At 43.0% G+C, this 71,752-nt stretch overlaps 1 protein-coding gene across 2 annotated transcripts; it reads left to right on the plus strand.

Annotated features, from left to right (window-relative positions):
* Window positions 1–5,889: 5,889 nt before the first annotated feature.
* Window positions 5,890–47,940, plus strand: GALC (galactosylceramidase). 2 transcript variants are annotated; one of them, XM_037031358.1, is made up of 17 exons: window positions 5,890–6,146; window positions 12,331–12,399; window positions 12,657–12,720; window positions 13,887–14,000; window positions 15,887–16,026; window positions 17,879–17,917; window positions 19,417–19,547; window positions 23,457–23,612; window positions 26,375–26,499; window positions 27,531–27,658; window positions 30,569–30,658; window positions 31,381–31,467; window positions 33,548–33,698; window positions 36,252–36,432; window positions 39,907–40,070; window positions 41,274–41,350; window positions 47,141–47,940. In XM_037031358.1, exons 1-17 carry the CDS (start codon window positions 5,967–5,969, stop codon window positions 47,285–47,287), a joined length of 2,043 nt encoding a protein of 680 aa, XP_036887253.1. In that variant the 5' UTR covers window positions 5,890–5,966; the 3' UTR covers window positions 47,288–47,940. The 2 variants fall into 2 exon arrangements, with proteins under 2 accessions (XP_036887253.1, XP_036887252.1); XM_037031357.1 differs by having other exon boundaries at window positions 5,891–6,161.
* The last annotated feature ends 23,812 nt before the right edge of the window (window positions 47,941–71,752 follow it).

A 71,752-nucleotide genomic window follows, 5' to 3' on the forward strand; every position in this document is an offset into this window, starting at 1 on the left:
GGCCCGAGACAGCCTCACCAAGCTCCCTGTGCTCGGCACAGCCCAGGCAGGGTAGAATGATTTCTGCAAGGCCCTTGAGAGATACAAAAATGATGGAAGGCCTCAGCCCACTTCATGCATGCTTCTAGTGGCCCCGTCTGTCATTGAAGCAGTCTTGCAACTACAGATGAGGGACACCCGAAGTGAGTCCTGTGTGAGACTCAGGGAAAACCCGAATGAGGGCATCTGAGGTCAGCACTGACAGCAGTCTGGGGAACCAGGGCCTGAGCGGCTGCCTTCCAGCCTCGGCAACATGCAAACTTCTCGGATCGTAGGTGGGGTTATGGGCTGAATGGTGTACCCCTACCCTCTACCAAAAGGGATTCATGTTTGAATCCTAACCCTCAGTACCTCATAATGTAAATGTATTTGAAGGTGGGGCATTTAAAGGGGTGGGTAAGTTAAAATGAAGCTGTTAGCATAGCCCTAATCCAATATGACTGGTGTCCTTATAAGAAGGGATTTGGACACACAAAGAGACACAGGGACGTGCATAGAATGTGGGAAACCCATGTGAGGACCCAGAGACAGGCAGCTGTCTGATACCCCAGGGGAGAGGCCTCAGAGGAAAGCACACTTACTGACACCTTGATCTTGAACTGTGCAGCCTCCAGAACTGTGAGAAAATAAATTTCTATTGTTTAAGTCACAAAGTCTGTGGTATTCTTTTAGGACAGCCGAAGAACGTTAATACAGGTGGGACCCAGAGGAAAGAGAGGTTGGAGTCGGAATTGACTGCGATCGACTTTGGCAGAAGGGCAGATCGAAACAGAATTTTAGTTGAGTTACAGAAAGACAACATTCTATTGCTTGCATCTGTGGCTGCACCCCGAGACTGGAATCCGCAGGGTTAAGATCATATATTTGATCCAAGGTGTGTAATTCAACAGACATTTGCTAAGACTTTGTATAGCCCTGTTGAGCAAAGACATTTTTCTCATTCCTTGTCAGGGCCCTAAAATGTAACTACTAGACGATCTTTCTTTTGGGTCTGGAGAGTTTTGTTTTCAGGCTTCCTTTCTACAGATGCCAGTATTTCGGGGAGGGGCAAAAAATTAAGTTATCAGGTAAAACCTTGCTTGGCCGCTGCATGGTGGCAAAGCCCCTCAGGGTCCGTTGCACCTGTTTTCTGAGCGTGGCCCTGGGAGCGGTGGCATTGCCGTCACCTGGGAAAGTGGGAGAACTCGAGTTCTCGGTTTCACCCCAGGCCCGGGAGTCAGACGCTCTGGGGTTGGAGTTCAGCAACATGTGTCCTAACAAGGACACGTGATTCTGATGCTCCGAAGGTTGGGAGTGACGGGTGTACAGAGCAGGTGCCTGGGGAAGACACTGAGAGGGGTGGGGGTGGGTGGGGACAGAACCTCTGAGAAGGGAGGAGAGTGGAAACACTTGGTGTTCAAATTCTTGTTGGTTTTGGGTACTTAACCCTATGGTCCTCTCATCAGTAGTTACATTCTCTGACGCATCATTGTACCATTAGTTCATTCGGCTCTACCTTTTAGAGAAATGTGAGCTAATACAGCCTCTCCTTTCAGAATTATAGATGTTTTTGACTTCTAGGCTAAGTAAGAATGTGCTGACATATAATAATAAAGTCGGGGTATGTTCTCAAACTGAAGACTAGAGATTTTAATATCTTAAACACCTTTTCAGAAGATACAATACTTATTTATTTCTTGATGCCTATACATTACATAATAACTTTAATGCTTTCCTTATCCCCACTTACTAAAAATAACAAGCAAATCTTAAGAAGACTATTAACTCCAGATAGTTTCCTCTGATGTTTTGGCGGTGTGCAGACTGCCAATTAGCTTAATTTGTGAAGCCAGGATAATAAGTACAAGTTCTTGTGGAAGTGTCTGTAATGACCAGGTTGCTTGTGATGGGGAGAGCCAACTGATCATTTAAGATTAAAGAGCCAAAAAGTGTTTCATGAATTCAGGGCAAACCAAGTCATGCATTAGTATCTATGGAGGTTTAATCCAGAGAAGAAATACAAATGCTTGGCAAAAGTCTGCGTGAGCTGGGGCAGAGTGACTGGGAACAGACGGGAGGGGTGGTCTGGAGCCAGCGCGCGTGGTATGGGTTCCTGTGGCATCAGGACTGGTGAGGGTCCCGCTGCCCAGAACTGTGGGTGACATCAAAACCCACAGAAGGAGCAGAGCAGAGATTATCATGAAGATCCAGGAGCAATAGGAATACCTGAAATTTTGTAAAAAATAATGCTAGTCTCTATTGCTTTTAAAGAGGATGCTAAAATATCATTGCAAACGCGCAGCAATTGAGTTTACAGTGTTTAGAACACCCATTTCTTTCAGGAAAGTTCAGTATTGAACTGCAATACTCCTTTCAAAAGGGGAGGCCTAATTTCCCTCACCAGGCCAGGCTTGGCCTCACCCCTAGTGAATGGAACAAAGCTGAAGTGACAGTGTGCTATTTTGGAGAAAGGTCAGAAAAGTGCCGTGACTTCCGCCCCTCAATCTCTCTCTTCCATCTTTAGTCTGAGGGAAGCTGGCCACCAAATCATGAGAAAAGGCCCATGTGTGATCACTTGTGCAACTGTCATTTCCGTTTTTGAGTTCTATGTCCAGCAGTCCAAGGATTTCTTTTTCAGCTTGTTTTTTTTAAATTAGAAACTTCATTGTCTAATGGTTTCCTGAGCCCAGAATATAAACTTGAAACAAGAGATATTTTCTCTAGTGAAGAATTACTTTGGTATATGAACTAAAAGGAACTGGGGGTTTGTCCTGGCAGCAAGCCTACTTTTCGTGACATGTTTTGTGTTTCTGCCTCTGCAGATTTCACACATTGCACAAATATTTGTGGTGTGCCTCAAATGATGAGGCGCAATGATGCACCATAGGGTGACTAATGTTGGGGACAGCTTCAACTTCCTAATTTCACATACATGGTATTTTCCTCTATTATAACCTTGGTACTTCCCATCTAGTGACATTATTATACATATGTTATAAGCATATTATAGAAATAAAATCCCAGGGTTGGTAGGAAACTTAGCATTCACTTGATGTATCATCCTTGGTGTCACGAGCGGATGTTCCTGATACAGTCTTTCCTGTAAGTCAGCTGGGCAACTGCTCCACTAGCCGGCTGCTGAGCAGCCCGGAACCAAGGAATAGACCAGAGTCACACTCAGTAACTACGCTGTTCACTCAGCTTTTATTGAATGCAGTTTCACTCATTGTGAGTAGAATATCAACATACATTAAATCTCATGCACACTCTAACAATCTGAAAGAAATACAACACACACAGTAATCAATGGGGGATAATGAACTTGAGTCCTGGAGTCTCAGTCTGCAGGTCCGAGAGAGAGCACAGTGGGCAAGCGAGCTGTCTGCATCTAGCAAGGAAAGCTCTCTAGAGCCAGGTGGGCAGCAGGGCAGACGAAGTCCCCAGTCCAGCAGGGCAGAGCCTCTGGCATCTGATGCCAAGGGAAATCAGAGGGGCGTGGGCAGCACTCTGGTGTGTGGAGCTTGTCTGTCTCAGCAGTGGTCTGGGACCACCTCAGTTATACCTTGAAAGTGGTGTACTCCACCTTTCTGGGTCTTTTTGATAAATGTCTTGGCGCCCCTGATGCCGAGTGGGGAATTTTCCCAGGAACCTACGGGTGGTACGTGGCTGTTCTGCTTGACACCCCTGATGTAACAGAACCACTGAGTTCTATTGCTCTGGGTTCTATTGCCTGCCGCCAATAAGAACCATGACTCCCCATGCCAGAGTCTTATGAAGAGGAAAGGAATTATTATTAAAAAATTAAACAGATTTAGAATAATGGTGGAATTCTGCTTTTAAATCCCATGTTCTTTAGAAACGCCCCCCGCCACACACACACAGCCCTGTCCCCTCTCCCTCTTGCCAAACTAGGCCAGTCTCAGGAAAAGAAATATAAGTCTGTAGCTTAGTTGGGCAGATTCCCGTCTGTATTCTGGCTTCTTCCGGTCATCCATGCTCGGCTAGGTAGGCTCCTGCTCTTAATCCAAAACCACATTCTCATGGTAGGTGGAGGGGGGTGGGGGGTCCTCCTGCATCTTTTCAAACCAGGTGGCCAAGACCCTGCATTGCTGCTACACGGTCAAGAGACTTCTCCTTCCCCAGCCACACGGTCATGAAGGCAATGGCTGCCCTGCGCCTGGGTTTAAATCCTAGCATGGATCTTCCTCTGTTACCCCATTTCCCACTCCTCACACACTGGGTTACACCTGCCAGTAGTCTAGTTTCTTCTGCCTTTCTTGGCTGCCATTGTCAGTCTGGGCAGGCGTGGCCCAGTGGTGTAGAGCCAGAGGCTTTCCTACTCTCCTGAAGCACAATAAGCTCCTCAGCTGTATCACATTATGGGTTAGAGTCAAGCTCATGTCTCTGGCGGTAACCACGGGCACAGCTTTTAACACTACTAAAACACTGGTCAAGTTCTTCAGATATTCAAAGTAACTCTCAGTGGCCCTGCTCCACTTCCCTCATCTACCAAGCAATAGCTGTGAGGACCACCTCTGTTTTGGGGGAGACCTCTAGCTCAGCACCTGGTTACACTGATGCCAAGTGTCAAATTTCCCCAGGAGCCTATCTATGGGTGGTCCCACTTTGCAGACACAGCTGCTCTGACCAAGGAGGAGATACCTTAAGTGTGTCTCCTTGCCAGATGTGTCCACTCTGACTTAGGTAGTTCCTTTCTTGAACCAAAGTGTCATGGCTGACTGACAGCCATTTGGTTGACATGAATGACTCCACTTTGTTTTATATACTTTATACTACCTTGCTTGGACCAATGTCATTTAATCGGTCCTGCTCTCCACACTTGGCTTTTCATCTACTGGTGCTCCAGCTCATGCTTAACATACTGTGTTACAACAGATGGATCAGGTGAGTTCTGGGAAGGCAAATCTTTGGAAGTTGGATAGTTACTAACTTGTGTCATAGAATGATGGCAGTAGGGAAAGTAGAAAAACAAGAAATAGAAGAAAACAAGTGATCCAAATACAGGGGACTGTATAATTTACCATCTAATCCAGAACACTTTCGAGGATGAAAGGGGCACCGTTTATAATTATGCTGGGACAATAAACACAGCTGGCACTCTCCTTGGGAACCGATTAGACGTATATTAACTTAATAAGAAAGAGCAAGTATAGCTACTTTGCAGAGACTCTGTCTGCAGTTTGCTCCAGTACAAAGGAAACCAGACATCTCAGACCGATGCTGGATGGGCCATAAGTCCCAGGACAATTCACAACTTCCCCACCAGTTTAGGGTTATCTGTCTAGAACCATTTCAACTGGCAGTGGAAGGTCGTTTATGAAGCTAAAATCTAAATATACATAGTTACCATAGTGGAGAACCTTGTCACCTACGGTTTGCCAAGAGTGACCAAGTGCCTATTACCTTACTTGTATTTAACCCATGTCCCTATGCAGCTGCTCTTCCCGTTTCATCTCACAGGAGCGGAAACAGGCTCAGAAAGCTACGTGACTCGACCAAGGTGACAGGTGAACTGGCGCTCGGTCAGGGGCCGCAAGCCCCTGGGTCAGTCCACTGTCGGGCGCTGCCACCGCCTGGCACGTGGTAGACACGCTCTGAAATTGACGGTAGAGGGCATGGTAGGGCCTTCTCTACCCAGTTGCCTTGTTAGGCCATGAACTTCCACTTCCCTTTCGCTAACGTGCTGTAACCGGGGAGGACCGCGGAGAAGCAGCTGAGTGAGCACACAATAAGGCTGGTGCCGAACCTAACAAAGGCCCGATCGGCAAAGGCTCGCTGGGCTCTCCCACCTCAGTACCGCTGCAGTCTCCGCGACCTGTTGCCCGCACCCAAGATGGCGGCAGAGGCGCCTGCAGCCTCTTGCCCTTTCCAATCATGGCGGCGACCGGACCCGCCTCCCTGGGCGCCTGAGTCATGTGACCCACACAATGGCTGAGAGCCTACTCAGGGCTTCCCAGCAACGCCGAATGAAAGCTATGACGGCCGCCGCGGGTTCGGCGGGCCGGGCCGCCGTACCCCTGCTGCTCTGCGCGCTGCTGGCGCCCGGTGGCGCGTACGTGCTCGACGACTCCGACGGGCTGGGCCGGGAGTTTGATGGCATTGGCGCGGTCAGCGGCGGCGGGGTGAGCGGCGGGATGAGCGGCGGGAGGTGGGGTGCGCGGGGGCGGGGGCGCCGGGACCTGCCTCGTCCCGCCCCACAAACCCCTCGTCCTGGCTTCTCTCAGGGCGGGCTCCCCTGGCTCAGGGGTGTCTGCGCGCCCGCCGCGGGGCTGGGATCCCTGCTTGCTGGTCTAGGATGAAGCTGTAGAGCCAGTTAGGTTTAACAGATGAGCATCTAGAGGTCCATCGAATGACAGGTGTAGAAAGTGACACGGCTGGGACCTGAACTTTCAGCCTGGGCCCCGGGGCCCCGGGGCCCCGGCTGTGTTGGCCACAGAGGGCGCTCCGGGAGGGTGGCTGCAGAAATCCTAGGAGCTGGGGAGCCTCTCTCCCGAGGCGGGGAGGATGCCCCCCGTGAGATTCTTGGCTGTCCCTTTTCCCTTTCGGAGAGGTGGGTCGCGGAGTCAGAAGCGAAGCGGCGGACCGCTAGTGCAGGCAGGGTGCACCTGAGCTGTTTCAGAGGGGGGCAGTGCAAAACAGTTTTTTAAAATATATATTTGATTTTTCTATTACAGTTTGTATTCAACACTATTTTGTATTAGTTTCAGCGGGTAGACATTCACATTGGTTAGAAAGTTTTCCCTCTGTGATAATTTAAGTGCACCTTGTGGGTAGATAGCTCTTACAATATTGTTGACCATATTCCCTATGCTTTACCTGACATCCCCAAGGCTGTTTTGTAATTACCAATTAGTATGTCTTAATCCTATCACCCTTTTTTACCCCGTCCCCCAACACCTCTCCCCTGTGGCAACCATCAGTCTGTTCTCCGTATCTTTTACGTCTGAATAGGTTTTTATTGGAGGCAGGACAGGTAGCTCTAGACGTCTTTAGTAAGGCAAGAGGCCTGGAACCATCTGACTTTTTTTAAATGGCGGGCTTTACTAGCATCAACCGATAGTCTAGAATTGTTTATCGCTGGGGGGCTGTGTTGCCTACGGATGGGAAAGGCTCACGGGTGTGAGTTGCCCAATAGAAGTTTCAGTACCTCTGCACATCATTTTTTGTGCACAAGGAGAGGGAAACATTGGTTCAACAGCAAGGACAGTGGCTAGCCCCCGTTAGGGGGCCTAAGAATCACCTGGTGTGCTTGTTGAAATGCAGATGCTGGCCACCCCCCAACCCCCATTCAGACATAGCCTGGAGTGGGGCCTAAGAATCTGCATTTTAACAAGCACACCTTTTGATTCTCATAATGAGTATTGAGCGACAGTTTTTTTTTTCTGGTTCAAGGATCTTTGGAATAAAGGATGAATTTTTTTTAAACAAACTTTTAATTTTAGAATCGTTTTAGGTATGCAGGAGAGTTGGCAAGACAGTACAGAATTCTCAGGGACTCTGTAGCAGTTTCTCCTGTTATCAGCATCCCATATCAGTATGGTATATTTGTCACAAGCAATAGTGGTAACATTAATGGGAGTTCATATGTCCCTTCATATATCCTTAATTGTTAGCAAATGTTCTTTTTTTTCTGTTCCGGAACCCTGTCAAGCATACCAGTTACATTTAATGGTGTGTCTCCTAAGTCCTTTTTGGCTGTTACAGTTGGGATGAGTCAGTGTTATTTATGTGAGGGAGACTGGAGGACCACTCCAGCTTCGTGCAGAATCGTGTGGGCCCAGCTGATAATTTCCTTGGCCTTCTGATCACGCTGTCAGGTGGCCTCCAGGCATGGGAATTTGTAGCTTGACTGTTCTTGGCTTCAAACCAGATTTACTTGATTTTTGTCTCATGGTTGTTGCCACAGGTGGCAAAGACAAGGCTTGTGGGCTGGATCTGGCCCCCCGCCTTGTTTTATCTGGCCCAGCACCTTGTTTCTACCTGGTGGCAGAGCTGAGCTCCTTGCCTCTGGTTAAGGAGTAGTTACATTTATACAGTCCTAAAATTACATTTGGCCCGTTGAAGGCAACCTCGAAGCTGATGTGGCCCTGGGTGAAAATGAGTTTGACACCCCTGTATGTAACCTTTGTCTGGTCTTTGTTTTATTCTTGGTAACCTTTGGGTCCGCAGAGTTTATGGGGTGGACCTTTGAGTGGGAGGGATTTTCTTTTTTGTAACCTGGATCAAAGCTAAAGCTAATTTTATTGGAAACTATTAATGCTGAACTCTTGAATGGGTTGTTTGTTGGGTTGAATCAGGTGGAATTTGTGTCCTCAAATGCGATTCAGAGCTGGCTTGCTGGGTGGATGTTTTATGCTGGTTTCAGTAGGTAGATGACCAGTGTTGCTGCTGGACTGGCTCCTATTATGATTGCAGTGCCCTCAGCAGTAACTGTCAGGAAACTTGGGGTGGGGGGAAGGTTCATTACTCACAAGTCCTGGAAAGTAGAAGGTGGATTGCTCCATAGCTCATTGGACACCTGGGACCACACACTGAGTCTGCAGGTGAGAAGAGGGCGAGGGGATGTGTGACTTGAAGTGTCTGCTTTTATTGGGTTACAGGCGGGCACCTAGTATTTTGCAGACTCCCTCTGTTGGTGAATTTAGACTTAAAAGCCCCACTTGAACCTGCTTCTTTAGTTGTGTGGCTGGCAGCGTGTTTGAGATAGCCATCTTTGAAATGGATGCTTCTTTGAAATGGATGCCACAGTCATCAAAGCTTAAGTCAGGCAGTTGCATCACAAAAAAGAAGAAACCACCTCTCAGGGTTTACTGTGCAATTCATCCTTCATGCTGAGGCATCAGAGTCAGTGATGAAGATATTAACCGCCTGGGTAGCTAATCTGCTGAAAGTCAGGGGTAGGGCTGTCGTAACCTAGAAAGTACGCATCTAAATAGGATTGTACCAACACTCCTATAGTAATTATATAGGCAATACTTTGAAATTCAGTTCATAGCCATTGTTCCAAGCTTGAAGAGTCTTGCCGTGAAATCAGGCCAGTGATCCAGGGGCCCTAGGAATCTGTTCACTGGTTTTGGTAATACTGTGAAATGTTTTAACCTTTTGGTCCATCTGGTGTAAGTAGGTTTGAACCGATGCTAAGTGGGTAGATTGCTCCATATCTCCCCGAACCAGTCGCTTAGTCCTGAGAATAGGTCAGTTCAGGTTCAAGGCTGTGCCTCACTTCAGGAGGTGGTGATGCAGGTGGGCTTCCAAAGTTAGGCCTACACGGTGTAGGTGTTTGTGATGTTAAATCAAGTGTTTGAACTTGCTGAAAATGGCAGTCTTTGATTATGCTTCACTCAGCTTAAAAGTATTAAAATGAGAATTGCTTCATAACTCAGAGTAGGTGGATCTTATCTATTTTGATAGAGTCTCTGTGTGTAGTAGTTATATGTCTTAGGAGCTCAAATACTGATTAAATACTGAACAGGGTTGCGACACCTTGTTCGCACACCATTTTCAACTTCTTTGCCGAGTCCCTGGTGCCTCGCACGGTTTGCAGTGGTAAGTGGAATGTTCTCATTCACTCTTCATGTCTGATAGGGAAGGCGGTATGGCACAGTAGTTAGGGATGTGGACTTCAGAGCCAGGCATCTGCTCTGGGCTCTGCCAGTCACTGCACAGCCTTGGGAAGGTGACTTAAGCTTTCTCTGTCTCAGTTTCTTTTCTGGGGTCACAGTGCTACCTGTGATACCTGTGTCATAATGTGCCTGGTAGGAATGTTCTGAGGAAATATGTAAAATCCTTGGGGTGGCGTCAGGTACGTGACTAGTTTTAGTTAGCATCATCCTAGTTCATAGATCAGGAAGGCGGAAGTTGTTCTGAGGATGGTGAGTGCAACCACTGTGTGTATTCAACGCCTGCCCTTTGTTGAGGGCTTATTACTTGGCAGCTACTGTGCTCAGGCTCCCTCCCGTGCTGGCTGGAAAGAGCTCCAGGCCTCATTCAGAGATTGTGATTGGTAATTTTGTGATTTGCTACTGCAAATAACCCACTTCACAATGATTCGCCCTTGGTCACACAGCTTGTAAATGATGGAATCAGGATGCAATTAGGTTGCCTGTAGCAGTGCAACAGATGATAATGTAAAAGATATTAAGTAAGTGTGTATTGAATAAGAGAATAAGTGGGGTATGAGCTTGAATAGGACATAATCCCTGTCCACAAGGGATTTTAAAATGAAAAGAGTAAAGCAGTGGGGGAACACAGGGTGAAAAGACTTGTGTAGAGATATGGCCTGATGTCAAGGGAGTTCACAGGAGAGGGACCTACTTCAAACCAAGGGGCGGGGTGGGGGAGCACGGAGCCTCAGTACCCTTCCTTGGGGAGTTTGAGCAGAAGGCTTAATAAAGGATGAATTGGATGTGGAATGCATTCCAGGAAGAAAAAAGAAAAAAGCAGTTTTATTTGATTCTTACCTAGAGCAGAAGTCCCCAAGTTTTTTGGCACCAGAAACTGGTTTTGTGGAAGACAATTTTTCCAGGGACTGGGGTTGTAGGGATGGTTTTGGGCTGATTCAAGGGCATTACATTCAAGCTCACCTCCTGTTGTGTGGCCAGGGGTTGCGGACCCCTAATCTGGACTGAAGATGTAGAGTGACAAGAGTCAGAGTTAGGATGCAAATAATTAAGGGGTTTGGGTATAAGATGGTGCAGTTTGAACTTTATCCTGAAAGCTCTTGGAAGAGAGGAAGGTCTTGGTAAGTTTACACTGAGAAGTTTCATGATTAGACTTGTGTTTTATGTAAATTAATCTGGCAGTGTAGAGAACAGAATACAGGGAGGCAGATGGGAGACTCTGAGACTGTTGAGTCTACTCTAATAATTGAGGAGCCTGGATGAAGGCAGCTGGGTTGAAGAGGCAGGGATGGATTTTTTGAGACAGTAAGGAGGTCTTGGTGACTGAAGATGGATGGGAAGTGGGGTGAAAGGGTGACCCTAAGTTTATGGTTAAGGCAGATTGTTGTTCTTTACTAAGACAGCAAAGGCGGGAGAAAGAACGGATTTAGGAAAAAGTGGCCATGTTCGGTTGGGGATGCGTTGCAACGTGAGGTGGCTCAAGCCTGGGTGGCTCAGTAAAGGCTGGGGAGGTTCTGGCTGTGGGGGACAGATACGGGTGCCACTGAAATGTCAGGGAGCACACACACGAGTACAAATGGCACATTGAGCTCCATAGAAGTCAAGCATCTTGTCGTTGTCATATGCCTGGCAGGGTGTCAGTGGCTTGAACCTAGGGTGCATCTGGAAGTGATGTGCCAGCGTTTCATGATAAAACTGATTTCTTTTCTTTCCCTTGGGATACGTTATTGCTCAGTCACTGGTTTTGTGGTTTCTTTGTTCAAGAAGTCGTCAGCCTCTGGTGTGGGTCCCTGCGCCTTCCACCCCTGTCTTTCCATGCATCCCGACGCTGGTCTCGTGTGCGGTTTTCTTAGGGCCGCTTAGTCTGGGGATCATTGTGTGGTCATTCGTAACAACGACAGAGAGCACTGACAAACCTCCAATGAGAAGGAGGAGGGTAGTGCTTCCTTTCAGCATCTCTGCTTGTAATATCTCCCTGCAAGATGTTGAGGGTGAAGTTACCTGAGAGTCATCCTTCCTATCCTGGCTCCCAGATATGGCAGTTGACAAATGGCCTTTAGACAGAGAACTCAGGTTTCAGTTCTTTTTTTTTTAAGATTTTATTTATTTATTTATTTATCTTCAGAGGGGAAGGAGAGAGGGAGAGAAACATCAATGTACGGTTGCCTTTTGTGCGTCCCCTGCTGGTAGTTAGCCTGCAAGGAACCGGCCTGCAACCCAGGCATGTGCCCTGACTGGGAATCGAACCTCGATCGTCTGGTTCCAAGGCCCGCGCTCAATCCACTGAGCTACGCCAGCCAGGTCAGGTTTCAGTTCTTATAGTGACCACTCCCTGAGCCCAGGCCCTCAAGGTAAACTTGTGATCAGGAGGTTCATCAATAGAATTAACAAACTTACCTCCCAGCCAGCCCCTATCTCAGTAGAAGAAAAACTTGCTTCTTGCTTGGAACCTGTGTTTTAGCTACTGGACAAACAGTAGCCCCATTTGCCCAATGTGGGGCAGCAAAACAGATGCAGGCAAACAAAACAAAACAAAACAACCGGGGAAATGGCTTCACACAGCTCAGCTTTGCCTAAGAGCTGGTAAATATGGGCGGGGTGCATAAAACAGTATGAAAAAGTATTCGTGATTGGAGTTGCTTTATTCATACTTTTGAAACTTTTTTTTTAGGCAACCTCCCGACTTTTAGTAAATTACCCAGAGCCTTATCGATCTCAGATATTGGATTATCTCTTCAAGGTAATGAAAAAATAATTGTTTAGTGGTACCTGTGGTATTTTAGAAACTATGGTGAATTTTACCCATTATTTTGATCACCTTCACAATTCGAGGTTTTTTTTAATGGTAAATTACTTTTGGGATAAGTTGCTATGTATTTGAAGTTTAGCTTTGCTTTTCTCACCTGTAAAATTAAAGGCAGCAATTAGTAATTATCTTGAAGTGTTTTGTATGTTGTACAATGAATCACAGGTTAATACTGTTACTTCTTTCTCCAGCCAAACTTCGGTGCCTCTTTGCATATTCTAAAAGTCGAAATAGGTGGTGATGGGCAGACAACAGGTAGGAGTTTGGGGAATGGGATTCTCCCCCCAGCCCCCATCATTTGAATCTATGGTTAAACTTAATTTCAGAGTAAAAATAATGCCAACATTTTTATATTGATTATTGCTTAGTAGATTATTTCTTAACATTCTTTTTTCACTCTAGTGCTTTTAAAAATTGTATCAAAGTATATATTTTTTCCCATCAAAAACAGCATTTGGACTTTGGATTGTTTATTTAGTTGAAGTAGTCAGTAATAAACGAATCTACAGTTTTCTAAAAGCTGTATGCACTAGAGAGAATATAGGGACAGTTTGAAATTTATTAAAAAGTTAAAGTTTTTAATGTTGTATGAACGATGTAAGTTGTTATTAGCTTTAAGTAAAATAGGTGGTAAAATATAAGTCATCAGTATTTCAGGTACATAGCTCTTTTTTTCTTTTCAAAACAAAATTATTTTTAACCACCAAATCTTCACTCTTCACTGACTGTTTCAATTGGCTTTGTGCTGTACATGTAGTCAATGAAACGTTCATGGGCCAGGTTTCCAGGAAGGAGAAAAAGGAATTTAATTCTCTCAGTAATACTATATAGCTTATTATTGGTGGGTCAGATTCCATTGTAGTGAACTCTAGTCTGCTGTTTGTGCACTCTTGTTCCTGTTAGTGATTTGGAAGTAATCTGTGTTAAACACGTACCTCCTGGGGTGGTGTTAGTGTGTACTTTGTGTGCAAAGGATTGGAGTGTGAGAATTGGGTCTTAGGAGCCCAGCGATTCACACCCAGGACTGAGGAGCTGGGTGTGGAGGCCATGTGAATCTGAAGGTGGGTGTGGGACTTGCAAACCCCAGAGAGACCAAGAGCCCAGCACAATGTAGTTCCAGGAATTTGCCATTGTGTGAGGTGTTAACACTTCTCTTAACACCACTTACCACAGAAGTGGAAGGTGCTTACGATGCTTAGGATGATGAAAACAGATGAAATAATGTGCTTTGATCATCTATCCACAAGCTACATTGTGAGACTGTTCTCCTTTGCCCCACTTCAGGGTTGGAACTGGAGCACTCCTTTTGTGAGGTGTGTGTGTGTGTGTGTGTGTGTGTGTGTGTGTGGTGGCGAGCAGGCCCACCCACGGGGCACCGATAATGGAATTGCTTCTTTTCTCTTTCGCTGCCTCCCTTTCAGATGGCACTGAGCCCTCGCACATGCACTACATGCTCGATGAGAATTATTTCCGAGGGTATGAGTGGTGGCTAATGAAGGAAGCTAAGAAGCGGAACCCCAATATCACACTCGTGGGTAAGAAGTGAAGTTGGCCATGGGTATTGCAGTCTGTTTTCCTTTAACTTTGCAATTCTGAATCATGTAAGTGGAAGCTCTGTTAAAACTGGAGTGCTACTAATGTATTAATACTACCAGTATGCTACCAGTAGCAAAGTGCATGCCAGGCACGATCCTTTTTTCCTTAGATATTATTAGATATTATTTTCCTTTTATCCTTAGATATTATTTCTGATTTTTATAATAATTCTTGAGCAAGGCATTATTCTTCCCATTTTACATAAGAAGCAGTAGAGGCTTAGAGAGGTTATGCCTCTGACTTAAGGTCAGATAATTACTAAGTGGCAAAAGTAGATTTATAAAGTATTCCATTCCAGTGCTTTGCTAAACTTCTTTCTTCAGCAAAATTTCTCATCAAAATTTGTCAAGGGGCAATCCTATTTAAAAAATTGTGTATTACATGCAGGAATATGTTCCAACTCTTTGCCAAATTATGTATTATATATAGTAGCAGTCCCCATTTCTAGAAGCGCTACATCCAAAAGGTGTTTTGTTTGTTTTGAACCTCAGGGATGTGGGGTTGGAGTGATGCTGCCCGCAACCGCCCGCCCTGCGGAGTTCAGGTTCCAGTGGCAGGGTCGTGGGTGGCCCGCTGGTGGGACCGCGCTCATTTCCCAGCAGTGAGCGTCCTTGTAAAAAGCTTCACGTGTGCACAGTGGTGGCGTGTTCTCATCATTGGAAATGAATTTGATTTTTTGAAACAGGCTTGCATGTTCAGGCTAGGTTCAGTGAGACTAATGAGATTTCAACAATGACATTAAAAGACAAGTATAAGTTTTCCTAAATTAAATGTTGAGGAGTCAGTGTGTCCCTTGTAAATGGACTTTTGTAAGAGATTCTGGGAATGTTTGGAGCAATAAGAAGCACCATTGACTTCAGCACTTACCGGCCCATTGGGCTGTCTTCAAGGTCAGTTCTTGTTCAAGTGTAGGAAACCTGGCATGCGAAATGCTGTCCTAACCAAGGCTGACACATGGTGGACCTTTGGAGTGTATTTGGCATTTCATTGTTTTAAAATGTTCCATTATTTTAATGTCACATTTCTTATGTAAATACACATAGACATTCCTCCTGAGTTTAGAAAAATAAACATTTTGTTATTTTGATTTTGAATTTTTTAGTAGTGAACTAGGTTGATAACATATAAACAATTAAGGAACTTAACTGTTGACTTTAATATATCAGTGACAGAATTAGGATTTAGAGTTGTAATTAGTGCTTCTAGTATTCTCGTTTTTTCACTGAAAATAATAAAAGGGTATTTGAAAAATGTGGATTATTTAACAGACATCATTTAACAAGGGAATATTTATTTTCCCCATTGAGTCATTGGCATCTATATTGATATAAAGGCAAGCTGGTTTTGCTGAATTTCATTACCTACTTTGTATTTGAAGTAGCCTTCATACTGAATGAGGAATTTGTACTAGACTCACCTGGTAGGAGCGATCAAGCGTTGGCTTTTCAGAGCCCTTTGGTTCGCCCTCGGACAGCAGAAGTTGGATATTGAACATCCGCTATAGAGGGTGGTAGAGATGTTGACTTAACTGCATGTTTTTCTTTCTATTGGTAAGTTGTCTTTAGGAGAGGTGTTTGTTTTTGTCGCTGTTGGTTTTCAATTCTTTTTCTTAAAAGAGCATTTGGAGTTATCATATCTGATCTAGGGGTCAGTAAGAAATGATAGTGTTGAAGGGATTTTGAGAATTTGTGTAGGGCGTGTAATCTTTCCTTTAGCCAGGTCTGTATTGTTTTTTTTGTTTTTTGCTTTACCTATGTTCTGTTGGTTACTTTTACTTTGTTTTCAAGAAGGCCAGCATTGTCACACCCACTGTGCCTCTCTGCAGGGTTGCCGTGGTCCTTCCCCGGATGGCTGGGAAAAGGCTTCAACTGGCCTTATGTGAATCGGCAGCTGACTGCGTACTACGTCGTGACCTGGATTGTGGGTGCCAAGCAGCATCACGATTTGGACATTGATTATATTGGGGTGAGTAATATATCTAACACGTGCTTAGTAATATATCTAACACATGCTTAGCCGTGGCACACTTATTTGTAATTTTTTAAAGTGGCAGTTTGTCGACTAACCATTTTGTGTCACGAGACTAAGTTGTTCTATTGGTGTCTGATAATAACATAAATTAACTGCGTGTAACCCTCTAATTCCTCGAGTTTGCCCATCCGTATCCTTTCCACTGTGGACAAATGTACTGTTTCCATTTTTGGAACTATTTTTAATGTTTGGTTTGTTTTGGGTGTCACCCAAGCTCAAATTCTCCTTTTTCAAAGCTTTTCCTAAGTTCTCTAGTTCTTATAACAATACTATGTTTGCAATACTGATTAATCTCATTTTCTTATGTGGCTCTTCTCTTGTTCTAAACCAGGGGGTGGCAAACTTTTTTTAAGGACCAGAGAATAAATAAATTTAGGTTTTGTAGGTCAAAAGATATTGATAAGGATATTTATATAGGTAATTATGTGGCCATTTAAAATGCAACTATTTGAAACAGAAAAAACTGTTTACAGCTCTCAGGCTACAAAAACAGAGGCGGTGTGCCAGCTTTGGCAGGCTGGCAGAAATCTGCCTGCCCTTGTCCGAAACTGTTATTTAATGATTAGAAACATGTAAAATGGGATATCTTGTCTTTGGAGCTGGTCTGTCGGCAGGCTGGAGGCCTGCGTTGTACCCCACAAAGCCTCGCATCACACGTCTAGTGGGTCTGCATACACTTTTGTTTATTAATATGCCACCCGTCAAATCTGACTTTCAAAGCTTTCATGCAACCCACAAGCAATTATTTAGTTCCTACTGTGCTGCAGGTACTGTGACTATGACATTCCACACGTACCAGCGTTAATAAGCTCTCGTGGAGTTCAGTGAGTGGAGTAGACACTGAAACAGATAAACTGCAGAGTCACGGATGGTGCAGGACATGAGGATGAGCCAAGGGCTGGAAGCTAGAAGCAGTGTACACTCGTTCTTATTATCCTTCTCCAAGTTATAACTGAAAATTAGTTTGTACGACAACATATTAAGCTATTTTGAACCCGTAGTGAGACTAAGTATAGGTTTGGGTCTAATAGAATTCAATTATGGCAAAGGCACATTTAGAAACTCTGGTGAACAATGGGTAATTCACACCTTTTTTTAGACTCTCGATAATCACATGCTGTGCTGAGGAGCTTCTTTGATAAGAAGCTCTGTCCTGTGTCACTTGGAGTAAAAAGAGTTACGGCACCTGGACTCTAGCCCATCTCTGTCATTAATGGCTTCCTCGGCTGCAGAATGAAAGTCATGGAGGTTCTCTTTTCAGCCCTAAATTCCCATGCTTCGTGGTCCTAAACCCAAGAGATCTGTGTATGTTCCTTTTATTCTAATTAGGAGTCCGCTTCCATGATGTAGCACGTCATTGTGCTCCTCTGTGTGCGTGGTGCACTTAGGAACACTCGGCTTCCGGGAGCCTCTGGGAACCTTCTGGGAGCTGTCGCAGCAGCCCCTCTGTCTGCAGGTCTCCGGTGCCAGCCTAGCGCCTGGCACACAGCTCCTTGTCGGTATTTGTTGAAAGTTGGCTGTTCCACTTTTGGAAACCTCTGGAATAAACAATTTTTGAAACTACCATGGAAATATTTTAATCTTTTTAAAAATAGTATTTTAATTTTAAAAGTTATGTTGTCTTATAATTATCAATACATTCAATAACAGGCCATCCCATAAAGTAAGAAAAATGACCTTTCATGTGATATGAGAGATAATGAGAGAAATGGCATTTAATGGTAATGTCTGTTTTTATGACACTTAAAACCTTTTAGTTCAGACTTTTTGCCTTTTTGTTTTGCAGATTTGGAATGAGAGGTCATTCGACATCAATTATATCAAGGTCTGTACAACTTAAAAATCTTTTAATCTTTAAATTATTAATCAATAATTCATTTGTGGTTCCATGGAAATTAATACTAAAAACTGAATTTGTTTATAGCACAGTTATTTGTTTTGCTAGTTGTGACACAAGATTTGAGCAAAATCTTAGTAATATTTGTTCCTGATTAAAGCATATGTAATTTCCTATAAGCCCTGCATTTTATTTTATATATATGTTATGAGTCTGTATATGTATATTATGAGTCTGTATATATATATGTGTGTGTGTGTGTGTGTGTATTATGAGTCTGTACCAATTCCATTGCATTCTAATTCAACTTACCTGGTTTGGAAAACTGCTATTTTAAACAATTTAGACCATTTCCTTTTCTCTCAACCTTTAGTTTGCCTGTGGTAAAATGTCTCAGGATATAAAAACTTTTAATGTTTAATTGCGATTTGGTAGCAACATTTTATTGGAATCTGTGTCCTGTTGGTTGAAATGCCTATTTACATACTATTCAGTTCAGTAATGGCTGATGAACGTAGGTGGTCAGATTTGATAAGCTTTATGAATATATAGTCCATACAGTGCAGTAAGATGGTCCCAGGAAACGGCATGGATTTGTTTTTTGGAGTACAGATTAATATAATATGGACAAGTGATTTATATAAAAATGACAGGGCTATTGTTTTCTTTTATTTTTGCTATTTATGTTGAATTGAAGATCTCCCTTGGGTTTTCAGCGATGTGGTTTTTACATTGTGTCCGGAAAGTCCCACTGGGGGCCTGAGGGTGGCAGGTGGGAAGGAGTGTGTGAGTGTCTGGACAGGACTGAGCGCCAGAGTGGGCACTCCGTGCTTTGTTGACTTCCTTCCTGTTAGACTTTGGCTTGGTACTTTTAATTTTCCTGTGTAGATAGTCCTACAGGTAGATTTTTATTCATATCTGTCCTGTCTAGACATGTGAAAGACTTGAGGGTCACAATAGAGTGTTTCTTATTTTTACAAGATACAAAATATTGAGAACTAATATTTTCAGTAGTGGCAGAATATTTAAAGACACTGGGAAATACTCAAAATAAAATGATAGTTTAAAGCATTTTGCCAAATAGTATGTTTATATGATTCCAATTTTATTTTGTCTCTGTATAAGAAATTTCCTGAAAGAATGCATTCCAAAATAATTGTTATTTCTGGGTGGTACTATTATGATTTTTTCTACTTTCTACCCTCCTGCTCAAAGTTTTTATGTTTAAAGATAATTTTGAAGCTAGAGAAAAAAATCCCTCCAGGACATTTTAACCTCATGGATTTGTTTATTTTCTTTTTACATTCCTGTGAAGTAGGTTATCTTGATAATAATGCTTTTATTTTCCATAGGAAGCACATGAAAAATAATTTTGACACTATGGTCCAGGGTGCTGAGTTTTGAAGAGATTTTGATTAGCTTGGTGTTCATTCGACAGCTGACTACTCACTGTAGCCTTTCTCGTGTTCTGTTTCTCTCTGCAAAAGGTTCTAAGAAGAATGCTGAACTTCCAGGGTCTCCAGCGCGTCAGAATCATCGCGAGTGATAACCTCTGGGAGCCCATTTCTGTTTCCATGCTGCTCGACCCTGAGCTCTTGAAGGCGATCGACGTTATAGGGTTAGGAACGTTTTACTTTGAAAACTACGTTTCTGGTTGCTTGCTGTGGCTATTGGCTGTGCCTTTCTTTTTGTGTTCTTCTCCCCATTTGATTATATTTTCAGAAAGTAGCTTTCTTGTGTTTACTTAACTAAAGCCAGTATAACTGAAACTTCATTCCTTTGAAATGTATGAATTTGGGATTTTTCTATGACCATGAAAGGTACTGGTAATTTTTAAAAGTTGTGTTAATGTTTGCAGTAATAAAACATGGCTTTGTTTAGATTAAGGGGCAGAATAGTATGTAAATTTTAGGAGTTATAGAAAGCAATGTCATGAGATTGGTTCCCAGCTCTCAGACTTCCTGGGGCTGGGAGTTCTGTCATGAACACTTATGTCCATGGTACGGTGTGACCACTGCCCACGGCGACTGTCCTGTCTCCTGAGTGGTGTGGCCTTGACCCTGCTCCTTAGTCCAATGTGCCTTTCAGCCTTCTAGGCCTGTACCTACTGCATTTGAGCAGTATTTATTTTTCCCATTTTATTTTCTCCAGGTTGATTGAGAAGTAATTGTCGTACATCACTATATAAGGCTAAGCTATACAGCATGGTGGTTTGATTACATATATTGTGAGATGATTACCATAGTAGGCTTAGTTAATATCTATCATCTCATAGAGATGCAATAAAGAAAAAATAAAAAGTGGTTCTCATAGAGAGCTCTTAGGATCCTGCTCTCTTACTGACTTCCTCATCTGTTGTAGAGCAGTGTTACCTAGTCATTACGTGGTACGTTACATCCCCAGTACTTATTTCTCTTATACCTAGAATTTTCTACCTTCCTCCAACTCCACCCCCAACCCCCACCCAGCAATTTTTTTTAAGAGTGGATTTTAATTTTATCTATCATGACAATGCACAGTACATACAATAGAATACATGCCTTCTGTGGAATTTGTTCTTTATTCACTATGAAGACACTGCTTGGTTTAATAGCTTTTTAAATGAATTTTAAACATACACAAATGTAGGCAGAAGAAGACAATGTATATCCAGGTCCCCACCACTCAGTCTCCGTAAGGATGAACTCAGCATGGCCATGCCATACTGTGAATTGGTGGATGTTTGGCCTATAATTATCATATTTTGCCATGTATAATGGGCATTTTTGCCTGAATTTTTGAGGGAAAAATAAGGGTGCACATTATATATAGATATTACTAAGTTCATATCTATATAAATGGTTTTGATTCTTTTATTTATGTTAATGTATTAAAAGTGTAACTCTCGAAAGCAATTTCAATATCCGTATGCAAAGTAATACTCTGGAATATGATCATAGGTTTTGGTTCTAAGTATAAATAAATAAAAACTCGAATTCAAAAACTAAAATGAAAGATATTTTTTTCTGAAAGTTTGGGCCAAAAATGGGTACCCATAATACATGCAAATGTGTTATACATGGCAAAATACAGTAGGTACATTTCAACAGTTATATTCTTAAGAACCTTCACATTTTGTTGAATTAGCAATGGATGTGGATATCAGCAGAGACCCAATATTAGTTCTGTCCTTTGCTCAGATTATTTAATCAGTGAGGTTTAAATGCAGTATAACAGTCCTATTATTTTCTGAATGAGGGATACAACACCTATTTCTATAATTTTGAAAGAGATACTTTTTCAGATTATAAAAATACTGCATGCTTCTTAGAGAAAATTTGGAAAATAAGAAAACTATAAATGCAGAGTTAGAATTTACTCATCACCTTGATACCTGAAGTTCAGCGGGGCAACCTGATGGCATGAACTGTCCAGGCTTTATTTTTTATGCATGTGTCTCTTGACCTTGCCTTTGGCTTTTGTCTGGGGCCGAATAGCATGATCCTAGGATGAAGTTTTATTACAAATATTAGTAGTCATTTTCCAAGTTGGGCATCACAGTGCCGAGACAATAATTTCTTAACCCTGGCAGTTGCTAGCTCATTCTCATGGTAGTGTGTGTTTACAGTCCTGAGAGACGCCTGTTTTCACCTGAGTTTGGTAACTCAAAACATCTTGGTGGAACCTCATTTTTCTCAAATGTTTCTATTTATATTCTCTATTATATACACACACACACACATACATGAGGCCTGTTCAGAAAGGATCCAGCCTTGTACTATGAAAAAGAGAGACATTTATTGAAGAAGATATAAGATATACCATGTTATATAGTATATAGGTATACTATATAGGACAATGGTATATAGGACAATGCCACCTCAGTCCCCTTCAAAGTAGGCACCTTGGGACCTCACAGAGTTCTCCCAATTACCATCAGCTGCCCCTTTGTATTTTCCTGAATCTCATTGGTGGTCTGAAATCTCCTCCCTTTCAAAGGTGGTTTTAGTTTTGGGAAAAGCCAGAAGGCACAGGGCGCCAAATCTGAGCTGTAGCGGGGCTGAGTCACCTGGTGATTTAATATTTTGCTAAGAAACTCTGCACCAGATGTGATCCATGGGTGAGTGAAATTTGTGCATGTGCATTCCAGTCCACTCTCCTCGGCTGCCGAGCTATACTGATGTTGCAAACTGTTCTCTTTGTATTAACAACGGCTGGACTCTTCCCAGGCAGACCTTATTTTATTTATTTTATTTATTTATTTATACACATGCACATATACATACACACCCCCCCCACATATTTTTCTTATGAAATCCTGAAATGCCAAGTTGATGTTGTGCACTAACCTCTCTTTACTAGGTATGATGAATTCTTAAATAGGACTTTCTCCAGAAAGATTCATGACCAACATGGAATTAAATAACTGCAAACTCTAATGGGACTTCAAAATCATTCTTTTAATGTAATGAATGCGACTGCAAAAGATACAATCCAATCTTTAGTATCTGCTTGTGTTATTACATTTTTATATAAATAATTGTTGGCCTAAAAAGTATACACTCATGTCCTTAAAGTTATTCAGCCGATGTGCTCTCTGATTACTGTGTTACCTGTCAGCCTGCTTTCTGTTTTACACTTGAAATTTCTTAATTGTTTTTATTCAGTCATCAGTAGTTTCCACAGTCATTATACTCTTGGGATAATGAATATGCATTTCCGCCTCAACGGACTGCCTCCTTTCAGATGCTGTGATAAGGGAAGTGTCCATTCCGGGGGCAGGGTTTCTCCACCTTTGCGGTCTTGATAGTTCTCTGGGTGATTCTTCGTGGTGGCGACCTGCCCGGTGCCTTGTCCGGTGATCACCAGCGTCTGGGGCCTCTGCTCCCTCCATGCCCCGCCCGATAGCAGCAGGAGACCCTGTCCCCACGGCCTAGCAACCTCACCCAGTCTGAGAGCAGGCACTGCTCTGGGATTATAACTTGTCATTTGCTCAGGTAGTTTATTCAAGAGAGAACTCTGTGTGGATTTTTATTTTTTTATTTTTTTTGTTATTGTTGGGATGTAAATGCCGAGCTATCTCTGCCTACTAAGGGCAGGAGCAGGGGAGGAAGTGTTACTGTGCATAATAGACTCATGAGTCTTATTTTTTGCTTCCTTCCTACTCCTTCCTTCCTAGGGTCCCGAGCTCTGTGCCTCCCCTGGGAAGTCTGAATCCTGTCTCCACCTTAGTCATCTCTCACAGGGCTCTAGGCTGCGGCCTCCTCTGTCAACATGCTTCCATACATTTTATGGTTTCCAGAAACATTTCTCATTCATCTTCCTTCCCATTTAGTGTGTGGTTATAGGCTTATCTCATCTTAAGAGCCTCCTGAGACATGAGGTCGGGAAGCAGGTGCTTGCAATCAGTGTGACATCTGCCTGGAAGCTGCCATTGTTTTGAAAATAGAACATGTTGGAGAAGACATGTATTGTTATTTATTCAGCAAGTGGTCGTATGTGCCGAATTTTGACCTTTTCCCATTTCCTCCCACCCTTTCTTTCCTAGAGCTCATTATCCTGGGACCCACACAGTAAAGAATGCGAAGCTGACTAAGAAGAAGCTGTGGTCTTCGGAAGATTTTAGCACTTTAAACAACGAAGTGGGTGCTGGCTGCTGGGGTCGCATATTGAATCAGAACTACATCAATGGCTACATGACTTCGTAAGTTATGGACAACTTTTAAAGGTTTTTAACCTTGGAAATTTTCTAAAACACAAGAAGTAGGAAAATGTACAATGGACTTCGATATTCTCACAAACTAGATTCAATGATTAGAAACGTTTTGCCTTATTAGCTTCATCTGTAACTGTATCTGTACTTAGGCTATAATCTGTTTATTTTTCTATATTTGAATGTAGTCTGTATTAAATAAAGTCAGGCTTATTGACATATAATTCATACATAGTAAAAATTATGCACCTTTATGATTTTTAACAAGCTGTATATATATGCATATATGCACACATATACACACATATATTTATAAAGTAAAATTACAGATATTATGATACCTTATCCCTAAATATTTTAGCATGTGTCTCCAAAAATAAGGATATTTTTTACATGATCACTATATAATTTTGATACATAAGAATCTAAGAACATTTAAAAATATTTCTAATACCTAATCTATATTCAAGTTTTCCTAATTGTCTTTAAACATGTCATTTATAGCTTTTTAAAAAAAATAAGAGCCAATCAAGCACCAAGCACTGCATTTAGATGTTATGACCCTAAACTCTCTTTTAGTCTAGAATGGTTGATTTCCTTCCTTCCTCATTTTTTATGGCAGTGACCTTTTGCAAAGACTAGGCGAGTTGCCCTGTGGACCCTCCACTTCCCAAACCTCCTGGTTGATTCCTGGCAGCTTCACTTAGTTTGTGTGACTGTTCCCCAAACAGAGGTTCTGAAGAGAGGACACAGCTTGTTGGTTGTTTCTCAGGGAAGCTTTTCTGAAATGTAGAAGCTTTGATTGTAATTAGATTCAATTTAGCTTTCTAAAACAAAAATAAATAGAACAAAAGCAAGCCAATACATGCTTTTGTGATGTTAATGTGAGCTGACATACCATTCTGACAGCCTTCTTTGTTCTTTTTCTTCTCTTTTTGAAAGAGAAGATGCTTCTCTGGAGCCTTTGGTTCTAATAACTTAATTTGGTATTATTAGGAGTCACGCCTGCTCATTGCAGAGGATTTAGTCGCTGCATATAAAATGCAAAGTAGGAAACAAAATCACTCATAGTTCTGCCACCCAGAAGTAACTGTTATTAAAAATTTTGCTGCACATCTTCCGAGTTAGATATGCAAAATTTAATACAGAATTGAGACCATACGATATAATGTTCAGTAAATAAGCTGCTTTTCACTTAAGGCATTATGAACTTCTCATATTTAAGTATACTTCAACTTCATCATTTTTAATGTTTATATATGTTATTTTACACAAGACAGAATCCCCCAAACTTGCTTGTCTCAAGCAGCACCAAACACTTGCACAGACTCCTCAGCAGTTGCCCAGACCTGCTGAACCTGAATCTCCAGGTCTGGCTCCTGGGACTCTGGTGGGATAGTTGGTGCCCAGGTAACCCCGGTGCATGCAAATTTGGGAAAGTTGCAGAAAATATATTATCCCTCACTGAATGTTCTCTTCCTAGGAATTGGCATTGTGTCTTCTTATTTTTGTTAACAGCTCAGTACACCCTGAAGTGATGGGTTGTATACAGGAATCTTTATGGACGTCTATAGTCATTTCCTCCCCCGCAGGGTGCATTCTTGAAAATGGAATCAGTGCCTGGGTCAGAAGTCTATCGGTTTTCAAGGCATTTGTATAGATTACAAAGTGGTCTCCAGATGGTTTACCTGTGTTTCTAGCATTAGCCAGAGAAGATGCCATGCATCTTGAAATCCATGGGTAAAATCCTTGGGAGCGCTTAAGATTTTCACTGGTAGTAAGGATTTTTGAGTATTGGGACAATTGTTTGTACTTTGTGTTGACAGAATTAGAAGGCTTTGACTCTCTAAGAATGTCAGTCTGTCATTTTATTATGGGTGAGGACTTGATAAGAAAAAGAAAATCCTATGAGTAAGCTCTTTTTTCTTTTCTTTTTTTAATCTCTGTCCCGGGATCCAGGGTCCAGAGCTTCTCTTTTTGCCCTTGGAGTTCCCTGAGAACCAGAGTCACAATTATAGGGGCCAGCACCTTCTGTGGACATCTGAAAGGATGGACCCAAATCCAGACCAACAAGCTGACCCAAGTAGTCCTTGTAGATGAAGCAGACCCCAGCAGGGCCACAGCCCAGCCCTGGTTCTGCACTCTCCCTACACATCAGTACATGGAATGAATTCTGCACTCTCCCCATACATTCTCATAGAATTAGGCAGTCACATAGACTGGGTACTGTTCTTATCCTCATGGTGCAGGCGAGGAAACTGAAGCCCAGAGAGGCTGAGTGGTAGAACCATGATGTGCAGCCAGGCAGTCAGTCTCAATTTTAAAACTCTGCGGTCGCTCAGAGCTGCATACAGTCATATCATGAAATGGGGGCCTGGAGAAGGTCGATTATCACAGGAAGGCAGGGATGGATACAGCCTTTATTTGTGTTTGGCTCCCACTGGTGACGTGTCTGCTGCTGGTAGGGCATGGTCCATCTTCGGGCCACACCATTGCTTGGTAAAAATTGCACACCTCGATTGCATTTGTATTTGTTTATCATGGGATTCACCATTAACAACACTTAGATGCATCCAACACTGGATTTTTCAAAATGCAAATGAACTTATTCAACTTACATTTTCTTGTTTGGGGTGGTTGTTTTCCCGTTATTTACATATTTGTATATAAATTATGTGTAGGTCTTTTTACTGCGTAGGCCTAGACATTTACATTTTTATCACAGACTGTTTCTCCTTGATCAAACCGTTTAGAACAATCGCTTGGAACTTGGTGGCTAGTTACTATGAGCAGTTGCCATACGGGCGCAGTGGACTGATGACCGCGCAGGAGCCGTGGAGTGGGCACTACGCAGTGGAATCTCCCATCTGGGTAACAGGTGTGCTTCACAGACCGGCGCTCACTCCCTAAATTCCTCAGATGCAAAGCAGAAAATAGTTAGAAAGGATTATTGGGAAGAGTGGAAATTTTCTTCTAATTTTCTTGGTCCTTTTGGCTGTCCAGTAACTAAACAGGCACAAGACAGGTTACCAGGAGGAGAAAAAAATTTAAGTTGGTACATCTGGAGGTCTCATAGATATGGGACTTATGAAGTGACCAGAGCAGTGTTGATAAAACTTTTAGACAATAAGGTTGTGAAGAACTGATGAGACAACAAAGTAGGCTTGGGTGCTAAGCAATTTGCTTACACAGCTTTGTCCACTCTGAATTTTTTGTTTCTGGCAATAAGGGTGTCTCTCTGCCTCCTGGTGTAGGGGAGTGCCTGTGACCTGGGAGATTTATTTCCTGCTTTGGGGTGGATAGAGAGGAGAGTCTGGATATCCTTCTTTCACTGATGTTTCTCAAGTAATTTGAATAAATGAAAATAATCATTATGCTATTTTGGGATATGTCCTGGTTGGCTAATGTTGAAATCACTTTTTTGGGTATGGGGTTGGGATGTAGAGTATTGCTTAGTAATTTTCAGAGCCAGCTTTGGAAGTGTCCAATAAATATATATTGTGGGAAATAAACTTGTTTGAAACCATAAACTTAGTTTTGAAATGCATTACTAACTTTTTTAACCTTATTTTTGTAATTATATTAGGATGGGTTAAATAGAGATGAATAAAGGTTAGGAGGGGATAACTTATTTTACTCTTAGTAAAAGACAATCATATTCTTAACTGACAGTGTGGTTCATTTATTTTTACTAGTCATTGTAAGAATCTTCCCGCAACTGTGCCATTTAACTGGGCTAATCATTTCAAAGTTGGAACATGGGATTGGCAAGTAGTTTTTTCCAAAATAAAAATAGCTTGTGAGACTTGATCAGACACAAATCCGTAGAGAGAGTTTTTGTTTGTTTAAAAGAGGCCCCATTATTACCATTTTTATCTTATATGGGTCTTTCTCTGCTCTTCTGTGTAGCTCATACTACTCAGTTTACTCAACCAGGCTGGTATTACCTGAAGACAGTTGGCCATTTAGAAAAAGGAGGCAGCTATGTAGCTCTGACTGATGGCTTAGGGAACCTCACCATCATCGTGGAAACTATGGTAATTCTGTGTGTTTATTTGGGGGGATTAAATCACTTTTTATAAACCAGCTTTTGAAGATTACACATATAATAGGTTTACCATATTAGAACTCTAAACTTTTGCCCACCCCTGTATAAAATTCCTAGAAATAAGTAGTCTTGTTCCTCCCACTTTATCCTTTTTCACAGCTGTTTCGGCTAGTGTGGGTAGTTTGCATTCTGTGTGCATTTCAGAGCAGCTCCTCAATATCTGTTAAAAAATAAACCTGCTCTCATTTTGATTGGGATTGCCTTGAATCGATAGATCAATTTGGGAGAATTGATGTCTGAATGATGTCTGAACAACATTGTCTTTCAACCCATTAACTTGATGTATCCTCAGATTTATTTAGGCTTTCTTTAAATTTTTCAACAACATTTTGAAGTTTTTAGTGTGCAGGTTTTTCATATCTTTTGTCCAAATTTTGGCTGAGTATCTTACTGTTTCAATTCTATTGTAAATAGTATTTTTAAAAATTTCAATTCTATTAGTAGCTAGTATATAGTAATATAAGTTTATGTATAATGATCTTGGTTTTTTTGCAACCTTGCTAAACTCACATATAGTTCTAGTAGCTTTTTTGTAGATTCCATTGGATTTTCTTTGTAGATGACCTGAAAATTAAAGTTTTTGCATCTTGCTTTCTAATCTGGCAATCTTTAATTTCTTATTCTTGCTTGATTGGGCTGGCTAGAATGTCTGATACAAAGTGGAATGGAAGCCTTAACAGCAGACGTTCCTGTCTTGTCCTCGATCTTAGGAGAAAAGCATTTAGTCCTTTGCCGTTAAGTATGATGTTTTCCTTTCATGCCCTTTAGGAGACTGAAGTTACCTTCTATTCCTAGCATTTTTAAAAAATCTGAAATCGGTGTTGGGTTTCGTCACATGTTTTTTGCATTTATTGGAAACAGGGCATTGCTTTTATTTATTTTTTGCTGTTTACTAATATGAATTTCATTGAATTTTAAATTGAAAATTAATTCACATGCTACGGAGTTTACCCTTTAAAGTATATAATTCAGTGCTTTTTAGTTTGTTCACAGAGTTGGACAACTATCTAATTCCAGAACGTTTTCATTGCTCCCAAAAGTAACCGTACGCTCACTCATTTGCAGTGAGTCGCTCGCTGCCTCATCCCCTTGGCAATCACGTCTTTACTTTTTATCTCTGTGGATTTGCCTGTTCTTGATGCTTCAGATAAATTAAGTCACATAATCTGTGGATTTTTGTGTCTGGCTTCCTTCACTTAATGTTTTCATGGTTCTATATTTCTACTTAATTGTTTTATGTCTGTATAATATTTCATTGTGTGGATATAGTACAGTTTGTTTATTCATTTTCAGCTGATGTATATTTGGATTGTTTCTAACTTGTGGGCATTTTGAATAATGCTGAGATACTATTTGAGTATACTATTTTCTCTGGACATATGCTTTCATTTCCCTTGGGTATATGTAAGAGTGGAATTACTGGGTCAGTTGGTTACCCTATATTTAATATTTGGAAGTCTATCAGTTTTATTGATCTTCTCAAAGAATGAACTTTTGATTTCTTGATTATTCTTTCTTGTTTTTCTGGGTTTTGGCTAACTGATTTCTCCTTTGATTTTTATCATTCTCTTTCTTCTGCTTACCTTGTTTCTCTTTTCCTAGTGTCTTAAGGTGGAAGCTGAAGCCTTCAGTTCTTTCTTCTTTTCTAATGTAGAAGGCATTTAGTGCTATAAATTTTCTCCTAAGTATGACTTCAGTGCAGCCGTAGTACTGAACAAACTTTGCTATGTTGTTTTTATTTTTGTAGAGCTCAATTTTTTTTCTAATTTCCCTTTTTTATTTGTTATTTTCCTTTGGAGCCATGGATCCTTTGGAAATTTGTTATTTTGTTTTTAAATACTTAAGAATTTTTCCCGAGGTTTTTCTGTTACTCTTTTCCGATTTAATTCTGTTGTAGGGAACAGACTTTGCGTGACTTGAATCTTTCTGAATTTATGGAGACCTTGTTTCCTGCTGAGACTGTGGCTACCCTGGTAAAAATGCACTTGCAGGGAATGTGCCCTCTGCTGTTGATGGATGATGTGATCTGTAGATGTCAATCCAGGCAAATCGCCTGTCTCCATGTCGCTTTTCTGTCTAGTTGTGTATCAGTTACTGAGGATGGGGTACTGAATCTCCAGGAATAATTGTAATTTTTTTATTGTCCGCACAGCCTGGCCCAGAATCTTGTACTGCAGGTGCTCTGTGGTGGTTGAATGCCCTCCAGGAGGGATTATGTCTCATACGTTGTCTGACTCCTGCCCATAGCAGTGACTATTTAGTAAAAAAGGGTGTTGGCCCTGTGAGAATTATTTGTTATATGTATTTAGCTGACCTGAGGTGTGCATCTGAAGGTTGCACAACTTAGATGAGATGCCTTTTCAGTAAAAACATCCCAAGCATTTGTTCTTTTGATGTATTTTACTTGGAAAATAATAGCATGAAAATGAACATTTGTGCTATAAAATGACTGGAATTTAGCTATGAATTCAAAGTTTGACTCAGTCAAAATGCCAGTGAGCTTTCCTTTGACTGGTCATAGGCAAGCACATTCAATAAATGTTACATTAAAAAGTCTTTACAAGTAATATGTGTAAAGGACACACGGACAAACCCAAAGGTGGGGTAGGGTGGAGGGTGGGAGGTGGGGATGGCCGGGCTGGGGGAAAGTGGCCGGGGGACAATGGAGACAACTATACTTGAACAACAATAAAAAAGTCTTTAAAATTTGAAATACATCCATAGCTGTCACATAATATGTACAGTTTCGGTTAATCTTGGCACACTAAATGGTTAAGGTTTTATCCTAAGATGGCTGTGCATCTTTTGGATAATTTATGCGATTTCCTTTTCTCCTCAGAGCCATAAACATTCTAAGTGCATCCGGCCCCTGCTTCCTTATTTCACCGTGTCTCACCAGTTGGCTCCCTTTGTCCTTCGGGGTTCTTTTGTGAGTAAATATGTGGGACTTCTATTTTGGTTTTGATTTTGACACTTTGTATGTGTTATCACAGGCTAGCAGTTCTTAAGTGAAGTTATGTATTACAGTTATTCAGAGTTTGCCTTTGAATGGAATTCACGAGGTGGTTTCTTTTATCTGCTGACTGGTTTTAATCAAACACCACAGAAGCCACTAGGAGGTCAGACTCTCTGTGGCTTTGATGAACACTTAACAAAGGTCACTTGCAATGAAACCGTCCTGATTTCCAGCAGCATCCGTTGTATAGGGAACTTGCAAGCATTGATCTTTCACTGCTCTGTACAAAAAAGAGAGAGAGACGCCAGATTCTGGCCATTTCTATCTCTTCTTAGATTTGAATACAGAAAATACAGTGCCTTTTCTGACTACTAATGACATAAGAATTGTTTTTTAATACCACAGAATTCTTTAAAAGCTTTCTACATAGGTAGAGTAATGAGTATTTTTGAAGCCAGGCACTGAAATCGTTAAACATTTGCCAAAAGTCTGTAGATTTATGGGAAATGAAATATTTGCTTGAATAATGCCGTCCTGCTTCCAAAACATTGCTATTTAAAATTGGAGGTGGGCCTCTTGGTAGATAGAAGAGTGTGCATTGCTGCTGGTTCATTCTTGGGGTGCTGATTTTGTGACTCCTCCGGTAGGGTGTGGTAAACCACTCAGCCGGGCTTTTCTGTGTGTTTTCTCCTCAGAGTGGAATACCAGAGCTGCAAGTGTGGTATACCAAACTTGGAAAACCGTCTGACAGATTTCTTTTTAAACAACTGGATTCTCTATGGGTAGTTTTCAAAGAAATTCCTATATTTTGAGCATTACAACAGTAAAAGGGAACAGAAATTTGATTTATGAGTTAAGACATTTTAGTTTTATAATTGATTTTATGGGTGAAACATAATAGAGATAAAGTTGTCCCCAACCATTTTGTAAAGTCAGAAATACTCTTCACAGCAGTTTGTGTCTTATAGGTTTGTTGTTTGGGGGGTTTTAGTTGTTTTGGTGAATGGTAACTGCCATCACTGGGCTGCCCCAGCCAGAAATTGAAGTCTCGTTGGAAACTGCCTCCCCTCCCCCCCGTCCTTTATATATCACCAGCAATCAAGGGCAGGCGATTCTGTCGTCCACGTGTGTCTAGTACCCATTCCTCATTCCATTCCCAGAGCTGTTGGGTGTTTCAGTTCCCCATCATCCCACTCTGGGATTTGGGAGACCGACTCCAGTTTCCCAGCCATTAGTCTCCAGGCCCCCGCCCCCAACACTGCTGCCACGGTGAGGTGTCCAAAGGGCAGACCCGAGTTTTGTTCACCTCTGGCTCAGAGTGCCTCGGTGATTTCTCCTAGAAGTTCATATCCCTTAGTGCCGCCTGTGACCCTTGTCGTCACCTCAAGAGGGAAAGGACTGCCTTCCGTTAGATGTGTGTGTCCTACCAAAGCAGCTTCACAGATTAAGCTTGCATTTTTCCGAGCATGGCATGCTGATTTAGTTCCTGCTGTGACTTTGCCCATGCTTCTTCTTCCGTCTAGCAGGCCTCTCCACGTAGCTTTGTCATCCTTTGAGACTCACCCAAGAGTCACTTCCTCTGGGAATTTTCCCACGGGCCTTCTCGCACAGCCACCTAGGAGCGTGGGTTTATCTAGTCGAACACTTTCCCACGACACTGGACACCTGGAGGATGGGGCTGTGCCTTCGTTAGCTTTTTATCCCAGGTGCCTGCTAGAGATCCGAGTGCACGGTCCTTTCTGGCGAAATATTTCAGAGAATGGATTGGCCCGAGCAAGCACAGCACTGTAGCCGACTGACACAGACCGGGCCCTTCTGTTCTGGTCATCGTTAATGCCCTGGGAATGCACTAGTCACTCTCAATGACTGAATGCTCATTGATTATTAAATTGTGGGAAAAGAACAGTCTCTATGTTTTGTACAGCCAACTGCTCGAAACAGCATAATGAAATTGATTTTCCCCACAGGAAAAATAATAGCATTTGGGGTTATTTCTGAACCAGAATGCGGTGTTAGTATTTTATAGATCTGACCAACAATTTATTACTAAAGCATGGATATGATACAAACCTCTTTAGTTCAAAGTAGGAAAAAAAGCTGCTCAAATTTCATGAAAATAGGCATGTGCCGAATGCCTACGTTAACTGTGCCGAGGGTGGCATGGCCGGCGAGGTCTGCGTTTGGCACAGAGCAGGTGTGACAGGAAGCGTGCCTCGCACTCCGGGCTAATGGCACTTTAGCAATATTATCTCATTTACTCATTATAACAGCCCTATGAAGTATGTGTATTTTTTCTGATGTTATAGATGAGGAAATTGTGGCTTAAAGAGATTAAGTCACAATTGCTAAGATCGTAAATATAATATAAACCTAACTTGCTAATTTCAATATATATTGAACATACAATGAATTGGACTTTTTTTTAATAGTAAAAGGTTTTTCGTGACTAACACCTGAGTCAACAGTGATAGTTTGTGGATTTTTCTACCTGAGTAAAAAATTAGTAGAGTCCAAAAAAGTAAAGAAGATCTTTTAGTTATGTGCATTGAATATACACAAGCTTTAAGGAGCTTACAGTACAATAGGAAAGAATAGACTAAAGAAGTTGGTTTGGGATCATCTAGTCTTCTCTCCACTCAGTGAAACTCTTTTAAAAGTGCTTTTTATAAGGTATAATCTTACAAAGTCTTCAGAATAACTTAACATTTTTCCGAGGGCCTTGAGTATGTCATTTACAAGTGGTTAGGAAGTTGTAACAGAAATGTGTTTGGCTTATTTTGAAGCTTATTTTAAAAAAAGCTGTTTTGCCCAGATGAGAGGAACCAAAGCCCCTGGCCTTGACCATGACGGTTTCTGTTTCAGCTCCTCAACAGCAATGGCAGTTTCACCCTGGAGCTGCAAGAGGATGAGCTGTTCACACTCACCACTCTCACCACGGGCAGCAAAGGCAGCTACCCGCTGCCTCCCAAGTCCCAGCCCTTCCCGAGTGTCTACAAGGATGACTTCAATGTCGGTAAGCGTCCTTCGCTGCGGCACCTTGGTTTCCGTGTTTAGCAGCAGTGGAGAGATTCTACGTGCCAGACCAGAGCATGGCGGAGCGGCTGTGAAAAGTACATTCACTTAGTGCATTCAAACCTCTGTGTGGTCACTGAGACGGACTTGCTGTGCTACTTCAAGGTGCATCTCGGCCGGAGGACCCTGTGTTTTTCAGTGCCCGCAGAAACGCCGAGGTCCTTGTCAGGGTGGAAGTTAGAATTCTGACTTGTTCTTGGTGAAACTTAAGATTTGTGACATTGTTACCGCCCTGTTATCCATGGCTCACAAAAGCATTGTCCTTTTTTGTGGAATTTAAGACACCTTCATAGTCTTCCCACAGTGTCAGTGCAGTGGACTGGGCAGTTGTGCTGTCCTTGGGTAATCCAGCTCGTTACCCACCCTCTAGTGTGTGCTCTCTAGGTTTTCTGGAAAGATCTGTCCTGAAGCTGCTAGAAGAGCTTTGATTATAGGGAATTTAGGAACCCTTCAGTGGCATTATGGACCTCACGGACAAGGTCAGGTGGCTCTGTCCACTGCTCCTACAGTCTGTAGCTGTGGGGAAGAAGTGGAGAGGAGACTGGCGTTGAGAGAGAAACTCAACCCCCCTGTTGCTGCAGGGCTGGTGTCATTGTGGATGGAGACTCCTACCACCTTGGTCAGAGGTCACTGCCACTGGGTCTCAGTTCCTCTCCCAGGACGGGGTCCCTGGTTGACTGGAGTACAAGGCCCTTTGGCCTGTGCACTGGAGCCCTTTCAAGGATTTGAGTAACACAGACAACAGGGACCCTCCATCCATGTGGGAGCTTGGTGCTCTGTTTTCTTGTCACTCTCTGAAATGACCGCAAGCGTCTCTGTGCTCTGTGGCCCAGTTCTGAGCTGGCAGCAGTCAGTACGGGTCTGTGGGGGACGGCCTCGTCAGTGAGACTAAGAACCCTCAGCACCAAAACCACGTGCTCTGTGGCCTGAAGACCGAGATGCTTCACTGGCTGCAAAATAAACTAAAAACTGAAGTTAGAAACTAGGCCAGGCTTCAGAGCTCTCTTGGGTCCTTAGTATCTCAAATGATGTGGTGAATGTGAAAACACTTGGAAAATCACAAAGTGAGCAATGGCTGCAGTATATTACACCTAAAATTACTCTCTAATGCCTTCATCATTGTAAGACTACAATTTAATGTACTAAAACTAAGGAGAGGTTGATAGCTTAGATTCAAACTGGTTTTTGTTCCATTTCGGAAATAGAAGAAAAATTGTCATTTCTAAATTCTGTGTTTGGCATATAGTAAACCTTTTCTAATGTTCTCTCAACTGATGACTGTGGCCAGTGATTCAGAACCTCATCCTCCAGACATTAGAAATGACAAAAATAACTGGGCCAGCCAAAAGGTTCATTCAGCTTTAAAGTAAAATTGAAAGATACATTTTCACCAATAACTTTATTAAACAAGATATTCACCCATTTTCCCACTACTTTCTGCCATCTTTCAGAAATATTATGCATTTTCTGTTGATAATTCCATCTTTCCAAGACTTATTGTCTTTTTGAGCAAAGAACTGGTCCAGGTGCCTTTTGCATTCTTCCAGGGAATAGAAATTTTTTCCATTAAGAGAATTTTGTAAAGACCGAAATAAATGGAAATCTGAAGGTGCCATGTCTGGTGAATATGGCGGGTGAATTGGAACTTTCCAGTCAAACTGTTAACAGTTTTTTCTTGGTCATCAAAGTAGCGTGTGGTCTAGTGTTATCCTGATGGAGGAAAATGCATTTTCTGTTGACTAATTCCAGATGGCATTTATCGAGTGCTGCTTTCATTTGGTCTAATTGGGAGCAGTGCTTGTTGGAATTGATCGTTTGGTTTTCTGGAAGGAGCTCACACAGAGGACTCCCTTCCAATCCCACCACATACACAGCATCTCCTTCTTCGGATGAAGACCCGCCTTTGGTGTGGTCGGTGGTGGTTCATTGATCTCACTTGCCCTACAATCTCTTTGGCTCCACATTATTGTAAAGTATCCACTTTTCATTGCCTGTCACAATTTGTTTTAAAAATGGATCATTTTCTTTAAGTTTAAGTAGAGAATCACATGCAGAAATATGGTCAAGGGGTTCTTTCCCCCCCCCTCCACTTAACTTATGTAGAATCCAAACATCAAAGCAATTAATATAACCAAGTTGGTGCAAAGATTTTCAGTGCTTGGTCTGGATATTTTTTGAGTATGTTGACCATTTTCCCTGTGGTATAACATTGATTTTTCTCAATTAATGTCTCGATTTGATCGCTATCAACTTCACCTGGTCCATGGAACATTATCCAGCGAGACATCTCCAGCACGAAACTTTGAAAACCACTTGTAACACGTTTGATTCCCACAGCTTTGTTAACCTAAACCTGAAACCTTGACTGGTTGTAAGTTTCATTTCCTTGTTTAAAGCTTTTCAGCAGTGTCTTCAAATGTACCATAAAATCGCAGAGAGAAAATAGTCGGTAAGGATTTGATATTAAACAGAGAATTTATTGTGTTCTGAACAGATTACCCGTTTTTCAGTGAAGCTCCGAACTTTGCTGACCAGACTGGAGTGTTTGAATACTTCGTGAACATTGAAGACCCCGGGGAGCATCGCTACACACTGCGCCAAGTTCTCAATCAGCAGCCCGTTACTTGGGCTGCTGATGCATCCAACACGATCAGTGTCATCGGAGATTACAAATGGTGTGTAGAACTGGTGTTCTTAGTGCGGATCTGACCGACAAAACCTTGTAACGTTGTTGGGCACCTTTGGAACCGAGGTCTCCTCCTCAGTCCTCCTCGTGGGAGAACCTGTTAGCTGTGTGGTGGGTTTGGAATAGCAGGGCCTCTGCAGAGTAGCAAACTGTTTTGCTGCGTCAGTTTCCTTCCCTCAGATTTGCCCAATTTAATAGTGATTGTTGCAGGAGCAGATGAGTTTAATAGGAAAATTGAGGACTTTGGGACCCAATAATAATTTAATATTTATTTACAGACTTTATAATTTGAGTGCTTTTTCCCCTCCTTTTGGGTTGCTGGAGAGTTGATTTGTTATCTGGTGTTGCCACCTGCTGGATCCGTGCTAGAATTACACTGTTATAGCTTTTGAGAAAATCTATTCACCAGGTGACAGTAGATGGCAATGGTAAAAAGCAAAATTTGCTTTTAGTTGGATAGTGAATTCAGCTCTTTTCTTTTACATCTGGTAAAAAGACAAATTGTATTTACTCTTCACTTAAAGTATAATGACCGGCCCTGGCTGGTGTGGCTAGGCTGCATGGGCGTCCTCCCTCAATGAGAGGTCGAAAGGTCGCCCGTGCGATTTGTGGTCGGAGCACATGCCTGCATTGTGGGTCTGGCCCCAGTCGGGGTGCACACGGGAGGCAGCCGATCGATGCTCCTCTCTCACATTGATGTTTTTTGTCCTCTCTTTCTCCCTTCCCCTGTCTCTAAAAAAAATAAAGAAGTGTTAAAATATCATATAATGACCAAACCAAAACATCCCCTTCCCCTTTAAGTCAGTAAGGAATTCCAACATACTGGCTATTATACCTATTTTAGGTGTCTTTTTTTCTATTTTTTCTTTTAGCTGTTATAAGTCTACTGTGAAACATAAAATACACTATTTCAGCTTCAGTGATACTAACCATTAATGCCATGCCACCAGTCATAGCTATAGTTTAGAAGCTGGACAGGGAAGGGAATATAATTCTGAAAAGAACTATTGGTGGGATGCTGCGGGAACTCTTTATCACTTCTGTTAGTATGTAAGTCACAGATCTAGTCCCATGCTCTGACCTAAATTTCAAGAAACTTTCAGCTACCCAGAGTTTCTGGAGCTGTTGCAGCAGGTACTGCTGGGTGCTGGTGTGAGTCTCCCACAGCCACCTTAGGGCAGAGGCATCACCTCCACAGCTTACAGATTGGGAGACTGAGGCTTCAGCTAGGATTTGCCCATGACCCCACACTTGTAAATTCCGGAACCGGGATGAAGAGGCCATGTCTCTGGTTCTGTAGCCCATGCTCTTTGGACCACACCTCATGGCCTCATTTTAGTCGTCATCTTCTTCCTAAGAGTAGGAAAGGGAAAATTAGTGAGCTTCCTTTGTGGTTCTATTTGAGTGAATGTATCCTCAGTGGGTGCCCAGGGCCCTGAGTTCTCAGAACTGTGTTTGCGGTAGAACTTCCTCTCTCACACTCACACAGTTAAGGATGAGCAGCACAATCGTTTCAGTAGACTGCACCAAAGCTACTTAAGATCTCCATCTAACAAACAAGGGCTTCGTTATTAAGCTTTGGTTGGGATCTGAAAACAATCACAAAGTTACCTTTTGCTGCTCTTGTGTGAACTCTGCATCCTTTGATCAAATTTGCTTAATACGGTGCCTGACTTTTGCTCTGTTGGCACTACGGAGAGGTAATGGCCGTGGGAGACGAAACCACACTGTTATTGTACTTCATTCATTATCTGTAAAGTTGTCTGTAAAGTTCTGATGCAGGAGTTACTTATTCTGGACTGTGACTTAAAAGAAAGGAAAAGANTTGTGTGAACTCTGCATCCTTTGATCAAATTTGCTTAATACGGTGCCTGACTTTTGCTCTGTTGGCACTACGGAGAGGTAATGGCCTTGGGAGACGAAACCACACTGTTATTGTACTTCATTCATTATCTGTAAAATTGTCTGCAAGTTCCGATGCAGGAGTTACTTATTCTGGAATGTGACTTAAAAGAAAGGAAAAGAAGTTCAATCTTCTCTCATGATAACTCTAAATAGAACAATTTTATGGTGCCTGTAGCACTTTCAGACTTCTGATGGACCAGAAGAGAGGAAGAGCTGTAAGGGACTTGGGGGTCCTTAGAGATTTTGTGCTGGTGACAATCGGCAGAGAGGAAAGGTCCCTCCGCTGTGTGAGGACCTGCTTCAGTGACTTAGCCTTTGAATTTCCTGTGGAAGTGCCCAGATCTGCTTAGAGGCTTACATGTGAGTTATGTTTATTGTTGAGTGCCTGTTGTAGTTGCTTTTAAAAAAATATTTTCATTTACGTAGTAAATTCCACTGTGCAAATTTTATCGGTAAGAAGAAACTCCTAGAAATGTAAAAGCCACAAAATTCTATATCAAGTTTCCCCTTATATCCAGTGTATTTTGGGGCATTCTTCATTTTTTAAAAATTTTAGATGAACTGCTTGCTTTGTTACTTGGCTGTGTCCAGGCTTTCTTTCTCTTTTGCAGGTAGATTTTGCTGGGAGGTGAGTTACATTCAGAGCTCATGTTGGTTTAAGGTGGTTCTGTCATTGAGTAAGGTGACTGTGGCACTTAAAAAAGGAAGCCTGGAGCAGAGCTCATTGTCCAGTCCCTGGTGGTTCCTGTTGGCTGAGTTTCCCTGCTTTGTGACCCCAGGAGTGGGGTCCATCAGTGACCCCAGACCTGAGGTTTTCCTGCCTCTGCATAGCCAGAGGCGCTTGCTCTCTAGGGGAAATGGTTCTGCTGCTGGAATTCCCAGACCAGCAGCATCAACATTACCTGGGAATCTGTTAGCAGATTCCAGGGGCCCACCTCCGACCTGCTCGGGTGACTTCCGTGCTGTTCAAGTTTGAAAATCACTGTTGAAGTGTCAGCACAGAGTGAGTGCTGTCTTTGCCGAGAAGCAGTTTCGTATCTTCCACCTGGAGTTTCTAGGCCGCGTTAGGGTGCCGTGTGCAACCCAGCCCTGGAGTCGTGTGGGTTTTCCCAGAGACTCCTGCCATCGCCTTCGCTGCTTATCTTTGCTGATGGAAATGCAATAAACCCTTATGTTCAGAATTCTGTGGAAACTTACCTTTTATGCACTCCTAGAAAAAAATGGCTTTTTAAAAATGTATCTTCTTAGCATGGGAAGTTGTGTTATTATAGAGAGACAAGAAATACTCGTATATTCTTAAGAAACGTAAAAACGGTCAATATAAGTTTCCGGTAAGTCATTAAACATGGCAATGCAATGACTTGACTTTAGTCATGTGACACTTAAAACTATGATCAGTGAAGAGTCTCGAAGCCCATTCCTGCTACAAGCACAGACCCAGCAAATCACATACTTGCCTTACTTAGAAGTTTGGGAGCACGTGGCTGTGAAATGATGCATTCGTGCTGCACTCAGAATGGCGCAATTAAAAGCGCTAATCCACAGTTTCATTCTGCAGGTCCAACATCACTATCAAGTGCGATGTTTACATAGAGACCCCTTACACGGGAGGTGTGTTCATCGCTGGGAGAGTAAACAAAGGTGGTATCTTCATTAGAAGTGCCAGAGGAATTTTCTTCTGGATTTTTGCAAATGGAACCTACCGAGTTACAGGTGATCTGGGTAAGTGACTTCTATCACACGCGAGAGAGGGAAGCAACTGAGTAAAAGAGGAAATTGTACAAAGCCTTTTCAGGTGTTACAGGGTTGAGCTGACTGCCGGGGTAGGATTTGCACACATGGGGGTGAGGGGGGTAGTGGGGAGAGAATGCTCTGGAAACATTGTGACTATAAGAGTATGGCCACCGCGCTTACAGAAATGTAAGGAGGGCGCTGGTGTGCTTCAAGTGGAGTAACCCTACTTCCTGATTTAGTTAATAATTTGAAAACAGCTGGACTTTTATCCCTCATTTCAACAGCCCTCGTTCTATGCAGAATAGTGTTTTATCCAGAATAGTGGCTTAGACTATGTTCAAGTTGAATTCCACCTAGTTCCCTTTGGTTTCGGTATACACACTGCTCTGTTGAAACTAGACGTTGGTGGCGGTGACTTTTGGTGAGTCTGTCTCTTGACTTTCCTCTTGCATTAGTAAAAATCCCTTTCTCCTGCAGTTTTCTGCTCTTTGCCTCTTCCTAAGGTGAAAAAAGCTCCATAAATGAAATGAGAATAAAAGAGGAAGTGGGTAGTAAGGACATTAGAGTAGAAATTGTATAGTCAGAGCATGACTGATCTAGAAGGCACCTCACATTTTCCAGCCCAAAACAGAGAGCTGGAAAGGTTCATTGACTTGCCCAGGGTCTCAAAGTGAGTCAGCTGCAGGACTGGAATGAAGAATTTAAATCTGTGTCTTTGGTGCCCACTGCTCTGTGTGTGAACTGCCCCCTCAGCATCTCACCCTGGGGTTTTCTCAGCCACCCAACTCTGATACGTCCCCAAATCAACTCATTATTTCCTCTCTCTAAATCTCAGTGAAGGCTCTTCCATATAACCAATTACACCAGCTAGAACTCTTACGGTGTCTTTGAATGCCCCTTCTCATCCTCTGTATTCAGTTCCATCAGGCAAAAGTATATTCTGGAACCGTAGAAGCTAGTGCATTACCCCACAGTTGGTTTGTAAGTTTATTTCCCTGGCTCTCTGCTGAGCTCACGTATGTGGCCCGGAGTAGGATCTCCATATATGTTTGTTGAGTGCATGCCTGAATGAAGAATATGTTGTTTTAAATCAGTTGTCGATCTTTATTAAGGTTGACTTTACAGCCTGCACGTGCCACCTGAGAACCCCCACCGAGGCTCTGTAATTCAGGCAGTTTTCTTGTGTTACAGCTGGATGGATGTTGTACGCTTTCGGACAAGTCGAAGTCACGGCGCAGCAGTGGTATACACTCACTTTAACTATTAAGGTAAGTGTTGCTGCTTAGAATGCCTGGAGGTAAGATGTTCTTTTCTTGCTCCGTTCTAGCATTTTCTGTTAACAAATGAGAGGGGGAAACTGTGGTAAATAATGGTACTAGACAGAGAGTCTACCATGACACCAGCAAACCGCTGCTCCCTGGAATGGTGGTTTGTGTCAGCATCACTCCCGGGAGAACCGTCAGGGGCTGACTTTATCTCCCCAATAATTGGCTGTTTTTTTCAAGTTTGCTTGAATGAAGATTATAATGGGAGCTTATGGGTATGAGCAAAGTCATACATTTATTTTTGGTGGGTGAATATAGTTTGGTTTTTGACTATAAGCACAATATTTTAGAAATTGGTTCCCATGAATATGTTTGTCAGAGGAGATACTAGGTTAATTGTAGTTCTGTGGAATCTAAAGATATTTGTCAGAATAACTGGTTAATCGTGAATTATTGATCACCATGCTTCTGAGGGATTCTATGTGGAGTACTTCTTCTGTATAATATACTGATCTCTGTCAAGATAGGCATGATCTTGTTCAGGTTATACTAGAACTTGAAAATGGAATTCAGGTAACTTTTTGATCTTGTTCCCTTCTTTTACCCACCACCAAAAATGACAGTACTAATTTTTCAGGCAGTGTCTGTATGTTTTGACCATGTGGTTTGGGTGTAGCAGAGTTTATTTCACTGTACTGCACTTGAAGGGCATAACTTTGTTCCCAGTTCTTTCCTTTGGGTAAACTGAGGCAGTGAGGGATGCCTTTACTTGCAGATAGAGCGGGGGGGATCTCATACATGCCTCCTGGGGTGCATGTGTTCTGTTGTTTGCTTAGGCAGATATTTAGAAATGGGATTGCATTTTAAATTTTAACAGATACTGCCCATTGCTAGCCAAAGTGGATCAATTTTTATAGCAGTTATAATAATGTTTGATACTATTAAGTTTTAAAGATTATTTTCAAACTAATAGACATGATTTGTATTACCTTGATAATTAGGGAGGTTGTATATTTTATGTTCATTGGCTGTTTGTATTTTCTCTTCTCTGAAGTTACCCACTGCTTAATATGGTGGGAGAACCATCAGTGGCTTATTTTCCTATTGTTTTCTTTTTCTGATGGATCTGCATAAATTTATTATATATTCTGGGTAGTAATTCATTGTCTGTTATATGGGTTAAAATATTTTCTTCTCTCATGATTTGTATTTTAATTTTGATTATGGTATGTTTCATGAATAGAAATGTAAACTTTTGTTATTGTCAAATATTTCATTTTTCTTTCATTGCTTTTATGTTTTATGTTTTGTTTAAGAAGGCCTTCCCTTTTCTTTAGGTTAGGAACATTTCTTCCCCCAAAGTAAACAAAGTTTAGGACAATGTTTATATTTAAGTATTTAATTCATCTGGAATTCATTTGTGAATTGTAAGGGGAAGACCTCAGTATAATTTTTTTAAAAACTAATGGATAGCTATTGTCATTTACTTCATAGACTGTTCTTTTTTTTTTTTTTTTGCTTAAAATTTAAGGCTACTTTTTTGATGTAAAATTATCACACGTGTCTAGCCTTGTTTCTGAACATTTCTTTGTTCTTTATTTTGTTCTGTCTATTAGCATCCAATATGACACTTTAAATTGCCTGCACGTTCTAAAACCTTTGATCCTATGGTTTACTCCCGTACTCCTTCGGAGCTCTTTCCTGACCACCTTATATAAAATAGCATTCCCTCTTCCCTTGCTTTGTTTATCTCCAAAGCTCTTATGACCTCCTGACTTTGTACAAGTTCTGTCGACAGCATATGTGTGTGAGTCTCACTCCTGTCCCTGGGACGTCGCTCCTGCAGTGACTGGCCCCTTTCTGTTGCAGTCACTGCTGGCCCTCCAGCACCTTGGAGAGCGCCCGCCCGCACGGGCCTGCGTGGATGAATGAGGGCCCATTCTGTGGGCCGAATTAATTCTTTTTCAAATCATCACATTGCTTTATTTACTGAGAATAATTGGCATTTAAAAATTATCTTTATTGTTACTCCTTTACAGTTGTCTCAATTTTTCCCCTTTGCCCTCCTCCACTCAGCCCACCCCTGCTCCCACAGTCAATCCCCTCACTGTTGTCCATGTCTGTGGGTCATTTGTACATATTCTTTGGCTAGTCCCTTCCCCTTCTTCCCACCATTCTCCCCCTGTCCCTTTGCCTCTGGTCACTGTCAGTCTGCTCCATGTTTCCATATCCATGGTCCTATTTTATTGGTTAGTTTATTATGTTTGTTAGATTTGTCTACAGGTGAGATCATATGGTATTTGTTCACCAACTGGCTTATTTCACTTAGCATAATATTCTCCAGTTCTCCTTGCTATTGCACAAGGTAGGAGCTCCTTCTTTCTCTCTGCTGCATAGTATTCCATTGTGTAAATGTGCGGTTTTTGACCCACTCATGTACTGATGGGCAGTTAGGCTGTTGCCAGCACTTGGCTATTGTATATGGCACTGCCAGGAACATAGAGGTTCCTTTGCATTGCCGATTCAGTAGTTTTGGGATAAACTTCCATCAGTGGAATCTCTGGGACAAAAGGCAGTTCCATTTTTAGTTTTTTGAGGAAATTCCGTACTATTATCCACAGTGAAAGTAGTGCAGAATTTCCAGTCTGCGTTCCCACCAACAGTCCATGGTGTCTCCTTTTCTCCACATCCTCGCCAGCACCTGTTTGTTGATTTCTTAATGATGGCCATTCCGACAGGTGTGAGGTGATAGCTCATTGCACTTTTAATTTGCATCTCTCTGATGGCTAGTTCAAAATTATGTGCTCTTCTAGTATATATCCTATTCTGTTTGAATTTTTAAATAATCTTTAAGTTCTATGTAAAAGGCTGCCAGTATTACACTGGATTTATACATCAGTTTGGGCAAACATAACCTTTTTTGAAAAGAATAATGTGTTTAACCCATCAAGAACTCGGGGAGGAGAACACGCTGCATCTCACCAGTTAAGATCTCCCACTCTGTCTTGGGGTCTCATTGTTGTAGTTCTCACGCGTTTCTTGTTAGGCTTGTTTTTCATTGTTTTATGAATTTTTTTGAACTTATGAGGGGTCTTAAAAACATGAATTCTCCTAAATTTTTAGGTGCATTGCATACATGCTTAAAAATGATCAAAAGGGCTTATGAAAAGAGCTGCCACCTGCCTCACTCCCTTATCTCTTCCCCCGATCCCTGTTCTGTGTTCTCTTCCTCTGGTACAGCCACTCCGAATGACCGTCGCTGTTTCCTCTGTGTCTCTGTAATACCACGTGATTACTACTTACAGAGTACCAAGCCCTGGTCTTGGTACTGGATGGAGAGGGATTTTGCTGACTTAGACCCCACCCCTTCCACCAGCCCCATTGTTTCCATCAGCTGTGGGCATGTGCTCCTCCCTCGCATCTCCAATCAGCTCATAATCTCTGACGGTTCTCCAGCTCTCCAGACTGAAGTCGTCTCTTGGGTCCCTACACTGCATCAACCTGTTTTATTTCTGCACATGCCAGTCATGGCTTAACTCCTATTGTGTGTGGGTGTCCTTCCACAAGAGTGTAAGCTCTGTAAGGGCGGGGACCCTGTCTCTCTTGTGCATCCTAAATTCCAAGTGCATTAAACAGCACTTGGCTCATAAATGAAAACAATAAAGGAAAACATCTTCTATGATGTTTGTTTTCCAAATTACAGCTAATATGAGGACTTTCTCGTTTTAATGTTGGCCATGTTTTATTTCTTCACTCTTCGCATTGTTGTGTAGTATTTAGAACAAGGGACTTTGAGGTTTGTTATGCTCAGTTTCAAGTATCTTATGTTGCTCATCTTCTGTTTGCCTGTCCATAATATCATGAACACACACCCTCTTATGAAGATTGAATGGGACGATACATGTGAAAATTTGGTACAGTGCCTGGTACGTGGGAGGCACTTAACAAATCAAGTTGATATTCTTAGGAGTAGGTGTGCATGGAACCAGATGGACCAGTATTCCTAGTATCTTGCAGATAGGTACCGAAACTTCTGGCGAGTTAGTTCAGCTTTTTGAGCTCCTGTTTTTTTATCTGTAAAATGGAGATAACTTCTGTAAGGTTGCTTTAGGGCTAAGTGTTTTTTATTCTTTTATTTGGCATATTTTTAAGCATTTACTGTGTGTACTTTTCTGGGGATATGGCAGTGAACAAGACAGACAAGGTTCTGCTTTCTTGCGGCCCACGTTCTCCCTGGACAGGGGTCGGCAGACTTTTCTGCAAGGGGCCAGATAGTAATCATTTTACCTTTGGGAGGCATGTGGCCTGTGTTGTAACTACTCGGCTCTGTTTTTGTAATGAGCCACAGACAATTGGTAAATGAATGGGTGTAGTTGTGTTCCAGGAAAATTTTCTTTGTAAAAATAGGTGACTGACCTGCGGGCCATAGTTGACTGACTCCTGTTCTTAAGACAATGAACTTGTAAATAAACCAATCAATAAAATTATGAAGAAAAAAATGGGTAATGAGATAAAGGAGCTCCTTTGCCCGGATTTTCTAGATAGAAAGGTCAGGTAAGACCTCTCGGAGAGGGCGATATTTGAGCTGAGGGCACTTCTTGGACGGGCCTGGGGTGAGAAGCAGCCAGGAGGCCAGGGTGGCTGACACGTGGGGAGTGAGAGGCGGGGGCGTGGGCAGAGGAGATGAGGTACCATTAGGTTTTGTGCTTGATGTGACTTGTGTATGTGAGTCCCTTGACTCAGTGGTAATAGTCACTGTTCTGTAAGAGGCGGAAGATATTCAATAAGCACTTTTAGAGCTGAGGGTAGCTGTGTGTGTGTGTGTGTGTGTGTGTGTGTTGAGGGGGGGTGCATATATTGACCACTAGGATTCAATTCCTAGCCCTGCTGGTAAATCTGTGACTTTGACTTTTAATCTTAAGTCTCAGAATTTCCATTTGTGAAATGAAATAACTGAAAGTCCATTGCATTATATGACTTACAAGATTTTACCTGGTGCTTGGCCTTGTGCTTTGGATCTTTAGCTGCCCATGTATTGAAATGAGCTAGTTTGAAATGTGTAGTTATAATAGCATACTGTGAGTATATGCTCATAAATGTGTTATAATCATGATGATGAGAACAAGCCAGCATTTACTCAGCACTCGCCAGGCACTTAGTTTAGTAGGAATGGCAGCCCTGTGAAGGGGCCGGACTTGATCTTCAACAATCGATGGAGATTGTTGCTGCGGAGACCTCCCTTCTTTACCCCTCCCACCCTCATCATCACTGATGGTTCCTGTGTTTCTGACCTAAGGGTGAGGTCCATGCATGACTTTGGAGTGCTGCTCTGTACATGCAGATAAAAAGCACTTACATGAATGGACATTTGTGCTCCAGGAGGCACATCTGAAGAACGTGGCGGTGGCTGTCAGCGCAACCTGTGTGCGCGCAACCACTTGTGAATAACAAATGTTTTTTATTTTAATGGGCTCTTGTCTAAAAGTTTATGATGATGTTATGAAAAGTTTCACATTTCTGTTGGTTTTACAACATTTTGGTGGACTCCAAGGAAATACTGAGATATACCAGTGCCTTGGAAACTTCGTTACATAGGTAGATAAGAATTTCTGCTGAGAGAACTGTTCCCGTATTTTGGACTTTTGTTCCGGATGTGGAACTGGTTTCCGGTGGTGAGGCTTAAGTGACAAGGATCGTTGCTCCACTACGTTGGTGGTCCACATGTTACTAAGAAACAGACTGCAGAGAGTCACTTTCATATGTCTCCAAGACATGCCTTTCTCTCTACTCCAGGGTCGTTTCGCCTCCGGCACGCTGAATGGCAAGCCTGTCTGGACAGACATCCAGGTGAATTTCCCGAAGAATGGCTGGGCTGCGATCGGAACTCACTCCTTCGAATTTGCGCAGTTTGACAACTTTCATGTGGAAGCCACACCCTAATTTTCACTGAGCGCCATAGATCACTCTTCAGATCTTTTTCCTTCTTTTTGGTTTTGGTTCAGAACCAGTTCTTGTTTTGATGGATCAACATATGAGCCGTTGGAGGCTAAAAATAATGGAGAGTAAGTGAGAAAAATATTTTTGCTTGATCCCCTGGAGACTTTTTTTTTAAACTAAGTCCAAGGGGAAGAAGATGAATCTTTAACATTACCTGGAATGCACTCCACTATTCAAATGGTACATTGGTCTCGTTCGTAGGAGTGGTTTGGGTGGCCCAGACCTTGAAGCCTTGGTGTTAATGCTGAGGTTGCTCTCATCAACTTATTCACAGACTGATCATTCAAGGTGCCAATAACTTGATTGTCACGGAGATGTATTTATTAATGCTGATGTGTGTCTGAGTGCTCGGATGTCCTTGTCTTAATAAGATTATGCTGCCGTACTAAGAAGCCGAAGAACACTGGAAATGCTGCCTTGTATAAACCACTTCAACCTGTTATTCTAGAAAGACATTCTAAAAAGTATTTCTTTTCCTGTTTATGATGATGCTTTAGAATTAATTATAGATAATACGAATGGGATAAGTTGAAAAATGTCTCATTAATAAACTACCTCTAAAGCTATTTCTGCAATAATAAATAATAGCAGGTTAATTGGGTAGCTGCGTTTTTTTTTATTCTTTCCCATCCAACTTTTAGTCATATAACTCTGTACCTCTCTGTTATAACGTGTCCCAGGTGGCTGGAAGGAGGAGGAGAATGCCATGTAGTCAATGCTGTCAGTGGGTCTAAAGATGAAATTGAAACAAATTTTCTCATTTCCTTTCATTGTGCGTTTTCTGGTCTGGCTTCTCATGTGCCACTGGCAACAAACTAAAAGAGCTAATGAGTTCTCTTATCTGCTTATACACAGAAAAGGGGGAACATTTAGCTATTTGCTAGTTCATAGAATTGGATCATCCTCTAGTATTTTGTGTGGTTAGATGCATTTATTTCCTTAAACTACTGTTGCATTTATATTTAAGTATGGGTGAGCATATTTGTCATGCAGTATAATTTGTATTTAAGAATTAGTGTACCTCCTGAAAACAACTCAATTATTCATGTGAATAAAGTAACTTCTGGAAATCTTCATAATGAAAATTTAAAGCTTCAATGAGCTAACCCTTCAATTTTGGAATTTGCAATGGTTTAATATAGGCTCGGCTAACACGAAATTTTGTATTACTATTAAACACAAGATGCTAAATAGAATAAATCAGATTACAGAGAGAAGTTTTCAGTTAAAACCAAATATAAGTGGTTTTAAGTTTGGCCCCACGTATTTTTTTAAAAAATGAACTATACTGAGGTATAATTTACACACAACAGTCTTCTCCTTTTAAGTATACAGCTCGGCGAGTCTTGGGAAAAGGATACATCCATGTAACCAACACCCGAAACGAAATGGCACACAAGTTCACCTCCTTGGGAAGCCGTCCCGTGCCTCACTTCCTCCCACACCCCCCCTCTCGGACAACCCTGGTCTCCTCCCTTTCAGTACTGGTGCGCTTTCTCTGTTCCAAAACAGCTCACAGGTGGCCTTGCGTGCCAGGCGCTGTACTGTGCATGGCTTATTTCATTCAGCATGAGCCTTTGGAGATTGGATTATGCTGCCGTGTAGATCAGCGGCTGCTCCTTATTTCAAAGAGCTTTCTATTCTATGGTTCCCCCAATTTGTCCCCCGTGTTTTGGTATTACGAACAAAGCTGTTAGGAATGTGTGCGTGCAGGTCTTTGTGGGGCGGTGTGTGTGCATTTCTGTTTTGTTTGGATACATTCCACGAAGTGACATCGGAAGTTGTTTTCCAGGGTGGTTTATGATTTTCCACTCTTGTCAGCAATGTTTGAGAGTTTCAGCTGCTCCCCCTTCTTGTCAATGCTTCATACTGTTGTTCTTTATGATTTAACCCTTTCTTGTGGGTGGGTGGTAGGTATATTAGGTGTTGAGCATCTTCTTATGGGCTTGTTTGTCATTCACATATTTTCTTTTGTGAGATCTCTGTTTAAATAGCTTACTCATTTTTAAAATTGTGTTTTTTGCCTTAGTGAGTTGTAAGAGTTCTTTATATATTCCAGATGCAAGTTTCTTTTATTTTTTAAATATTAAGTGTATGTTTTATGAATCATTTTTTCCAAGTCCATATCTTTGTGAGAGTGTAAAACTTTAATTTGGAAGTCCAGTTCATCACTTTTTCCTTTTATGGTAGGTGTTCTTTTGTGTCCTAAAAAATCTTTGTCTATCCCTAGTTTACAAGAATGTTTTTCCTTTTGCTTCCATTTAGAAGTGTTATATTTTTAGCTTTTACATTCAGGTCTGTGACCCATTTTGCATTAATTTTTGAATATAATGAGGGGTTTTAGATTCGTTTTTCCCTTTATAGGATATTCAGTTTTTCCAGTGTCTTTTATTGAAAAGACCATTCTTTGTCAAATGTGCAGATCCTGAAATAAACTCCTTATTCTGTTCTGTTGACCATATATCCCTAGGCAAATGCCATCCTGTCTTCATTACTGTAGCTGTATAATAAAATTTGAACTCAGTCTTACTCCTCCAACTCTGTTCTTCAAAATTGTTTGGGCTAACCTAGGTCCTTTTACATTTTCATATAAATTTTAGATTCCCCTTATGTACTTATGCAAAGAGCTTTCTGGAATTTCAATTGTGTTACAGTGAAATTACTGATAATTGTTGGAGAATAGATATCTTAATAATAACCCTTCAGTCTATGAGCCTGTTAACATTTCCACATTTTTTGCCTTTCCATAATTTCTCTCTGCAATTTCTGTAACTTTTTGTGTGCAGGTTCTGCATATATGTTTTTAAATTTACCCTTAAATCTTTTATGTTCTCTCAATGCTATTGTAAGTGGTGTTTTTTTTTAATTTCCTTTTTCAGTTATTTGTTGTGGGTACATCAAAATACAGTTGCTTCTTTTATGTTGACTTTCAGTCCAACTGCATTGCTAAATTCACTTAGTTTTATTAACCTGCCCCCTTTTCTTCGGTAAAGTCTTTTGGATTTCTACCTACAAAAGAATGTCATCTGTAGACACAGATGGTTTTACTCATCCCTTTCCTATATGCTGGCTTTATTTCTGGTGTTGCTTTATTGCACTGGCTAGGACTCGGTACAATGCAGGACACAAGTGGTTAGAGCAGGTGTCCTCGCCTTGTACCTGGTCTTACGGGCAAAATGTCTTCACCATTAAGTGTGATGTTAGCTATAGAGGTGCGTGTGTGTGTTGCGTGTGTGTGGTAATAGATTCCCTTTATCTGGGGAAAGTTACCTTCTATTTCCGGTTTGTTGGGAATTTTATTATGAATAGAGATTGAATTTGTTAAATGCTTTTCTACATCTAATGGGATATATGATTTTTCTGCTTTATTAAGGTGGTATATCACATTGATTTTTAAATAGTAAAACAACTGCATTTCTGACATATATCATGACCAAATGGGGTTTATTGCCCCTTTTATATATTAGTGGATTCAATTTGTCAATCTTTGGTTAAGGCTGTTTTGCATCAATGTTTATGTGGAATATTGGTTTAGGTTTTTAAAAAAGATTTTGTTTATCTATTTTTAGAGAAAGGGGAAGGGAAGAAGAAAGAGAAGGAGAGAAACATTGATGTGTGAGAGATACATTGATTAGTTACCTCTTGCACACCCCACACTGGGGACCTGGCCTACAACCCAGGCATGTGCCCTGAGTGGGAATAGAACCGGTGACCTTTTGGTTTGCAGGCTGGTACTCAATCCACTGAGCCACACCAGCCAGGATGGTTTAGTTTTTTTTCTTGTAATGATTTTGTCTAGTTTTGGTGACAGGGTGATGCCTCATAAAATTACTTGATAAATGTTTCCTCCTCTCATTTTCTGAGAGTTTTTGAGGTTCTTAAATTTTAGAATTCATCAGTTGTATCAGTCAAGGTCCAATTGGGAAATAGAAACCACACCAAGAAAAAACTTACAGAGTTATTAACTACCAGTGGGATTAACTATTAGATGGTGATGAGACCCCTACAAGATACAGTAACGGCAGATGCAGAGTTCAGCCACTTCCTGAGAGAAGTCAAAGAAGGAGCAAATTTGAGAGCGGCCTTCCCTGCAAAGCTGAGATTCAGATCTCACTGGAGGTGGTGTGGCTTCGGTACTGTGGCTGGCAAAGAATTTTGTGGAGAGGGTGTGTACTGGGTCTGGTAGTCAAAAAACTGCCCTCTGGGGTGCGTTTGAGACATATTGGGAAGCTGCCTTCTGGCCTACTGCTGAAACTCCCTAGAAAGTTACACTTTGTGGTTCTGGTTAAACTTGTTGGGAAACCATTTGGGGTTTGGTGAACATCCATGGAGGGTAAGTACCGCTGATTGTCCCAACCCTCAATGGAAAGGGTCCATTGCTGGGTGTGCCAAATGCTGCCAGCAGCTACACCTCACGGGAGCAAGAACAAAAAGGCACACGGAAACACGCTCCTTTCTCCGCAAAGTCCCTGCAGTACCCTCTGCACTATCCGCTAAAGAGAAATTGGAACTGGGAAAAATGTCCCTGCAGGGTTGGCTCCCTGACACCACGAAAGCCAAACTCACAGGACAGGTGAGAAGGAAACTCAGCTGGTGAGAAGGAAAGTGGTTTATCCAAAGGTGCCAGCCACCTGAGGAGACTGGGGACTCACACCTCAAAGCCCATCTTAAAATCTCAGTGCAGGCAGAGGTTTTTATTAGGAGGGAGAAGGAAAGCAGAATGAAGGGATCAAGGCGTGGGGGTTGAAAAGTTCTCTGCTTGCGGACCAGCACAGGCCATTCCGATGAGGACCTTGAAACTGATCAAGCAATGGTCTGGTGTGTGTCATCCTGATTGTATTACAGCTGAAAGACAGTCAATGTCCCTGAGCTGGGATGACTCTGTCAGAGTCAGTATCTTTTGAAGTTAGTCCCTAGGATTCTTATATGTTCATATAAGAATGAGCTACATAGTCAGAGTCAGTACTTACAGAAACAATGTCAAAAGAATGGTGGGATGGGTTACAAATCCCCAGTGTTACAATTCCCCACTGTTACAAAATGTTTACAGGCCCCTCTTCCGTATCACAAAACAGTTCAAAGAAGAGGGTTTGGGGGCTGACGTGGCCGATTTGCACTTTAAATCTTTATTAGTATAGTTAGGGTTTTGTCAATTTTATTTATCTTTCAAAGAACCAGCTTTGGCTTTCTAGATTTCTTCCTGTTGTTTGTTTGTTTTCTATTCCATCAGTTGCTGCTTGTACCTTTATTTTCTTCTCCTTCGGGTTTAATTTGCTCCTCCTCCTGCCCCCTCTTCCATCTCCTCCCTGTTACTCCTTTCTCGCCTACTTTCCCCTCCTTTCCTTCTCATCCTCTCCTCTTCCTTTTCCACTTCTTCCTCCTTTTCCTCATTCTCCTTCCTTCTCCAATAAAATTGAACTTGATGCTCCACAGAATTGATGATTGTTACTCACCTAAGAAAAATGCAAATGCTTTGAGGGATTGTGGGGGACTGTTGATCAAGACATTCAAAGTGATTTTGTTCCAACGTAAGTGATTTAAAGATTACACCGAGAATACAGTTTACTGCTTTCGGCATCTGTTCAACAGATTGCACTGATTAATGTGTTTGAATTGTGTGGTATGTATTTAACAACATGTGGGGGGTGTTTTTAAGGCCATATTAGAGATTTTGTGTGCAGGGCGGCACTGTGTGCTTTGGGAATCGTTGTGGACCTTGGCGACTGTGATTTTGGTTCCATGGATTTGCTGCTTTGGTAACAAACCGGCCGTCGGCCACTCAACTGGAAGAACCTGAGAGACACAGGCAGAGGCTATAGGTTCCCGTAAGCTGTAAGTTACAGAACTAAACGATATTAAAAGTTACCTGGGTGTCCATAGTTCTTCAGGATGGGGGACACAGTGGTGGCCTCCCAGGTGGGCTTGCACAATTTCTGACCCTGAAAAGTTCAACACTTTTCTCAGCTGCTCGCAATACTGTATAATGGGGGATGGGAATGGGGTCAGGTTGTTTACAAATGGGAGGGTTCAGGGCATCTCTACCCTCTTGCTCTTTCTAATTGCTTTGGAGACTCTAGACATGTACTTGGCTACTTGCTGGGTGTAATGGATAACGATCCTGAACAATTTGAGAAATCATTGCAAGACTGAGCGAGGTGAAGGTCGGTTTTTCGGCCATGGCCTCCTTCTGTTGGTCCAAGCACAGGGCCCATGGAGGTCCCTTCCCACACACCCCCTATGGCAGATCCACTCAGACTGTGGTTACTCATGCAAGCACTTAAGGTTTGCAAATAGAACTGTCTGGGACACTGTGATGGTGACTTTCCTGTGTTAACTTGGCTAGGCTGTGGTACCCAGATATTTGGTTAAACATTATTCTAGATGTATCTGTGAAAGTATTTTTTTTTAGAAGAGATTAACATTTAAATCAGGAAACTTGTATAAAGCAGATTACCCTCCACAATGTGCATGGGTCTCATCCAATCAGGTTAAGGCCTTAAAAACAAAACAAAACAAACAAGTAAAAAAAAAATCAACTGACTTTCCTAGATGAAGAGGGGATTCTGCCAGTGGACTGCCTTCGGACTCAGACTCTTGCCTGGGTCTTCGGCTGCCAGCCCACCTTACAGATTTGAGCCTCCACATTGCGTGAGCCGATTCCTTGAAATAAATTTCTCTCTCTCTCTGTGGTCCTGCTGGTCCACATCCTGGTTGATCATCCTGGGGGTCTTGATCCTCTGGAGAAGCCTGGCCAACCCAGATGCCTTTATCCTGGAAGTGCATATTGGAATTCCTAAATGAAAGTAGATACACTCTTCTATTTGGAGTATTATGTCTTCTAACAAAAAAGGTAATTTAGAGTATGGGATTTTGAACTGTTTTTCATAGAGGATAGAAGAGTGCATGGAAATCTGCAATGATCATGAACATTTGTGATGTAGTGTTTACGATGATGTGGCAGATACTTAAGAAGGTTGAATGAAAAACTTGGTCTAACTATTGGGACTTCTCCCCCCTAGTGGTCGTAAGTGGTATAAGGGCCATTGATTTGATCCTTTAAAGAGCCTGAATCTGTCTTGTTGGATTAAAAGGTGATGGGTGTGGAAGGAAAACGTTTGTTTAAAAATTTGACTTTTGAAAAGCCCTCTTTTGCAATGTTCAGGAGCCTTTACTTTCCACGTACTCCATTTTTCATTGCTGTTCAGCGGGGGGAAAGGGCCTGACCTGTCTCATTGAAGAATATATGCCAGAAAGACCACTTCATGTGTCATTAACTGAAACTTAGTATAATTCTAGCCAGAGTCACAGGAGAAGCTGGGAAATAGGGTTTTTTAGCCGGGCTCCCAGACACTTGAAATAAAATTGGGGTTAAGTTACTGAGGAGGAAGGGGATTGTGAATGTCAGAGCAGGCGACAGCCTTTGCCACATTCTTAATTTTTAAAAAATTATTAAACTTAAAAGATTTAATTAAGAAATTTAAATATGTAAAGTCTCAGTCTGTGAGAAGGCATTTACTTAGTTATTTCAATAATACTCTATTAAAGTTGGCAGACTTGAATCATCACGATTTTGGGGGAAAGGAACAAAAAACAGACCCCCTACCCCCCGGCCCCCTCAGGCACACTTAACATTACTGGAGAATGTTGGACCCACAGGGTCCTTAGACGCCACCTGACAGAGGAAGGAACTAACCCTCAGGTGCAGTGACTCCAGTAGACATCGTAGTAATGCACTGGGAAGGCTTGGGAGCAGGAAGCCGGCCCTCTCAGCCTGTGTCTCCACGCCCCAGTCCCTGGCATTTCCAGCTTAATCAGTCAGAAAGTTATCCAGCCCTTCAGGGCTGTGTCGTTTCTTTCTGTGAAACTTTAACTGTACACTTACCTGCCACTTGGGAATCAGGAAGTCCAAGTAAAAGGTTGCAAATTCTTGCTGTGTCACTCACACTATTTATTTTTAGCAGCGAAAGGATCATTCCCGTTCCTAGCATCTTGAAATAATAACAGCCGGCATCTACTGAGAATTAGTTTGTAAGCTCCGTGGAAGCCGGATCAAGTCTGATTTTACGCCCCTCTGTGTCCTCAGTGCTGAGCAGAGTCCTTGACGCATGATATGGAACACAGGGAAAGAAAGGCTGTCGGATGAGTGGCCGTGGTGTTTACGAGGTGGCAGACACCGCTCGAAGCCCTCTTTGTGCCTTATCTCATTCCATCCCCATGACAATCCCAAGAGGTAGGCGATATTCGAAACTAAAACTTGAAAACGTGCCCAAGGATACAGACATAATGAGTGTCGGGACATGGACTAGTCTGCCTGACTCCATCCTGAATGACTAGGGCAGCTGGAGGTTTGGGGGTTGCCATTGATTATCATATAAAACGTATGAAACTTCTCTTCGATTCCATTTTTCAAAGCCCGACTAGCTGACATGTCATCCAGCCCTGAAGGTAAGTTACTTAGCCGTATAAAACATGGAAGGATAAAACAGGAAAAAAACAGACCTGTTGCTGGCCAAAGGTAATGGGTATTGTGGGGGAGTGGGGTGAGGCTGGGTGGAGAGTGATTATTCCAAAATGTTTCTACCCTCTCTTGCATGAGATGTCTAGAGACTGTCTTCTGAGCCACACGTTCAATTTGAAAATGCCACCCTGTGGTGTTTTGCTCCTTAATCACGAAAGAGAGACATGGAAATCTCACTCCCTGGATTTATTTCCACGATGCTAAGTCATTTTCAAACGAAATGGTGGATTTAGGCAGGAGCAGGGGAGGGCACGGAGCTGCAGGACTCACTCTCCTTGGACTCCGTGCCTCAGGCTCTGCTCTTCCGCCTCCAGGGGAGAGGAGTTTTGTATTTTTGTGGGTTATCTTTTGTTTTTTTGTGTGTGCTGTGGTGCGGTGTCTCACCCCCGCAGAGAGATCTGAGCCATTGTACCTGGAGCATAATCCCTGAAGCTGCTGTGGGATAGACCTGGGCGAGGGCTTAAGTCTCCAAGTGCTGGGTGTGGGTTAGAGGCCACGTGGCCACAGTCTTCTAAAGGTTTTTCCCACCGTCAGTATTTCTAGAGCCTCATGCTCTGCTGTGGAGGCGCATTAGAGTCATCTGAGGAGACCTGTAATGCTGATGCCCAGGTTCTGTGCTAAAGAATCTGATTTAATTGGTTTGGAGAGCACGGCAGGTGATCTGATGTGTGGTCAGGGTTGAGAGTCCCTCTCGTAGCCTCATAATGCTCTTGCCCCGGCATAATCCAGATGATGCTCAACTGGATTATCTTTGCTTTTCCCTTCCAGCTGTGTCCTGAGTCATGTAGCATGGGGGCTTCTGCTCATATTAAATGGCATTTCAAGGCTGTCACAGACTGTGCATTTGATTGGGGTAGGTGAGGGGAGGGAGGAAAAGCAGAGTGAGGTGTATATAACAATGGACTATTTTTACTTTAAATTAGAAGTTAATGAATAAACCTAATGAAAGGGATAATGAAAAGCAAGTAAGTATGAACTAGAAAAGTTTCATGGCGTTTCTATAACCAGGAAATCTGAGTTCAGATTATCTTCTAACAAATGGAAACATATGGCTAAATGAATGCTTTTCTAAGAAAAAGGCTTTAATAAAACGGACTCAAGAGGAACTGAACAAAGGAAAAGAAAATGACCAATTCTCGCGGAAGAAATTGAGCCATTTGTTATAAAACATCAGACACAAACAGTTTCCAGTTGGATAGTTTTAAATTATTTCAGACCAGATTTTTTTTTGGCTGTTTAAAAGTGTTCTAGAGCAGAGAAAAAGAAGTAAAGCTTCTGAATTATCTTTATGAAGCCAGGACCACCATGGTATAAAATAGTGGGTGAGGGTAGCCCCCCCAAACAATCAGCTAAGCTTTCCTCTGAACACTGAAACGGAAGTCCTGCCTAAAGCATGGAGCAAATAAATCTCACATTGCGGTAAAGAGGATTCCCATGGCCAAGTGAGGCTCGTTTTAGGAAATCAAAGAGGGATCAATAGTGGAAATCTGCCCACGTAATTCTCTGTTTTGATGGGTAAAGGAGGGGGGGAAAACTGCCGATTTCAATGGATGTGGCAAAGGCATTTGATAAAAGGCAACATATGTCCTGGGTAAACAAAACAGTAAAATAGTAATTGATCGTATTAGGGAAATGTCCATGAGTTATTTTCGTCATGCTTAATGGTGAGACAGTAGAACCAGGTCTTCAAGTTAGAAATAGATGGGATTCCCATAGCAACAGATACTGTAATCTGAGAGATGGAACAAGAAACTCAGAGCACCAACTGAACGGTGCTTTCTATATTCCAGGTGAATCATTCCGTCCTCCCAAAACTCCCCAGAAGAGAGACTCTTATTCCAACTTTACTGATGAGAAAATTAAAACGCAGGGAAGTGACTTTCCCAAAGTCATACTGTTGGCAAGTGATAGAGCTGGGGTTAGAATCTGTGCCTATACTGCCCCCCCCAGGAAGGAAATTCTTGACACTAGGAGACTCGAATAAATGGAGATTGGAAGATGATTTTGTAAAGATGGCATTTCTTCTAAATTTGTTAATTAATTAGATTATACTCCAATTTTAATTCCAATAAGATTTTCTTAAGCTGAAAAGAATTATTCTGAAATTCCTCCAGATGATTAGGTCTTCAAAAATAGACCAGAAAGATTTTGTAAGGAAGTATAGTGAGAAGGGACTTAAACTTGTAGTTAAAGCAGTAAGTGTGGTAATGGACCAGGAATAAACAAATGTAGGACCTAGAATTGGGTGGGAAAACTGAGGCCAATTAAAACCCTGCCCATCTGTGTATGTATTATCTATGGCAACTTTCATAGTATACCAGCAGAGCAGAATAGTCGCAGCAGAGACTGGCTGGCCAGGAAAGCCAAAAATATTTACTGTCTGTTCCTTTACAGAAAAAGTGTGCTAACCCCTGCATGGAATAAAGTCCACATTCAAGTGTCCACAGATGGCACTTAAAAAATCAGTGAGACTAAATGTTATAGCAGTTGTCTTATTTCTCCCCTCACCCCTATACACGCATGCAAATTGCAAATACTAAGTAATAATTATATTGAAAGAAAAGGTAGCTTTTATTGATTTGTGGCAGAAGATATTTTACCAGAGCTGCTACAGACAAGAGAAAAATAAAGAGTTTTAAATTATGACTATAAAAATTTAAAAGGTAGAGGAACCACGGAAACAATATTGAAAGTGAAATGGCTAACTTGGAAAAATATTTATAAGAAGTGTTTTTAGAGGAACATATATAAAGGATACATGGACAACAACTGAGAAGGGTGGAAATGGGAGGGAGGGGGGAGCATGGGGGTGGGATGGGATGGGAGTAATAGACAGAAAACTGTACTTGAAAAATAATTAAATAAAAAAATTGGGAAAAAAGCGTTTTTTTATGGTTCACTGTTTAGTGGTCAGGGTTCAGTTGTAGATTACAGAACCTGCTCTGGCTTGTTAAAAAGGAAGGGATTTAATACAAGGATTTAAGTGGTTACTGAATACTTGGAAGGGCCGAAAGAGGGCAACTGCTGCTGGGGTTCACCCAGGAAGCTGCTGAGGAAGCCGCTGTCTCCTCTGCTGATCACTGGGTCCCAGGGTCACTAATGTGAACCAAGAATAGGAAGCTGCTGCTAGAACCATTGGCTCATGAATCCCACTGAGCCCAGCGACCCCCACAGCAGCAAATGTGAATGCCACATGTGCTTTGGGTGTTGACTCATTTTCCTACTAAATCACTGCCAGCATGTCCCAGTGGTAGCATTACATCACATTTGAAATCTTAGCTGCAAGGGAGTCTGGCAAGTGTGGTTTTTAGCTCTCCTGGAATGACAGATTAGGGCAGGTGCTAAAGGAGCCAATCCACTCTCTTGCCCATAGTGTTACACCCTGGAATGCACATAAACAGCTGTGAGATGCTATCCAGAAAAAAAAGTAAGGGCCAAAATTTTAAAAACAGGCAATGGAGAAGACAGGTCACTCAAAAGGAGAAAATCAAGAGGTCATTAAAAATGAGGAACTGCAACTGAAATCATCAATGATGACATTGTCAAGGATATGGGGAGAAGAGGCACCCTCATGCCACTAAAAAGTCAGAATGCCTTTGCAAAGGGCAGAGTAGAGTAGAGTCCTCGCCTCAGGGATCCTGCCGCAGGGAGGAGATGAAGTAATGAAGTTAACCGGAGGCACATCCAAGCATCAGAGTATTGCTCTTCATGGCGAAGTATTGTGAACCACATAAATGCCCATCAAAAGGGGTCTGGAGAGATAAATGACGGTACATTCACACCACAAAATACCATACCTCCTTTGCCAAGGAGAGGCGTTGCTCGGGGATGGCACAGCGTAGCAGCGAAGTGCACAGGCTTTGGAACTACAGTGCCTGAGTTTAAACCATAATTCTACCACTTACTGGCTGCGTGATCTTGGAACATAGTCCATTTTGCCGTTTGTAAAATAGAGATAATAACAGCAAAGTAGGTATAATAACAGATAATAACCTTCTTGGCGGGCGTTTTATGAGAATTACACGGACTAATATGCTGCCTCCTTTTTAGCTCTCAATGAATACTAGATGCTATTATGTTTGCTGCTCAAGATCGGTGACCATGGCATGACATTTCAAGTGCTAAATGAAGGTTTCAAAAGATCAAGTACATTACGATCTATTTTGTATAAAAAGCAGTGTGCTTGTGAGCACACAACCATAAAGGACAGAGGCACCAGTCGAATTTTCTGCAATGTGTTCAAGATATTAGACAAAGTTCCTCTTTGAATGGGATTTCAGGTGATTTTACTTAGTTGGCCCTGTCTTACATTTGTGTGTGTATGTACGTGTGTTTACAATGTGCCATGTGGCATTTTAAAAAAGTTATTAAGACAACAGAAGGAAGGTTTAGACTCCCTTTTATTATTTTGACTAAAATAAGACACAACTCCCGACTGGCAGAGAGGGCCCCAAGGTCCCTGAGTGTAGCCGGGTCAGCCATGCTGAGAAACACACTGGACCACAGCAGGGAGCTGGGGTCTCCAAGCAGGAGTCAGGCGCTGGCTCAGATCACCATGGCAACCACAGTGGAAGGTTTAAAAAAGTGGTGTGGAGGGAAGAAAGCGCCTCTCTTTATCATTAGGAGCATAAAAATAAGAAGCATATAGTTTTTATGTTTTTGACAGCATTGCTCTTTCCTCCATCCCCAAATTCCTCACGCAAGATTTCCAGTCTTTTCACCGTAAATTCAGACAACTCATGAATGATTTGGCATATAAGCTCTTTAAATAAACGGCAGGTGTTTCCTGTTTGGATGACCTGTGGCCTCTGGAGATGATTGTTTAATAAACATGTGGGAAATGAGGCATCCAAATGAGTGATGACCTCTTCCAGATGGAATTAGCGAATTTTTGAGTTCTTTGGGAAGTGCTCTGGAGGGTGGGTGGGAGGGGAGCCCTCGCTGCTGCTGCTCTGATGTGTGGTGGCTTGGCTTCTGCCTGGACTCTCTAGGGACAGCAGTCCCTCTCCTCTGGAGAGGCGTCTTCACTGAGCTCCAGATCTGCCTCTCTGGGACTTCTGGCAATTTATTCTCATTCTAGATCAGAATCAACTTGAAGACAGTCTTCACTCTCACCCCAACCCAAAGCCCTTCAAATAGATAAACATCACTGTCCTAGGCTGTTTTGGAACGTGGTGGTAGTTGATCATCTATGACGGGGATCTCAGGAATTCATGGGTACCAGAGGTATAAGGAGAGAGCCCACACCCCCCATTGTAATCTTGTTTGAAAAGCTGATGATCTTTCTCCTCTTTTCCTCTAACGTTTTCCTTTGGGTCTAGTTATTCTTCAAAAATCAGGACAAATGGTAAGCCTCTGAGAAGGTTTCCTGGTTCTCTCGGGGGTTGGGGGTCATCTGCCTCTGTGGCTGCTTCTGTCCCCTGTGGCGAGGCGTTGGTTTTTAGATCTGTCTCTTCCCTGAGACTGTCACTCGAGGGCTGGGCAACAGAGGTGGGGGAGGCGCTGTCCATGTGTGATTCCCAAGCGCCCATCCTGCCCTGGGACTCGATAAATGTCAAATGCACAGTGTGGCTGGCACTGAGGACAGGGAGTGGCACCCCGTGTCTGGTGTCCTGTGAGTGCCACAGTGACGTCCCTTCCCCGCTCTGTTAGTGCTCAGTGAGCATTCAGCTGCTGACAAATGGGTTGTCCTCCTTCACTGACCGAGACTGAGCCCCGACCAGAGCTCTGGAGGCTCCTCCCTTGGGCTTTACCTGTCCTCTCAGGGAGGCATTTTTGGATTTATTAATGCTCACACCCAGTTCGGCCCTGAGCTGTTAAAGTGGGGTAACAGGCTTGGCAGGCTGGTATCCGGTGTGGCACATGGTCACCTCTCCTTAGAACTGCCCGCAGCTGAGACCCAGAGCTGTTAAGGAGCCTGTGTCCCAAGTTCAGAGAACTGCCAGCAGTGGGGGCCCAGCCCGTCTCTGCAGGGCTTTTCGAGAGACACGAGCTAGAGAACTGGCTCCTTTCCTGTTGCTCCAACTCTCCCGATGGAAGAGGGCTGGGGACATGGGAGAGAAGTAGCCTCTTGGGTTTGTCTGTCTGTGGGCATTGTTGGTGAAGACAGACCATTCCTTTTGTTGCCCTGCCCAAATAAGGGCTAGGAGGCTCCCAAATCCAACTGAGGGTGTTTGAACCATCTCTCCTTCCTCTAGTGTGGGAACCCGTGGTCACAGTGTCTCTTCTGCCTGAGCGTCTGGGCTGGGGTGGGGGGAGGTGGGAACCAGAGGTGGTCCCAGTGAAGTGCCTGTGGTACCTCTGTGGGCATGGACGGGACACGTGAGGATCCTGTGGCTCTTGAGGACACCCCAGAAGGGGTGGCTGGCTGCCTTCCAGGTCTCCCTGCTGGGAGAGGGGTCCCTGCAATCTCCTTCGGGGGTACTGAGGGAGGTAGGTACAGGGTAAACATAGTAGGACTTCCTACGGGAGTGGTCCCTGATGACCATCTGTCCTCACATAAATCCACCAATGTGTTCCTGAGAGTCCACTTTGAACCCTGCCTCATGGAGGTGACTGCTGTCCAGTCAGGGCCACCAACAGAAGGAGGCTTTGACTCAGATATGAGTTTGAAGAATGAAAAAGAATGGGTCTCTAAGAACTGAACTTACACTGTTCTAATAATTGAAATTCACCCAAAACTGATGGCACTGACTTGAGATATCATTAAAATCTCCTCCTCTCCAGCAGGGAGGCGCTGCAGAGCAGGTTCTTTTGGACAGGGCAGTCACTGGGGAGGATAAGTCTGTTCCGTCTCATGCGCCAGTGAGTGAGACCACCAGTGAATTGGCTTCTTTGAACATGTTTGTAAACAAGGGGTGATTCACTGGTGGTCAGTGACTGAGAGAAGCATTGACTGGTTGCCTTCTGGTACACACCAGGATGGGGCATCATATGCATCTGGACCAGGTAATGAACCCATGATGTAGGCATGTACCCTGAGTGGGAATTGAACCCATAGCCTACCAGCTGTGGGACAATACTCCAACCAACTGAGCCTCATGGACCAGGGCTCAGTCAATATTTATTAAAGGAATGATTTCATGAATGCTCAATGGTGCTTATTAAAAGGACGTTCTTTAAATTGCTGAAATTATTGTAAGCTAAATGCTTTGGTCTCACTAGACTGCAATCTAAAATAAGATCATGTTTTCATTTGAAAAATCCACATTGTAATGTACTACACTACCTTGGCTGGAGGAGCCCCCACCCCAGGGGAATTCTGGGAGTTGTTGAAGGAGCTATCTCTCAGTGGTGTTCAGGAGACATGTATCCAGTTCTCTCTCTTGTGCTCCAGCCCCCTGTGATGTGCCCACGTGGCTGCCCTGGCTTCAGGTGACCCTTACAGGGTGGCTGTCTTGTGGGCATGACTGCCTGTGCTGGTGTCCTTCTCTAGCACCCCAATCTGGCCTCAGGGGAGCAAGGACTGTCCTCTCCCCTTTGCTCTTGGCCTCCTAGGCCAGGCTCTTCCTCTCATTCCCAGGGGCACCTGAGAGACCCAGACACCAGAGAGAAACTTAAAACCACCACTATGTGTCAGGACTCACCAACAACCAGGCCAAGATCTGTTCATAGACATTCTCAGGGCCATGTCCCTGCCTACCCCTGGCCAGCCGCCACGCAGTGGGGCAGCTCCTCACCCAGCCCTGGGTTAAGGCTCCAAGCATCTCCCTCCTTCAGGGTCCAGAACAGACCTTCCTTAGCATCTGAGCAGAAGCTGTCTGGCCTTAATGTGCAGCCCTTGCCTCTGCTGAAAGACACACCCATTTGCATTACTAAAGGGAATGTTCTGGAACAGCAACACCCAGGCGACTCCACTGCACATAGGTCTTCTACAGGGGTGACAGGTGGGAATCTGCCAATAAATATTTTCCTAAACCAAAATGTTGTCTTCCCTGAAAGTACATTCAAGACTCCTTTCTCAGGAGGCAGAAGCCATTTGCAGCATCAAAAATCTTTGGATCCTCTATTCTCGGTGATCCAATGACTACAATTAGTCCCTTGGCAGGACAGCACTCATCTGGATGTCATATTGCATCACCTTTGTCGGAAACCCAGTCCCTACTTTGCACCTACCCTTGTTTACTATTTAACAAATAGTTGTTAAAGATTTACAAAGTCCTTGTTTCCATGGAATTTACATTCTTAGAGCAGGAATCAGCAAGTTGGTTTTATTGTTTTATTTTTTACTGTAAATGGTCAGACAGTAAATACTTTAGGCTTTGCAGTCGGCAGGTATCTCCAGCAAAACTCAACTCTGCCATTTTTGCACTAAGGCAGCCATAGAAAAGATATAAGTGAACAGACATGGCTGTCTCCAATTGCACTTTATTTACAAAAGAGATGGCTGTCTTCTGTGTTGTCATTTCATGACCCCTGTTGTAGACAATAAAATGGCAGGCATGACTAAGTGCTAAGGGTATAAATAAGACATGAGGAACAGTAGGGGTCTGACCACGTAGGAACTCATGGTAAGTGAGACTGGAAATTCTTGGACGATTTGAATAGAGAGATGGTCTGATCCAACTCTCAACTCCAGGAGAGCAGGTGGGATGGAAACTTGGAGACCATCTGGGAGGTTACTGCAATGGTCCCAATGCAAAGAGAGGGCTTAGACCCAATACCAGGATGAGAGTGGTGGGGAAAGACAGTTGCATTGTAGATAGATTCAGAAGATCTAACCAGTAGGGTTTGCTGATGGTCTGTATAGAAGAGGGAAGTTCAAGGAAGATTCTAAGATTTCAGTCTGAGTATTTAGAAGAATGCCTTTCCCATCTCCTGAGATGAATGAGAGAGAAGGGGGAACAGGTTTGGGGCAGAAGACCACTAGAAATACTGTTCGGGACATGTTAAGTTTGTGGTGCTTGTCAAACATCCAGGCAAAGATGCCGAATAGACATTTGGATACATGAGTCCGAGGTTAAGGGGAGATACCCGTGTTACAAATATGAGAGTCATCGGCATGTGGACGTTCCTTGCAATGAGGATGAGATCAGCTCGGGAGTGAGCATCGATGGAGCAGAGAGGCCTAAGGATTGAGCCCTGGGTTATTCTGGTGTTTGGGGATTAGAGGGCAGAATTCAGCCAGAAAAAGAGAAGGACTGGCTACCGTGGCTGGAGAGATGCAAGGGAGAGTGGGCTTCGGGCAGAGAGTGGGGTGGATGAGCCACACTGCTGGTGGGGCCACTCTGGTGCAACTGCGGATGTCTGCCTCCCACACCCTGCACTCACCGCCTGTGCTTAGAGGCTAGAGCCCAGCGGGAGGGCCCTTTGCCTTCCCTCTCATGCTGAGGACCACTCTGTGTGGTGTTGGAGGTTGCAGCCCTGAGAGAGCAGGCCCTGAAAGGGGCTAGTACGTCTCCCTGGAAAACCATGTAACACAGGTGGCAGACATGACTGGACTCTAACACCGAGGGTTCCCATGGGAATCAGGCCTAATTAACACACTGTATCCTTTGAAGCTTTCTCTGCTTTGCTTTGTATGGCTTTTGATATAAACCGAATGTTTAAGTTCAAGGCATAAGGAATAAACTCCTTGTCTCATGAAACACGTCTTAAAGATTCTCTAGTGTCAGCATGACTCACAGATCCTGACCTGTGACAGATCTCTGTGTTCCTTCAATTGCTGACTACAGACAGTACCTGGTTTTGTGTGACAATAGCCTTTTGACACAGATTGACGAACTATGCATGCATGCTGTATATACCTACACATACCATTCCTGATAAAAACCCACTGGGGCAAGGGCTCAGGGTGTTCCCCACTAGAGGGAATTGCCATCCCCTTTCCTGCTATCTGGGGTGACTTATTTCTCATCCACAGCAGCCTGGAGGAGTCCTGCTGGACGGAGTTCCTCCCACACTCAGACCCTGCATTTCATATCCCTCAGTGGCTTTGGGGAGCTCTCAGGCCATCACTCTTTCTTGGTCCCTTTATCACCAGACAAGTTGCATTTTCTTTGTGACTTGGCATCTTGGCAGGAAAGTTCTACCTCCCAATTTGCTCATAATCCTTGGCTAAACTGTTCTCTTTGTATGGAAAGAAAGAAAGAAAGAAAGAAAGAGAGAGAAAGAAAGAAAGAAAGAGAGAGAGAGAGAAAGAAAGAAAGGAAGGAAGTAAGAAAGAAAGAAAAGAGAGAGAGAGAGAAGAGAGAAAGAAAGAGAGAGAGAGAGAAAGAGAGAAAGAGAGAGAGAGAGAGAGAGAAGGAAGGAAGGAAGGAAGGAAGGAAGGAAGGAAGGAAGGAAGGAAGGAAGGAAGGATGAAAGAAAGAAAGGAAAGAAAGAAAAGAAAGAAAAGAAAGAAAGAAAGAAAGAAAGAAAGAAAGAAGACAAATAACAAGAAGCCAGCAGAGTCAGAGAATGATTGTGGAACAAAGAGGAAACTTTTCTGACAAAAATGCAGGCACATCATCTACTACCCTGACCCCCTTTCCCTGCTCCTTGGGGCAGGATGAACTCTCACAGAGCAAGAAAGCAGCTGCCCCTGAGAGGTGTGGCCAGCATTGTGACTTTCACATGGAGGCAAAAGCAGCAGGGATGGTTCCACAAATGGGTAGTGTGTATGTATCACAGCAAATGTGGGGTGAAGAGGAAGGGAGGCAGGGAGGTGAGAGAACCAGCCTGGGGACTTGAGAGGTCTGGCAAAAGGAGAAAGACCAGTGCGGAAATGCTGGTAATAGAAGGGGGACAGGCTTTTTTGTGTGTGTGCATCATTTTGTGTGTCTTTGACCTAGAATTGGCCTGGGGGTTTAAGGTCACGGATCCTGGAAATCAGTCCCCTGCTTCCTCTCTCCTTTTTCTGTTACAGCCAAGACAATACCTGGCACTCTGAACTCACATCTGCTTGTGTCTTTGTTCTGTTTTTTTCTGGCTCTATTCAATCTGCACATTTGGCACGGCCGACTGAGCCTTGGAAGTGACACTCCAGCTGTCCCCTCCATGAGTGGCTCTCTTCAGTTCCCGCCAAGCAGAGTCGTGGGCAGGCCTCTGTTCTGACATGGAATCACGCACTGGGCACCTCCTCCAACAGTCTTTTGGGGTTATTGCATACCCGTCTTCTAAGTGTCAGATCTTGTGGTTGACGGGCAACTGGCTGTCCCTGGATAAAGCTGAGGGCCGTGGAGTTCATGGGCTCTCCGAACGGTTCAGGTCCTGAGCCGAGGACTGTACCGGTGTGCCCTGTGTCTAACCGAAGTCAGGCCAGTTATGGCCTTTAGATTAGTGGCGTACCCATAAAGATGGGACTGTTGCAGACTTCCTTAGTGATGTTTTTTTTGTTACTGGGCTTTATCAAATCCGTACTGCTGCATTTGTGTGGCGTCCCGTGTACCAGGTATCAAGTCACACACTCAGAGAAGTAGGCAGTGAAGAAAGAAGCACGTGGGTGGTAGAAGAATATATTATGTTTAACATTTGCTACCAGAAATATTCCCAGAAAGGGAGCGATTTTGGGAAAGTATCCTGACAGGTCATTCGGGGAGTCAAGACAACCCGAGGAATTTCGAAAGCACAGATATTAGGACTCGGGGAGAAGGAGAAGCAAGCGGGGAGCTGGAGAGGGTGCCTAGGGCTGGGCCAGTGTGAAGTGCCTCTATTTGATTGGCCAGGGTTCTCCAGATACAGACCGATAGGACATGGATGTGTGTGTTTATGTATATGCAGAAAGAGGTTATTACAGGGAACTGGTTTGCTGAATTACGGAGGCAGAGAAATCTCACGATCTGCTGTCTGCAAGCTGCATGTTCCAGTCCTGTTCGGAAGAGCCAGCAACACTGGAGGCAAAATGTGGACCTCCCAGCTCAGTCAGTCAGGCTGAGGGACCTCAACCGGCCTCCACTTTTTCTGTTTTGTGGAGGCCTCAGCAGGTTGGATGGCTCCCACCACACTGGGGAGGGCCATCTGCTTTACACCATCCACCAATTCCTGCGATCTCTTTGGGAAACCTACTCACAGCCACACCTCCAAATAACGTTTGACTAGGTATCTGGGCATCTGTGGCCCTGTCCGGTGGACACACAAAAGTAACCATCCCAGGGTCTCCCTTGGGAAGAAGCCCAAAGGAACTTAATGCCCCAACATGACAGATACTCAGCTAGAAGGGGCTGCATGTTGGTAACATAACTCCCCCACCTCTCCTGGTTTGCTGAGTATCTTTAGTCGAGTGTGTTGTGCACACAAGTGCATGCCCTTTCTAAGTGGTGTGCTTGTGTGTGCATGTGTGCATGTGTGTGTTGTGTAGGTACTTGTGGGGGAGAGGGGAAAGGGGTTTGTGCAGATGGAAGGAACTACAAGGGTTGCCATGGTGCAGAGCAGGGGTTGGTTGGATGGAAGAATAATCCGGAAATTTAGCAAATTCAGAAGAAGCAGGACTCGGAACCAGCGGTGGTGAAAAGGCATAGACACCCAGAGATCTTGGGGGTGGTTGAAATGAAATAGGGGTTGCAGTCCATATTGTCTAGATTACAGGGGGCACGGTGACCCTGGTGATGTGTTCCCAACGTGTTGTGGGATTCCGTTAACTCTCAGTAAAACAACTGCTGAAGCTAAACAACTCACAGTCTGACCCAACTGCCCTCTACTCTCAACAAAGCAAATATTCTCCACCTTTGTATTCCTCCCGAGTTATCATCTTCTGACAACTTTCCGGCTCCTCTTTTACCAAAGGCACTTTCACCTCATTTAAGCAGACAAAATTGTTAGGGGCGAAGGTATGATTTTCCACGGTATCTGGGGATATAGTGGCTCTGTCCATTTTTATTCAGGGCCTTAAAAGCATAATTCACTGAAAGCAACTCGGTTTACCCAGAACTTTAGGACACCGGTTGCATAAGATGAATTAGATTTTGGTGCAAGCTGCGGAATGTGCAAATGACAAAATGTGCGGGCGGTGTTTTTCTGAAGTTGTGAATGACTTTGCAGAATTAACGTGTAACATGGCAAGTCCTCCCGGGGGTGGGTCCATGCTCCCTCTGCCCTGTGCCCCGGCAGCATCACTCCTGTGTGTCGGCTGCTGAACTCCTGTCCCTCCTGTCTTCAAACGCTAATCAGGTAAGAAATGAATCAGCAAGGAATCCCATCAGTTTTATTTTCAGAGTGAAAATAAAGGCCGTGCAAATTTAAAATTCACAGTGAAGCCATCACAGCTGTTTTAGGATGCTCTAAAAGTCCATATTAATAAATATCACAGAGTTTACCTGTAGCCCATTAAATGCATTTTAGAGTTAGGCCAAGTAAAAAGTGTAATCTGCTTTTAAGCACTTGCCACGAGTATAAATTACCCAAATGAAGTATTGGGGCATGCCTGTACTGCTAGGAGAGGCAGAAAAGTTTACCAAACTCCCATGTTGCTGCTGACACTCCTTAGGAGCTTGGCTATGTCAGCAATGAGTCATGTGATGGAAGTGGAAGGCACACGTGTTGGGTTTTCAGGACCAAATGCACCTCTGCCTCTTGTCCTCTGATCTTGGGCACAGCACTTCCCTTCTTGGGGTTGCAGGCTCCTTACATAAGAACTCGGTTAATTAACCCCACGAGTACTGTTATTCAGGTTAAATGAGCTAATGCATGAAAACATAGTTAGCTCAAGCCTGGTGTAAGCAGAATGCTCGAGAAGTGATTGTTATTATTTGATAAACCTGCAGCATTTAACCCAGTACTCTTGTGTTTATAGTTGGAAGTTCTATTTATTTCAACCATTTAAGATGGAAATTTAAAATGAGTTCTGCTCATCCTGCCTCTTAAGCTGAATTTTATTTGTTAAAAGTATGCATTATCACAATGAAAAGGAAATTTTAAAAAATAATTCATTCATAATTCTTACGTCCCATGGCGCAGTGATTTTCCTCTCGCCAGAGTCCCCTGTGGTGTGCAGGCGCGTCCCGACGGCATTGAAATCAGTGTTCACGGCATTGCTCTGTAGCCTGCACTGTCACAAAATGACCTGCCAATGTTTTTATATGGCCTCCATGACTGGAAGTTTTAGCAGCCATAGAGCAGTTGGTTGAGGTTATGGATTTAACAGCCCCTGTTTTTAGCCATTTTGATTGCTTCTGTTTTTTACATACATTGCAGAGATGAGTATCTTTTGTAGAAGGAGTCAAGGGATTCTAGATTTCAAGAACTGGAAGAGGTGGGTTCTTTTGCTTGGGGCTGAGAGGGGGCCCATGCAGCTGAAGCATTTGGGGTTGGAGGGTGAGGGCCCCTGAGTGCTTCCAGAGAGCCAGCAGTGTGGCGGCAGTAGGTTGGGGTGTCTCAGAGGAGAGGACAGTGTGGGCTGGCTGCGAAGGCTGACTCAGGCTGTTTGCAGGAGGTGGAGGGGACCTCGAGGTGCCTTCTGGATTGACCTGCTCAGGTCAGCAGGGAAGGGAAGGACGGGCTGGGACAGGAGCAGACGTCCCTCCCAGCAGGAAGACCAAGGAGTCAGCATCTTGGAGTCAACCTGGGCTTCTGCTGCTTTCCAATGGTGAGCTCATTCAATCCTAAAGTACTGATTGCTCTGTAAAGTCTGTGATATCCCAGGTAAACAGATGGGGCAAGTGAGCCAGAGAGGTGGCGTAAGTTGCTTGGGTCCCTGACCTGAGAGCCAAGAGACCTTAAGGGGCCCCCACATGGGGGCCTCTGGGGTCAAGTTTATAGCCTTAGGCCAGTAAAGGGCAGTTCTGCATTGTGGTCAAAAGCAGAAGCTGGCCTTTGCTGTGGGGTGAAGCCGGGCACTGCAGAACCAACAGGTAGAATGGCTGCTGGCTGCTCAGCTGTGGCTGGCTGTGTTCTCAGGAGTGCGTGTCCCTTTGAGCGAGATGCCTCTGAGAACTCAGCAGCCTGCTGTGTGCGCGCGGACCTGCCCTGCATTTGAGGACCTCTGGAAACCCCGGAGGTCCACAGAGAATGAGCTTTTGGGCCACTGTGGTGAGAGAAGCCGTGTCAGCGGCCATTCTAACATGGTGTTGACCGGGGCAACCACATGGTTTTCATGATTCCTGTTCTGGACTTGCATCGCTCAGTTCACGTGTGATGTGATGAAAATGTCTAGGTTAATTAAAATAATAAAAACAGTATTGTTGGCTTACCACCTTGGCAAACACGTATATGTTACAGTATAGTGTTACAGTAAGTATGTGCATATGTATGTGTACAAATATGTGCATGTACAAATCCATATATGCATATATTTATATATTGCTATCTTATGTGGAATAGGTAATATGTAAAATGACATATCATGGTGTTGTCTGTTTATAAATATATATTTACATATGCTTACATGTAGAGCTCCAGCTGCCAATATGTGTGGGTAAGGATGTTGTTACATGAGTCTTTGTACCAGGGAAGGATTGGAAATTATTTAAATGACCGAGGATGGTAGAATGGAGAAAGAAAGTATGCACCCCCATCCTGTGGAGCTGAAGCCTTGAAAAAGAAAACCATGCTTGCAGAAATATTTAGTGACAGTGAAAACTGCTCATGATGGAATGCTGACTTTTTAAAAGGCAGTATCTGAAAGAGTATTTAGATTATGTTTCAGGATTGCAAAGAAAGGGGTATTCCTAAAAACAACAGAAAATAAAGGAATAAACATATCACAATGAAAAAGGTGGTTATTTCTGGGAGGTCAGAAGAGGGGGTTTTAACTTCTTCCATATAAAGTTTATGCGTTTTTTTCTAATGAGCCTGACATGTACGCAGAAACCACTGTGCATGGGAAGCCTCTAAAGGAAAGCTACACCTTCTGCATTTTCCCAACTTACTCCAGTTTTCCAAGATCTGTCTTGTTGTCGGATGATATGATTTCATTTTGGCTTGGAAAGTGTGATGCTGTAGGAATTTGGGGATGAGAAAAGCGAAGGAATTTCTAA

This window comes from Sturnira hondurensis, unplaced genomic scaffold (genome assembly GCF_014824575.4).
Source record: "Sturnira hondurensis isolate 20B ecotype Veracruz unplaced genomic scaffold, ASM1482457v3 Scaffold0021143, whole genome shotgun sequence".
Lineage (NCBI taxonomy): Eukaryota > Metazoa > Chordata > Mammalia > Chiroptera > Phyllostomidae > Sturnira > Sturnira hondurensis.

What these genes read in the sequence shown, in the direction of transcription:
- GALC (XM_037031357.1), top strand. Translation starts at nt 5,967, where the DNA reads ATGGCTGAGAGCCTACTCAGGGCTTCCCAGCAACGCCGAATGAAAGCT. An exon ending in AAGGCGATCGACGTTATAGG is followed by an intron (nt 19,548 to 23,456) that starts GTTAGGAACGTT and finishes TTTCTTTCCTAG; the next exon opens with AGCTCATTATCCTGGGACCC. An exon ending in CACTCACTTTAACTATTAAG is followed by an intron (nt 41,351 to 47,140) that starts GTAAGTGTTGCT and finishes TCTCTACTCCAG; the next exon opens with GGTCGTTTCGCCTCCGGCAC.